The sequence below is a fragment of the Lytechinus pictus genome, chromosome 2 (genome assembly GCF_037042905.1).
Source record: "Lytechinus pictus isolate F3 Inbred chromosome 2, Lp3.0, whole genome shotgun sequence".
In the NCBI taxonomy this organism is placed as follows: Eukaryota; Metazoa; Echinodermata; class Echinoidea; order Temnopleuroida; family Toxopneustidae; genus Lytechinus; species Lytechinus pictus.
In genome coordinates this window covers 64,935,581-64,996,528 of record NC_087246.1, presented here as the reverse complement: position 1 = coordinate 64,996,528, position 60,948 = coordinate 64,935,581, and the positions used below count along the sequence as shown (strand labels likewise).

The 60,948-nt window shown below is 35.0% G+C and overlaps 2 protein-coding genes across 2 annotated transcripts; one reads left to right on the top strand and one right to left on the bottom strand.

Annotated features, from left to right (window-relative positions):
• The first annotated feature begins 596 nt into the window (after positions 1 to 596).
• Positions 597 to 29,239, top strand: LOC135153182 (retinoblastoma-like protein 1). The gene is made up of 21 exons (XM_064095409.1): positions 597 to 906; positions 3,255 to 3,388; positions 4,685 to 4,882; positions 5,757 to 5,821; positions 10,510 to 10,635; positions 14,583 to 14,743; positions 15,464 to 15,528; positions 15,913 to 16,075; positions 16,663 to 16,911; positions 17,206 to 17,337; positions 17,813 to 17,895; positions 18,476 to 18,596; positions 19,058 to 19,322; positions 20,131 to 20,280; positions 20,767 to 20,934; positions 22,322 to 22,500; positions 23,202 to 23,378; positions 23,849 to 24,017; positions 24,470 to 24,615; positions 24,964 to 25,194; positions 26,044 to 29,239. The coding sequence occupies exons 1-21, from the start codon at positions 766 to 768 to the stop codon at positions 26,209 to 26,211; spliced, it is 3,291 nt and encodes a 1,096-aa protein (XP_063951479.1). The 5' UTR covers positions 597 to 765; the 3' UTR covers positions 26,212 to 29,239.
• A 1,260-nt stretch (positions 29,240 to 30,499) lies between these two features.
• LOC129253792 (protein O-linked-mannose beta-1,4-N-acetylglucosaminyltransferase 2-like) lies at positions 30,500 to 40,372 on the bottom strand. The gene is made up of 3 exons (XM_064095408.1): positions 40,072 to 40,372; positions 34,463 to 34,542; positions 30,500 to 34,028 (listed from the first exon to the last, which is right to left on the bottom strand). The coding sequence occupies exon 3, from the start codon at positions 33,947 to 33,949 to the stop codon at positions 32,084 to 32,086; it is 1,866 nt and encodes a 621-aa protein (XP_063951478.1). The 5' UTR covers positions 33,950 to 34,028; positions 34,463 to 34,542; positions 40,072 to 40,372; the 3' UTR covers positions 30,500 to 32,083.
• Between the last annotated feature and the right edge of the window lie 20,576 nt (positions 40,373 to 60,948).

Genomic DNA, 60,948 nt, shown 5'->3' with positions numbered 1-60,948 from the left:
CCAGGAAGCTCCTTGCATATATACGCAGCAAAAAAATCTTCCCTGTCTCTTTCGGGGGCGTTTCATGAAGGGACTTGTCGGACGTTTTATCCGACAAGTTCCATTTTATCCGACAGTTACCATAGGAACAGTATCTCTCAGCCAATCAAAATCATGGAAAGATGTCAGATCTGAGAACTTGTCGGATGAAAATATTGATGAAACGCTCGATCCCCTGGTTCTCCCAAAACAAGATTTTCCGACACGATTTCATTGTTGAATATTCATGAGTTGATGCTATTGACCGGGATGCGACCGGGATTATTGATTGGCTGAAAGGAGTTAAAGGGCCAAGTGTGCATACGATTTAGGTTATTCATTACTATTAGTCCGCGGGATGCCACTTTCTCGAGGTTAAATTCTCTATTTGGGAAATTAATCCGAATTTTATATTAAAAATTCTTTATCATATGGAATTAGGATTACACAGATAGCTTAAAATTTTCATCTTGTTGTTATTCATAATAAATCTATGAGAAAAGTTCTAACTAGTTGTTTCGAGCGCGGACTGATATTGAATAATCTATGCGCAAACAGTTTCCCGCCCTTTTTAGCTTGTGATCAATTTTGCGTTGCGGGTGAACGAACCCAAATTCACTGTAGTCCCACATGCGCAATTTTGTTGCTAGGCCGATTTCATGGTGATTATCATCGCTCAACAAGGAGGTAGAATACTCGCAATTTGTTTATGAATTTATCCCAGTTTTACCATACATTAAATGAATAATGACGGACTCGCCAGAGGAGATCATTTTGACGACAAAAGACCGATTCGAAGAATTATGTATGAGTTTAAATTTGGACGACGCCACGAAGAAAACGGCTTGGGAATCATACGAGAGGATATGCGAAAATTACACGCTAGAGGTCAGTGTTTCATCAGTCATGTCAGTTGTTATTTTTGTTTTGTGTGTGTCGATATATGCGACAAAACAAATCAATTGCTTCCGACGTTCCCATTCCAGCTTAGTCCCACCAATAATAATGTTTTGCAATTTGCATGTCTCTAGCAAAAATACCGCAAAATAATAATAGGCAATAGCCAAAGCAAAATATTTTAGTTGTTTTTCAATTCTACTACTAGGCTTGACTTGAGTTAGAACTAGGCCTAGAACTAGAAGTCTACAAAAAAGTACAATGGTCTAACACTTAACAGTAACACTAACAACATGTTAACTTTGTTAGACTTAGACTCGATGACTGTTTTTGTTTGTGAGACTTTTAAATGCAATTATTGTTTGATTGTCAAATACCAAAAGGCCAAGTTATTTTGTTTAATGCTAACGTTACATTCATTAGATTGTTTTTCCATTCTAATTCTGCCAAGATGCTACTGTTTTAAGATGCAACAGCCAACACCACTATGTCCTCCAGCATCAACTCATTTAAACACGGATTAGTTTCTTTTGGTCAAGCCAACATTTTTAAATTGTCTGACATCCACGCCCGCACTGTACTTTTTTAAACTTTTAATTATGCATCAAGTGTTTACAACCGGGAGATCTACAGGATCAGGAATACCTACCCTCCCGTACAGATGATGTTTTTGTTTGTGAGAATGTTGTTCTACCTATGGCTATGTTACTTATGTAAAATGGTTGACTGACATTGATAAATCCGCTGTTTCGGATGATTTTTTCAACATTTTCTTTTTCTTTTGTCCTATTGACGGAGGGGATGCCGAGGAGCCAGACGAAGTGTCAGCAGAGCATATCCCTGACAGAAATGGGTCTATTAAACGTTTGACCTAGTACCTATTTATCGGTCTAGTTAAATCAAATGAAATGGCAACATTGATGTCATTGTGTGGACTATTGATTATCAAATAGATCTACATGTAGACAATAATGAATTATTATTTTTATTTTATTTCTAACACTTGTAGTGGTAGATCAAGACTAACCTGGAAGATATTTGCAAGTAACTTGCAAATATGCAACTTATTTGCAAAAACTGAAGAAAAAACGGAACCTAATTTATTTTTGTAATTATGATATACTGACCATAACTTATAATTTCAATTATTTTGTGAATGTGAAAAAAGAAAATATTTTGGACAGGATATGCTCTTCTGACTGAGACTCTGCCTGGCTTCATGGTAGGAGAACTGAAAAAAATAGAAGATTTCAAAAACTCTTTCGAAACAGCAGATTTTTCAGTAAATGTATGCTGTGTTTGCTGAAGACCTAATTTTAACGTTAGTGTCTGATATTTTTTGGAAAAACTAACGTCAAAGTCAGACCAAAGGTTTTAGTCTGTCTGGAATTTTTATAGCCTAAAAATATCTTTTTCCAAGTATCAATGACAAATGTTTCGTTTTTTATCAAGTATAGAATTGCAAAAAAATCAGATTTGAATGGTGATAATTGAGCCCAGTTCATGAGTATACTTTTGAAATTTGTACAATTTTCTTAGGAATATTTGCTCTATTTGTGCTGCTATTTTCCCCCTGGATTCTCTCCTACAATTTGAGTCAATAATGTTCCTGGTCTGTAAATTGTGATTTTGTCTAATAAAAAAAATGTTTACAAATAAGTTAGTTGTTACTAAAAAAAAAGACAATATTTGTCTTAGAACTATTTTCTGTCATCCATGTTTTAAAATTTTACTGAAGACATGTTTATCATAAATGACTGAGAATGATGGTCTAATATTAAAGAGGGGATATTTTTCATGTTCAAACATTGATAATGAGAAGAAAAGAAGATCTGAAAAATTGATGAATTGTCCTCATGGGGCACCTATAGGCCTACAGCTATACTGGCAGGTGATTTCATATTTTAATGTCATTACTTCATATTCTTTGGTGTTTTTTAATTATTATTTTATTTTTAGAACTTTGTTTTTCTCCTTTTACAATGATATCTACTCATGTGATTTTTACCTAATAATAAGTGAGTTAAATTGATTGAGTCTGCTTTTAAGAAAACCAACATGATAGTTGGATGAAGTCCAGTGGACGTCATGGACCTGGACATGGAGGAAGCTATCTATGTAAATTTACTGGGGGTGCCGTGGCAATGCTCAGCACCCCCAGTAACAACAGAATAATCCTCCGTGGACAGGGCCCTGGTGGACTTCCTCTTCAATATACATTTGGGCACACATTTGGCTTGCCATAGTCCAGTCGTTAATTTAACGTCCTATGTAACCTTACAAACATCTTCAGGGATCATTGTATTTTCATTCCGAATTCAAATTTATTTCTGTTACAGGGAGATAAAATCCAATGGCTTTCCTGTGCCTTGTATGTAGCATGCAGACGTAGTGTAGTACCGACTGTAAGCAATGGTACAATAGAGGGCAATGGCGTGTCTCTAACTCAACTGCTTCGCTCTGCCAAACTGAGGTAAGATGCTCTTCTAAATTCTCTAATCATCATGTCTTGTGCTGTCAGTTAAGATTCAGTATTGGTGTAAACTACATTGTACCCCCAACAAAATGGGGAAGAAAATTATATAAAAATCTGCATGTATATGTTGGAAAATAAAAAAGAGGATTACTAGGTAATAAAGTAATACACATGTATATGTTCCATTTTTAACTAGGGTTCGACTTTAATTATTTTTGAAAAATCCATCTACTATATGATATGATTGTAAGTTACATTCGTCATTGACCCCTCAAAATTTTGTAGTTTTGAATGAAGAATTTCCATTAATTACTGTTTGTTAATTGACATACATGTAGCAAAATAACAAAGTGTACTTGACCAGGGGCGTGTTTCATAAAACTTGCTACATAATTTTAGGGTTCAAAGGTACCAAAATCCTGTAATTTGGATTGGCTGATACTTGTTATAGAAATTGTTATAACAACATTGACATTCTGCAAAAAAATAGAGATTTCTTTAATTACCCCCAATGTGAACTTAGATTTAAGTCATAATCATCTTTGCATCTTTGTGATTGAAATCAAGGAAAATTGTTTAAAATAGATTCTTGGAACTTTTGGTTAAATATAGGTCTACATGTATGTCAATAACAATGTGGGCGAAAAGACTCTACTAGTTTGTTCCAATATCATTGCTTTGTGTTTGATTGTGTCAAGAGAAGGAGGGTGGGCAAAATAACCCAAATATGGGGTTTATTTATTTTATCATGTATAAAAATAGTGGTAATACTCTCTCTTTCCTCTAATTCCTCTTTTTCTCTCATTATTTTTCTTTTGACTATCAATTTATGACGGCTGGACTGTTGTCATGGGTGTATATATGGGTGTATTGTTTTCAAACGTTTCAATTTTGACTCAAAGTTGTACTCTTTGGGAAAGTTGAAACATCCTTTGTTTAGCTTTAAGGTTATCTTGGTCTTTGGAGATACATGTAATTCTATAAAGGCCCTCTGCAATTTAAATAATTATTGTTAGATGCCCTTCAGAAATACATGTATGACAGATGGCTAAAACTTTTGGACATGGCTTTGTAGTTGCGTACATGTACATGTACATAAATTTCAATGTGTTGTGCATGGAAAAGAATGAACTCTGGATACATATGTAATGACTAATGAAATTCTGTGCTTAATCTTGAAGAAACAAAAAGCTGCATCTATTACCATCCTAAATCTTTTGCCACAACTGAATTCAATCATTCAAATTTTTCACTGTTCTCTATGTACATGTATTTTTTTTTTGTCCTTGACAGTGTTATCCAGTTCTTCAACAAGATGAAAAAGTGGTCAGACATGGCCAACCTTCCGCAGCAGTTTAGAGACAAGGTGGACCGTCTGGAGAGGAACTTTGCCGTCTCAACGGTCATCTTCAAGAAATACCAGCCAATCTTTTACCATCTCTTCAAGGAAGGAGACAACACACCCAGGCCACCTAGGAGTAGAAAACATAGGTAGGTTTCTATTAATCCCTCTTCAACAACATAATTCATTTGAATAAATAAAAAGAGTACTCCACGCTAAAAATGATATCATTTTAAAATTCAATGAGTGAAATGCAGAAAATTTCATCACAAACCGAGACAAAATAAAGGTATTGAATTTTAAATTTAGGCAACATTTGTGAAAAGTAGTTCTATGCATGCCGTCACAAGTATGCAATAGTGGGCTAATGAAGTCATGTCCCCACTTTCCCTTTTCTTATTTATTACATGAAATCAAAATTATTTCATATATTTTCATTAGTTTGTGTACAAATGTGTGTCCCTTGTAACAACATAAATTTCAGCAATTATCTTGCATAGTAAACCAGTAATTTTGTTCAAAATTCTTGGAGGAGAAAATTTGAATCAACATAAACAATAAATTGGGATATGACATCATTAGCTAGCCACTGCATATTCATGAGGACATATGCATTGAACTATTTCACTGACATAATGCACAACTTTGTTATTCATTTTCCAATTCTGATTATATTTTTTAGTGTTTTGTTTGTGTAATTTTACTTAATCTTCTCAAATTACATTCAGCCTGAATGCTTTATTAAAGAATACTATATATATATATATATATTAAAATATGTCAATAAATATTATGGAAAAATATTGATAAAAATATTAATAAAGATGATACTAGTACAATGGTAGAATTTCATTCATGAATAAATGAATAAGATAGATTTAGTTTGATAAGGCATGATGCAAATAAACTTTACATGACTTTGTGAAACCAGTGGTTATTGAAATAAAACTGATTATTCCCAAATAAACTGTATATTTGATTTATAAGGTCTAACAATACTACCTGTTTTATTTTATCCAACAGGCGACTGCCTTGTACAAGCCAAGATGTGTTTTCTTTCTGTTGGACCATCTTTGTTTTAGTGAAAGGTAAGGGATATTTATACTTTGAAAAGTACATGTTTTATCCGTCATCTTAGATTCTGTCATGGAAACAGTTGCGTAATGTCAATGGCTGGATAACTCAACGACACATTTGAAATATTCAGGGAATAATTTTACTTGACAAATTTGATTAGAATTTTTGGTATTAAAAGAAACGCTTTCAAATTAGTTTCGTACATTCCAATGTAAAATCTGCTACACACATAAAAAAATATATTTGTGCATTGGTCTTTAAAAAAGTGAAGTGCAAATCGCGATGCGATATAAGGAAAATTATTCTCTGAATCATTGCATGGTTTCAATTTTCTCATTAATTTAATTGCGCACTTGCTTCTATGAATTATTGTAGCTTGTTATGATATGCTGACTTTGTTTAAATCAAATAAAAGACACAAACAATCTGGCTTGCGCTTTGAGTCACAGAAAAAATTCAAAATGCTTGCCTGAGGTAAATTTCTGGTAGCACCAGACTCCGCATATGTTCAGCCAGGACTACAGTGTTTTTGTAGTTACTTCTATAATCCTGTAGAATAGTTAATTTCCCATCTACTGTTTTGATGGGATGAAGGTATCACTTAACACTTTGCTGAATTGAGATTTTACATTTTCCTTTGATTTGCGTAATTTTGATTTGAGAGATTAAAGTATATTGAGTCGTTATGAATAAATATGCATAAAAAGGTTGATACCTAAACTTGAATATGAAAAGAATCATGAAAAATTTGACTTCAAGATAATAAGAATGTGAAATATGTGTCTTTCCTGCGCCCCTCCCCTAAAATTTTGGTTGATAACCTTTTTTTTTTTGCTTGCTTGTCAAAAAATTTTGGTGGCCCCCCCTACATTCTTTGGCTTCCGCTGCCAATGGTAATTAATATTGATTATCGTAGGGTGCCCGTATGGTGGTTGTAGGGCTGCGATGCCCAACTCAAGAAATGGTATGATGGACGTAAATATCAATCCCTTACCCACATAAGATGCCACAAAAAAAATTGTGAACTAATCCATCATACAATGATCTTTAATAGCAAATGTAAACAAGGCATCAGATAACTGTATGTATGTGGATCTACACATTTAGGTCTAGAGACGCATTCAAGTGACCATTTTTCACCTCAAAATCATGGTTTTGAGAGATTTGTAGTTTAAAATTCTGTTTCCTTTAAGTTAATTTTTTGTTGGTTGAAAGAATAGGACTTTCAGAACATGAACATGAAATGCCAAAATGATGCATTTTAAATTGCTATTGTGCAGTAAAGGTGCTTTCACAATTGCTCTTGCGATCATTTGCAATCATTTGGTCACAATATATGTTGCACAAAATTGCAACGGTTGTAAGCAGTCGCACCACCAATTGTGAAAGGGTCTTTACAGTACTACTGAGAACACAAGGGAGATTTATACTTCCTCGGTCAAACTGCGCAATATGGTGCAGAGTAGAATGTGTTGAAATTAGGGGGAATCAGCAGGCATATATTCAGACCTACATACTTGATCACCAGAATACGCTTTTACACCAACCTGGAGCAGATCCTTTTGGAGTATGTGCTTGAAGTTACGAGCACGCAATGTACGTGTATGGTTTAATTGGCACTAAAGGAGAAGCGTGCATTTCAAAATCATTAGCTCAGCGACCCATGGCAGCCACCTCCAACTACAGGCTGAATTGAGAAAGTTCTTGCCATTTGCTTTCACATGGCATGAATACGTGCAGCCTTGGAAAAATCTTGTGGAATTTTTTGTAATTTTGTAAAGTACCTGTTAGGTAGTAGATATATGCTTTCGAGAATATTACAAGTAATTTGCTTAAATAACTGGTATTTTCTGATTAGGGTAGATTAGAGTAAAATTTCCCGATCAGAGAATACCTGTAACAGATGGGTGTTTCATAAAGCTATTCTTAAGTTAAGAGCGACTTTAAGAACGACTGGTGATCACTTCTTACCCGTTAAATAATCACCAATAACGAACAACAGCTTTATGAAACGGCCCCCAGGTATTATACAAAATTTGTGGTCTGAATATGCCTAGCATTGAACACTGTTTGCCTTTTTATGTTTGTGCATACATCCTGGGTCCCGTAACACAAAGGTTAGCGATTAATCGTACACTTGATTTTAACGATTGATTGTACATTGTAGTCGATGCAATCAATCGAATAAAAGCGTTCTATGATTATTGCTACATGTAAGCTTCGTGTTACGGGACCCAGTTGTAGAAAATCACTTGAACGCATCCTTGTATACATAATGCCCATGATCTGTCCTACTGACCTTTCAAACATACACCAATTAACGTAGTAATCTTTTTCCCAGTGTGACACTATTATTTCTCTATCTATATACTTTAATGCAATTATGCATGTGTGTCCATTTGTGACAGGAATAGGATGAAGTTGTTACAGGCCCCAGAGATCTGTTTTATTGAAATGCTGCTTTCACAATTTGTAGGGTGTGGAGACTGGATTTTGTTCTGTTGTATGGCAGTGACCAACATTATGTATGAATATTAGTAGCACCTATTTTGTAGGATCTGATTACATGATGCTTATCTGACTTAAACCCCAACAAAACATTAATTTGATGTTAAATGAAGACAAATCAAACTGTATAAATAATTGTGACAATTTTATTAAAATCAGATGTAAAAAGAGAGATTTTACATGGAATTGAATTTTTAAGTTTTGCCCATTTTCACATAATATTTATACATGTACTGGAATACACTAAACAGGTAAAAGTGATTCAAAGAATGGTGACTGGTACAGTATGTTAATTTAATGTGATTATGTCACACACTCACTATTTCTCTTGTTTGTGGCTATATGGAAATTCCATTTTAGTAGATGTTAAAATAAGCTCCTGATTTAATCATAGTTTTGAATTTTTTATTACATGCATGGCAACAATTTTCCTTATCATATTTTAAAATACACAACCATTGTTGTGCAGATAATGGTTTTGTGAAACTGAGCAATACTTTGAAATGCCATACTTAATTTGACAAATTTACAACATACAGTACTGTATATTTTATAGTGAAGAAAATCTATAGTGTTAAGTACAATTTGTGTATTTGGGATGGAATTGTACCTTGTTCGGAAAGAAAAATGAGCTACATGTTTATCAAATGACCATTGGATTGGATTGGACTAATTCTGTTAGATGATATAATATTTTGTTCTGCTTGAGTCTGCAGTTTTTACCTCTCATCTCAATTTTCCCCTTATCATTCACACCAAAATGTAATATAGAAACTCTCCCATGATGACAACGTCCCCTGGGATACTGCTCTTATTTACCCCTTCATAATTGTCATTCGGCAAATGAAACTGGCAGATCGATAATATTGATAAATAATTGTTTTTTTTTCTCTCTTTTTTTCTGATTGAGAATTTGGTGACATTTTTTTTTCAATTGATAGTTTCATATTGCCCATTTGCTTGCCAAAGGACAGTAAATTACAATATCCCCCCCCCCCCCCCCCCGGTGCATTTAATGCTTTAATTGAATCTCTATCATCTATGGGTCTACAGAATCGCCTTGGGCATAAAAATTGTTTGCGGTAACAGAGGTAAAATAATTGGTCAGTAGGGGGGGGGGTCAAATTTGAATTAAAAAAATTGAAGTTGGCAGGTTTGACAAGGGTCAGTTGGGTAACGGCATATGTAAATTCATATCTCATACTGATATCAATAATCAAACTTTGTGAAATGATTATCATGATAATTAAGAATATACTAAATGGAGAAGCTCTTTACATATGTTTGCTTTACAATGCATAGTACAATATATGTATAAATTATTGCCATTTACAAGAATGTAATTACAAAGATTGAAATAATTTTATTACATTTATTCAACAAATTGTAAAATAACCAGAATCATATTACCAAATCTAATCCAGTGATTGTCCTTCTTGATGGTACTCATTCTCATAGGCCTGATGTATTCTGTGATTGGTCTGTTGTCAATTCACACTTGAGTGGGCGGGTCCCATTCACCAGCATGTTTAATTCATATGCAAACAATGCTAGTATCACTCTGCTGCAGTGGGCATACATGTACCTGTTCATTGTCTGATCTGATATTTCTCCTCACAAGTTTAGACTTGTCTAACTTTTAAGGAGGTCAAAGAGATAAGTAAATATGATACCACATGGTAAATTTCATTCACCATAAAGCCATTTACATATGCACTTCCTTCCTTCTAGCATGTTGAAATACTACCGGTCTACAATAGTTTTACAAATCCCAGCAACTGGTCTGTGATCATATCTCCTTCTGACTGAGGTAGCCATTTGCTACTTTGCTCTTGATAATTTTTAAGTTTTGCAAAGTAAGATCTAGGAGAATTGCATTCTTGTAGTTTATTTGAAATTTGTCTTCAGATGAACTTTGTTCTTGGCTATTAAAGCCCTTTTGGGGAATTCCATTTTCTTCAGTGTAGAATTAGAAAAAGTCATAATGATTATTGTCTCATTTTGTGGCACTATGCTGAAGCAGGTTGATTCATTTCTGAACTTAATATCCTCATGTTCACATTTTTTTAAAAAGTGCTCATAAAGTTTACTCTTTTGGCCGGGGTCGCAGTGGATAATCAGCCTGAGTGAATTCTCATTGAAAGTTTTATATTCATCAGATTTCTTTCCACCGTTTGTCTTTCTGAACCAGGTAACTTCCCAGCGATAAGTGACGATCTTGTTAATTCCTACCACCTCCTTCTGTGTAGCTTGGATCTCATGTTCGCCAATGCTGTGCTGGCAAACAGGCGTGACCTTTTGAACCCTGATTTCCAAGGTAAGTCTGAAATCAGATCCCTGACCTCGATCCAGGGTTGCCATAGAAACTTTGTGATTATTGTTATTCTTCATGAGGAGAGAGGGGGAGTGGGCTGGACTTACAATACAGAACTTTTTGTTTTTTTGTCATTTTCTTCATTCTTCCAAGTTCCTTTACAAAATTATTGTTATCATTTTTCATATTCTGTTGTCATCACCGCCACCATCTCATCTTTATGATTGCCATTACTTCTTCTACCCAGACAAAAAGTATATGATATATTTTTGGTGGCTACTTAATAGCTACTGCATAAATCTGCAACATTTGGTGAGCTTTAGAGTGGGGATTGTCTGGAGCCCTATTCATTTTTATTTTCCAGGGCTGTTGTGAGCATTTTGGGGGCGAAACAGCCCCAAGCCCCCAAGTTTCTTTTTTTCTACTCCTACCACTACTACTACAATATAATGATAACTTTTGTTGATAGGCATGTGAACATTATACAAATACACAGAACTTGATTCAAATAGTTCTGGATGACATTCAAATTGTGGAAAAATGGTAATCTACTGGTAGTTGTTTTGGATGAGGTATTTTAGTAATCAAATTGCTGAATAGCATTTCCAGACTATTTTGTTGATATTTTCATTATTATCTTACAATTTTTTTTTGTCCATTTGAACTTTAGGGAAATTGATGCATTGAAACTTGAAAGATTCTCTCTTTTTTTTTTCAATTACACATACAGTTATTTTCCCTCTTTAGGGGTATCAGTGTAAAAGATCTGAGTCTTGAGTATAGCTATGTAATACTGGAGAGGATAATATTTCATGCAGCTGTCATTGTTTAGAGCTGCAAATCTTGACAGTCACAGCTGCAAATCTTGACAATCACAATCTCATTACATTTTAACCCTAAAAAGAATGGGTTATTTTTATACTTTAATATGTAGGAGAGGGGTGGGGACTGATATTACCTCCTTCCCTGAAGTTCTAGGCTGTGAAACGCACATCACCCGCACCATTGTTTACTGGTATCGCTTTCACCCAAAATATTATTTATTCATTTGCCAGTACTGTGATTGAATTGTTTAAAAACTTATTTTTTTACTTTTTAATTACAATTTTAAAATTATTCACTGGTGCATGTAATTTATGCTTCAATGAAATAAAATATTTGGCTGCAAATCTGGAAGTAAAGCTATAAGGCTAATTTTGGGTCTAGGCACTCGCTTTAGAAATCTTATCAAACAGTATGATATTTTCTCATGTTTTTTGTTAAAATTTTGTTATCTAAATATTGAAACCAAGAAATATCCAGCAAACTGTATCTTCATTAAGTTGAAATTGTTCCAGAATCCAGATGATTACAATAGTTTGTCAGATCAGAAATAGCCAAATAAATTTGAAACCCTGGGTTGTGGTGGTAATGGCCCCCATCTGAAAGAAATTTTATCTACTGCATCCTATTTCATACTTGTAATGTTTGTTTTTATAATGTAACCTTTATCTTGTAACCGATCCTATTTGCTTGAATCCCTCCTGAGCTGAAGTATGCAGTGCATGAGAAATCTATGTTCTAAAAGTAGTTCACTGAGCTTTGACACAAATGTGATGAGTGTTCTTGAATTATTCAATTCAAATCAATATTGACCTTCTGTTTAGTTGTAACTGATCCTTTAGGTTTGAATTGCTCTTTGGCTTATAGTTAGGAACCAGTCTACTCTCTCTTCTCTAATTAATATGTTTCAGTCTAATACATACATGTAGCTGTGATGAGTGTGATTTTGAAGTCAATTCAATTCAATTACTGGTTTATTCAACATAAATAGCAACGAATGATATACTGTACAGCCAAAAGGCTGAAATTTAACATGTTCACAATGAAAATATATAAACTTTGTCTATGAGCAACACTAAAACAAAACAGTTGGGTAAATGGATGAAATTGTGATAAACTTAACATGAGTAAATAAATACATTTGTAGCGCTATTCAAATACCGGTAGATGAAATTGAATGTACAGAATTACATAAATAATAGGCTACAGTTTTAAAAAGTGATCAAACTGAGAATCTGATTAAAGTAAGATTGGGATATTTAATTCAAATCTTAGTCTTTTTTAAGTTATTTCAATTCAGATAAATCGTATTTAGTTTATTTCACTTGATACAAAACTATGATGGTGTAGTCTAGAAATAGAGTGTTGTTTTTTTCATTCTCAGTGAGTTTTGCCACAGATCTTATGACTTTGACCATTTGTTACTGTTAATAATTGTATATAAAATAAGCATTAGCTGCAAGAAAAATGGTAATCAATTCAATTAAAATGAATAAATTTTAAAGAATAATTTTTCATTTCACATAGTATAAGATATTATCAAAGATAATCCATCCAGGGGAAAAAATTACATGTTGGCTCAGTGATTTTGCCCCCCAACCCCCCCCCCCAAAAAAAATACCTGGAATTTATTTAATTTTGAAAAAAAGAGCTCTGGAAAATGCCCCTTCACTTCATTGTTAAAGGACAAGTCCACCCCAACAAGAAGTTGATTTGAATAAAAAGAGAAAAATCCAACAAGCATAACACTGAAAATTTCATCAAAATCGGATGTAAAATAAGAAAGTTATGACATTTTAAAGTTTCGCTTAATTTGACGAAACAGTTATATGCACATCCTGGCTGGTATGCAAATGAGGAGACTATGACGTCATACACTCACTATTTCTTTTGTATTTTATTATATGAAATATAAAATATTCTAATTTTCTCCTCATTGTCAAATAATACAACAATTGATTCCTCCCTGAACATATAGAATTAGCATTGTTTAATACTATATGGTCCTTATTGTATCCCTAGTTGTGCATATCACTGTTTTTTGAAAAATATGCACAATTTTAAAATGTCATAACTTTCTTATTTTACATCCAATATTGATGAAATTTTCAGCACTATGCTAGTTTGATTTTCTCTATCTATTCAAGTCAGCATTTCCTGGGATGGACTTGACCTTTAAGCTGATCTAATGTTGATGATTTATGCAGTAGAAGTTACCCCTTAAAAGAAAAAAGTATATATTTTTGCCTGCCCTGCATCTACCCCCATTTGTTCTCTATACCTGGTGATCTTATTTGAGTTAAATTCAAATATATATTCAAATTCAAATATGTGGGGGCATCGTGGTTTAGTGGTTAAGACTCCCGTCTTTCAATCTGAAGGAGGTGGGTTAGATTCCAAGTCGTGGCATGTTTTCCTTCAAGCAATTCACCCACATTGTGCTGCACTCAACCCAGGTGAGGTAAATGGGTACCAGCAAGAAGTAATTCCTCAAAAAGGTGTGCGCACCGGAATCGATAGACTAGCTTAGCCGGGATAATATACATTTAGGAGCGCCTTGAGCATCTAGCAGGTGGATACGTGCGCTATACAAATCCTATAGTATTTATTCAATCAGGACCAGCATTCTTGAAAATGGCAATTTGTTGCTTTTGTTTTGCAAGAGCTGCTCACCAGAGACATAATGATAATCACAGAATAAAGACTGTAAAAGGAATAATGATATTACCCATTTTATTCATTGAATTTTCCCTACACTTTCACATCTATTTTTCTGTCTTTTATTAAAATACACTTGATAAAAAAGGGACTTCCCCTGTAATCATTTCTTGTATGTTTTAGAGTATATTACTTTGAGCCTTTGAGGCAAGGGAATAGGATCTCATGAAAGAAGACATCCGGTACCAGCATTTCTAATTAAATATAACAAAAAATTACCCAAACATGGGATGAAATAAAATCGTGTTTCATATCTAAATTGTCATCGATAAAAACATGTTTTAGGTTTTCTTCATGCTTACATTTTTTTTTTTAATAAAAGATTTTTTTTTATTAGTCTGAACATATTATTCTTTCTATTACTCAGGAAATGTTCAATGTCTGTTTCCCTCTCCTCCCCTCCCCCTCAGGTCTCCCAGAGGGCTATGCAAGTCGTGATTACAGGGTGCCGTCTGAAGCCCCATGCATCATTGACAAACTCTGTGAGGTCTACGGTGGACTTGTGCTGGAAGCCAAGTCTATCAATGAACACTGGTGGAAACTTCACATACAGAAACTCATAGATGAAGAGGTAAGGAATGGTGATTCTGCTTGAAATTAGACTTTTGATCAGAGGCCTGTTTCATAAAACTTGTTACAATAGCAGTAACAGTTTGAAGCTGCTGCAATCATTCAATTTGATTGGCTAGTAGTAAATTTGTAATAGAAATTGTGCATTTGTTATTATGACAAGTGTGTATGATACAGGACCATGGTGCCATATCAATCTTGGTTAGGGTTGATAAAAGGAAGTGCCATATTTTAAAAATCTTCTGTTGAGATGAGAAAAGAAATTGACTAATTACAATAGCATAAACAAGCTAGGTTAATGAATACCTTTAACATAGCTCTATAATACCTTTCTATTAGCTTATATGTTCATGCAAGGCTAGAACCAGTCTTGCCATGACATCGTACTGCCTTTCATTAAAACCAGGCAATTTTGTTTAAAGTGATCATTAATGATATGGTGGTGAATGATAGTTGGGAATTCTTTATCTGGTGCACTCTACTCTGAATGGGATTTTTTGTGGGTTTTTTTGTTGTTGTTGTATACATACAAAGCACACTGTCAAATACATGTTTTTTCTCTAGATGTTGTAAGTAAATACAAAAGTATAGAATCAAAATGAGTAACAGTTCTTACAGGTTTACTTATGGTTCATTGTCAATAAATATTCCATCTTTCCAGATTTTACCCTTTTCGCTTTTCATCTTTGTTTTAATTCCTTTCAATTATTTTGTCTTTCAGGATTTGGAAGGGAATCTGGAAAAGCTTTCCAATCTACTGGATACCAATAACTTTGAGTCAAACAAGTGAGTATTTTTTTTTCAAAGAAGGTTTTTATTCAAGTTTTCTCGACAAGTCATATAAAAAAAAATGCATGTAATACTGTACATTACATACAAGTGGGTAATCATGTAGATTAAGTGATGTTTCTCCCCCCTCTCTCTTTAAAATAAAATATGTATGAATTATTATATGAATGCATCAAATTGGAAATGATACAAGTTAGTAATGGCAAGATATTTAATTTCATTTCATGAAGATCAAGTAAATTATTAATAAATTATGTTCGTTCTATCTGTCTCAAGAGTACAGTATGTGCAAGCATTAGGACAGTATGTCCTAAAATATGATCCACTGTTTAACTTGTAACTAAAAAGCCAATTCCTATACTCCTGTCGTCTTCCTCACAGCAAAAATATCTGCAAGAAATATGAGGAGTACGTTTTAACGATTGGTGACTTTGACGAGAGGATCTTCCTTGATAAGGACGCCGACGAGGAGATCGGGACACCATCAAAATCAGCTGCACTCAGGGAGACAGAGGAAGCCATGAGAAAACCACCAAGCCGAAAGGTAACTAAAAAAATCAGCAATTATCGTATTTTCCAGTGAATAAATGCATCCCCAATTTCGGGAGTACTTTGTACTAAAAAATAGTTGGCAAAAAGGTACAAAGAATAGTATTTCAAAGCCAAAGCCATATCAGAAAATGTATGAAGAATTTGTGCTTTGAAATATTTAATTCTTTTGTGCGATATATAAAATATTTCTTTGTAGAATAAAGAAGAAGGACTATGAAATGAATGTTATCGAATATAAAGAGATAAAGTAAGGAAAAACTGAGAGAAGAAAGGAGGAAAGGAATGAGGAATAATGGACAATATTTGTGTGAACGTCAAGTGACTTTGCCAAAGTGTTAAGAGTTGGCCATCAGAATGTTTACGAGGTTTTTTTTTTTTTGCCGCCAATGACTTTATCTCTCCTCATCATTTCATTCTACTTCAATATCTGATCTTGTCTCCTGTAAAGGTTTTGTTCAAACCCTATTTAAAGAAAGAAGTTGATCATTCAATTATTAACACCATGTTCAGTAATAGAACCCAACACATGTTATAATTTCTCATGCTGATTCTCCTTTTTGATCTACCCGTCTTTCCCAGACCAAAGACCTTTGTCCAGCAACACCACTGACCAACAGGCGCTACCTCAAGGAGAAAGATCTAAAGATCACACCAGTGTCCACTGCCACCCAAGCGGTCAGCAAGCTGCAGGCTCTTCTGACCGGTCGCAAGCTAGAGGCCAGTGAGCTCCTGGATTGTATCTTCAAGGAATGTTCAGAGAATCCTGCGGAAGGAATCGCCAGTCGAGTCAAGGAGATGGGAGAGATCTTCTGCCAAAAGTACACCCAGGTGAGTTCATACATCTCTTTCTGTCCAAAGTTTATAATTCGTCAACGTTTGATTCGGTTTATAGGAAATTCGTTCCCATGAAAAAGAAATGGGTTGTTTTTGGTATAAGAACAAGCCACTAATCATGCGTAAAGTTTTCCAAAATTACAGACAGCTCTATGATATGCCACCATGTAGTCTTTTTGGAGTTTAAGATGGCAGCCTAATTTTTGCTCTGAACTCCAACACCCAAAACGATCAATCAACACGATATCGGAAATAATCCAATATGTCTTGAATTTTGTTCTTCTGTAGGCGCATGATGAAGGAAACTCTGGATCACCGCAAGACTTTGCCAAGCGAAGGTTAAAACTAGCTGAAAGTCTTTATTACAAGGCCCTTGAAAACATCATGTTGGCGGAAAAGAAGAGATTAAAGAATCTTACAGTAAGTATGAAATCCTTATATAGACAATGCCAGTTACTGCTAAACTTTCATGTAATAATAGTGGTCTGAAATATATTCTTTCAAATTGCTCGTGTAAACATAACAGTGTGGTTCATTTAATAAAAGCAGGATTTATCATTCAACAATTCTTTAGTGTCCATTTCATTTTATTCTGTTCTGTCTATTTATTTTCACTATTGAAACTACATTGAACTACAAACAAAGCAAAATTATGGTCCCAAAGGTCATGTCCATTTTAACTTTTAACTTCAAATTTACATGAATATATCTAAGCTTTTGATTATCTGTTATCTCCACATACTGCGAAGCAAGGTTTTATTCCTCATGTGGGATTGTCATTGTTGCAATATACTGTGATCTAATGAAGATACTTATTATTGCCAAATTTGCCTAAATTAAAATATTCTATATCTTTATATAATCAGAGACATCAAAATCTTCTTTTTTCTAATAGCATCTCCTTGAGCATGATCTGTTTCACAGATCTCTCTTTGCTTGCTGCGTGGAGGTCGTTATCTTTGCATACAACTCACAGAGGTAAGAAATTAATCTAGTCTGCTGTGCATACCCTTCAGTCCAGTGAAGTGGCCTGAATACATAGTCATAGTCTACAATTACTTGTGTATCGAAGGCCCTCTTGCTCAGAAAATTGAAACATCAAGTTTAGTATATGTTAGTCTTGAGTGAAGACCCACTTGTTAGTCAAAGTTTCAATCAGATTGAAACAGCAAGTTTTATATGTGCCAGTTGTGTGTGAAGACCCACTTCTTTCAATCAGGGTCTGTGCATGCAGACTATATTCAATCTGAGTAAAGCACTAATCTGATACATCATATTTTGGATACAAAGTTAGATAATGATAGAGCTGAGAAACTTGGTCTATCAATATATTGATTTTCGTGTAAAGTGAGAGTCTTATAATGCATTTATTACACTAAAAAAAGTGTAATGTGGAATGAAGCAAAATATGAACAAAAAACATGTGTAAAGGGTACAATATCTGAAATGCTATAAAGACCAACTGGTATTATTAGATCAAACAGCGAAGATTTGATATAAAATAGGGTGTCCCTGGCTTATTGTCTTTTGTTTGATATAATTTTTCTGTTCCCCTCAGGACATTTCCATGGATACTAGAAGCATTTGAGATCCCCGCATTCCACTTTTACAAGGTCATTGAGCTCATCCTCAGAGCAGAAGAAGGACTATCTAGAGACATTGTTAAGCATCTCAACTTTGTAAGTTTTCAATTAATCTTTTCATTGATGAACTCTGGTTCACACTTTGCGATGAAACGCGATGCAATTTTGGTTATTTATCGTATTGTCTTTGAATATATGCATTTTGACAAATGATTCATCTTGTTAAGACAAAAAATGAATACACTGAATATGAATACGAGGTTACCTTAAATCTGGTATACAGGCCAAATCAACATTGAATTGCGATGGCATTACTTTGATTTGGAATATTTCTTTCTTTTCTCAAACAATTTAGGTTATATTGCCTATATTGGCATGATTATTCTGAACTTCTAGCAAACATATTTTAGGATCTCTGAGCGGTTATTTTTTTGTGTGTGATAAGTCAGGGAAAATTGTTGGTGTATAGTGTAAATCTTTTAAGAACAGCTGGTTGACACACATGTTGATAGTGTCATTAAAAAGTTAACCAGTCATTCTGTTAATGTGTTTCTTAGATTGAGGAGTCAATTCTCCAAGACTATGCATGGCGGAACGATTCACCCCTGTGGGACCTCCTGAAGGATAGCAACCAGGGCGTGCCTACCTGCGAGGATGCCACCATACCCGGTCAAACAGATGGAGGGGTATCAGGAGGAGGTGTGAGGGGGGCATCCACCGGTCAAACTACCTCATCCTCAGGGTCAACGAACTCTGGTGGTCAGAGTCAAACACTCCTCTCACCCATCGTCCATAAGAGGGTTGTCCAACTGGGTGGAAGAAGTGAGTTTGCTTGGATCTTTTTCGGTCACATCAACCAAAGTTGATAATAGATGATGAAATTAAGCTGAAGATCAAGTTTGCCTGCTTTTTCTGTTATGTCATCTAAAATAGATGATATATATTGATTTTGAGATTGCATAAAACACCCAAAGGGGGAATTATCCCAAGATTTGAATTATCATAGGAAATTTTGAAAAAGATGATGATGAATTTAGCATGTTCCAAGGGATGTTTCATAATAAAAATATTAAAATCACTTTCAAGATTTATTGAAAAATAGAAAGCCTCACAACAATTTTTTCATGATATTTCAGAAGTAAAAGTATCTGATTTGTATGTTTCTTTGATAAGGGTTGTGTCGGGCCATTTTTTCTTTTAACTTTTTAGGAAAACCCATAGATAGCTATGTCTAATTTATTCTTTAGCATCACAAGATATATTTGTACATGTAGAGCTGATGAATAAAAAAGTTAATTCTTTACTAAATGTGCTATCAGGCTGTTTATGGCTGGGGTATACTGTTAATTTAGTGGCAATTCTATGAAATACGTACCTCTGATCACCTATATATGAGACCTTCCTGAAATTATTTTTCTCTGTTTTCTACTTCGTCTGAAAAGTTGTAATGCTCTCAAATGATCATGACCTGAGCAATTCTAGAAATACGGGGTTGGACTTACAAGCAGCTTGAGTGCTTTATGAAAGTGCCTTTATACCATTTTTGCACTTTCAGTTGTTACTTTTATCAATGCTCACAAGGAAATGAGCTCTTTATCATAACCATGTGGAATTATTTGTAAATTTGCAGCGGAATCTATTCTCCAGTCGCCCACCTCTGCTCATGATAGATTCAGCTCTCCGTCTCCAGGCAGTGCCAGGCGTCGTCTATTCACTGCTGACGCTCCGCCGACGACGTCATCATCAACGTCCTCGACGCCAACTGAATCAACAAATAAAGGTAATTTGACCTCCCTTGATATTTTTTATAAAGAAAATTTCCAGGTCCTCTTAAAGGGGAGTGCAATGACTAACACTTGTGTATTATAAATAGCTAGTCTTACAATGATTATTTTTAGATAACTATTTGTAATACAAAAAATAAATTAGCCTATAATTATAAAATGTTTTGAGAGGAAAAAATGCTGAGTAGTGAATATTATGTGTCCAAATTTAAATGGATTTATGCGTTCTAGATCGTTTGCCTGCTACTCTTGAGATTGGTTGGATCAATCACATCTCTTTGGTATACAGGACCTTGACTGGAAAGGGCACACATTTTACTGCTCAATTACTTTCATTTTCTTTCACATATTAAAGAAGGCATGTGTAATAATAAAAACTAGATCTTAAACCTTTGATTTAGTCAACACATGCTCTGAATTTGTAGCAATATTCATTTCACTTTTTTTAAAATCAACCCCTACAATGATATCTTTACTTGTAGCCACACCCTCTCCGCCAGTGATCAGCCAATCTTCGGCATCAAGAGCCATGAAGTTCACTGAGATAATTTCTTCAGCAACCAGCCAATCAACATCGTCTACCTCAACGTCATCCTCGAGCAACGCCAACACTGTCCTCTCACCAAAGAAGCAATTTGTTGTTGTCCATGGTACAGTAATCTCTTGCTTTTTCATTTGTTTTCCCACCAAATGTAGAGCCAGAGGCATGAAATATAGTGTAATCGTCTTCACAAAATTCTACTCTTCATGCACAAGGATCAACTCTTTACATATGTTCACATGGTGGAACTGCTATTTCATTTTCAGAATTTGTATCTTGTCTCTAAAAACCAATAAACTGGAAATTTGATAATTGAAAATAGAACAAATTAAAGAGAATAGCAAAAGCAAGTTTGACAAATTATTTAAAGTAGATGGAATAGCTGGTGAAAATTGAAATGGAATTGTAATTTCTGTTCTTTGTTATGAAACCATTTGTTGCATGAAAAGATTGTCATTTTATGTTTGATGTAATATTTTACTTACAAATAACATCAAATTTATGGAAAATTACTTTATGTCAGACTACTTGACAGAATGTAATGCTGATAGGTATGCATAGCAGGAAATGTTTCTGTGATATGATGATATGCCATGCTAATACTGAAAGTTTGTTGCCCTTTCCAGGGTTCATTGAACTTTGTGAGTTGAGAACTCTTCATAACAATGGAGGCGTGTAGTCTCCGGCCCACTGATCACAGAAACAGGTTCTTTTGATGACAGTTATGGTGACAGTCCCAAAATTAATTTGATAATAAGAATAATGATAATGAGTATTTCTAATTTGCACTTCCTGATGAATAATCACTCAAAGGAACTGCATGTACTTGGAACAAAAATAAAGGGGCGTTAATACAAGAAAACAAGCTGTTTGTAAGTTATACTTTACAAATGACTGGTGATCCTTTCTTTGGCACTGAATCAACATGTATGAATATCTGTTGTATATCATTTACCACAAGAAAAAAAAAATCACCAGTCTTTCATAGTCGCTCGTCAATTACAAACAGCTTTATGAAACACCCAGCAGAGAAAGATAAAATGAGGAGAGTATTAAGTATAGTACTTGATTCTAGAATGGAATACGCTGTTTTGACTCTTGAATTTCTATAATATCCATTCATTTATTATGGAATCAAACTGATACCTAATCAAAATAAAGGGTTCCATGGTAGCTGACCACATGAGTAGGTTTATTTAAGCAATAGAACTTTGATGGAGAGTTGGTAATGTAAACTTGGAAGAGGGTTTAGTGCCAACATGGGGTTTGAAGTCAAAACCCCTGGACCCAATTGCTTACACTATTATTTCTCTTGTACTTTGTTTTCATATATTTATTTTGAATTAAAGAATTAAATCGGGAAAACTTTGATGAATTTTAGAAATAATGCAATTTTAAAAACTAGACATCCTTCTTTTTTTGTATCTTCGGAAGTTACAGATATGCTCTTTTGTTCTTTAAATTTATATTCTTATGTCTCTAATCTCTCTTCATAGGCATTCAAGGAAAGGATGGTACTGGCAACCACAGACTCATCGTCAGTCCCGTCAAGGTCATCTACACTTCCCCAGCAAAGGCCAGGACTGCAGAAGGAGAACCTGGATCTAGCACGACCATCGCTGTACCAGCCCCGAAGCCCAAGAGGACCGGGTCAGTAGGGATCTTCTTCAGGAAGGTGAGATTGGTTGTAAGGTCAAAGGTCACCTGTTGTTGAGTTCAAGAAACTGAGGGTTTTGCAAACTGGGTTAGGATGACATTGCTCTGACTTGGACCTGCTGCTCCGATTAAAAAAATAGTAATCAAAATTGTTCAGATTTAGTAAATATTCAATTTCAAACCATAAATGAACAAAATTGAACAATGGAAAGATGATTTACATGCAGGATTTCTCAATTTTCTCCCCTTCATCACTTTTCCTTCCAGATTCTTTGTGCAGGTGTATCATTTGATGAAAGTCACTTTTTAATGTTTTTTCAAACTTGATCTGAATGGCATTGCCTTAATTGGGACTCTATGAAACAATAGTCTGAACTGATCAGGTGCAGAATGAGTTATGATCAAACTCAAATGCAAAAATCAAGTGCTAGTTGAAATTCAACTAATGAAACGTGCATATTAGGTGCGTTAGGGATTTGCGCTTGATTTCTTGAGAAGTGTTTAAACACAATTTTTTCTGCAACTGTCCCTGATCTGATTAATTTCACTTTTCATATTCAATTTTTGCACAACACTATGTTTGAAAACAACACAAAGATGATCTGCTCATGATTTCTCAAGTTTTGTGCTTTAATTATTTTCTAGCATAGCATGATTAACCATGACAACATTCAAATAATAGCATATATGCCCTATGTTTTTGTAAACTATTCTTTGCAGGTGTATCATTTGATGAACGTGAGGCTCCTTGACCTTTGTCATCGTCTAAAGCTCCATGATGACCTCAGGCGTAAGATCTGGACGTGTCTGGAGCATGCCATCGTTCATAAGACAGACATGATGAAAGACAGACATCTTGATCAGATCATCATGTGTACTATGTATGTCATCTGCAGGGTAAGTTTGTCACTATTTACTATTGTTATAAGCTACCAAAATCCTGGCGACTGATTGGCACAGAGTAAATTTGTTGGTTAAAATCACAAACTATTTGTTTTATGAAACACTCCCCTGTTCTCTGGTGAAGTCATCTAATGATTTATTCTTGATTTACTTGCTCTGGGTAATAATATTAATATAGAAACAACATATTACTTCTTCAAATTCAAACTGGATTAGTCCCATTTAGCCATTTTGCAAAAAAAAAATTAAGTAATAGAAAATTATAAATGTCTTAACTTTTTTTTTTTACATCTGATTTTGATTAGATTTTTAGCGTTGTGCTTGTTTGATTTTCCTCTTTTTATTCAAATCAACTTTTTGTTAGAGAGGACCTTGCTCCTTAAGATGTCTTCACTATGTATTCATTTCGTAGTCATTACTCCAATTGGAATTCATCTTTGATTTTTATTTTATTTAAAAACCAGGTGACACAGAACCAATGTTCATTCCAGGAGATCATGCGTAGCTATCGCTTCCAGCCGCAAGCATCAAGCCACGTTTACCGCAGCGTTCTCATTCACTCTAATCGTAAGAAAGACTCCAATGGCAACAGCTCCAACAGCAGTAGTAGAGGCTCGCCAGAACACAAGACAGGTGAGCAAAAAGAAAACAAACTATAAAAACAATAAAAGCTTTGTTTAACTATGGATAGCTAAATGTGGCACTAAGTTCACCCTGGCAGGTAGTTAATTTGATAAAAAGCAGAAAATCAAGAAATACATATTGATGAAAATTTAGCAATAATCCATCAAAGATTAACAGTTATGGAAGCAGCTTCCCCCCCATCAGTGAAGTAGTATAAATGCCATAAAATGTTATTATCTGAGAAAATTGTGAATGATTGACTTATGTGTGCACTCATATCGTCAAACATTTTATACTTGTCTTAAGAAGATAAATATTTCATTCATCATGAACCATTAAAACTGGAATTAATGGAATATGTAGTACATGACATATGGAATGCCTTCTCACATGTGATGTAACAAATTCACCAATATTATTCTCTACTTGTCTACTTTTTCTCTGCTACTCTCCCCAAGCAGTTGAGACACCAATCTTGATGCGATCAGCTAGTACCTTGCCCATCCCTCAACCAAGCAGTGCTCCTCCCACTCCTACCAGGTTAGCTGGTACTGCCTCCACGTTTGAGGATGAAAACAGGGGCGACCTCATCAAATTCTACAACTCGGTAAGTCCACTGCAAGTCCTCATAGCAGCTCTAAAATTAAAATGTATCATCTATTCTTATTCTTTTAATACTACTGCGTGAAATAGGTCCATCTCTGCGAATTTATTTTTTAATGTTTGCTTGTTCTGCAATTTATTACTGTTGGTTTTTTTAGGTCATCTTATTTGTTTATTGTTTTTCTGTGTATGTCAGCTGTAGGGGGGTGCTTCAAGAAGATTTATATGTAAACTTCCCCAACAATGCTAGAAACTTGCACATGTTAATAATTTTTCCCATTTTCTTTTTTATTTTTTTTATTTTGGATCTTGCAAAGAATAATCATCTTTTTCTTGTTCTTACAATCCACAGGTATTTCTTCAGAGGATACAGGCCTTCGCTGTAAGATTTGAAACATCACCCAACGGGATGACCGACAGGCTGGAGGCCCCGCCCCTATCGCCCCTTCCAGTACCCCGTCCTCACATGCTGTCACCGAGGAAGGTCTCCAACAGGCACCAGTTGTACGTCTCGCCGCACAAACAGCGTATGACAAGCCCTAGGAGTGCGATGACCTATGTCATACAGAAGAGTCCTGCTAAGGTAGGGTGACAGTTCATCTGAGCGACCAACAATTTCGGTCTAGTCTGCTCTGAAATAGCTCTTGTAATTGCCTTGTACCTAGTAATCACCAACATGACATTCTCTCATGTTAAACTAGCTAGCAGATCAGCAACCAGCTGTCCCAGAGAGCATTTCTAATCAGTGTGGCTCCTAAGAAATATCCCACAGAAACTGCCAAAATTGAAGTAAAATTTACATTTCATAGCAGTGAAATGCCCTTCTAATGCAAGCAAGAAATGGGGGAATTATCACTTCACTTTTGCTTAACAAAGATTGAGTTTCAAATGATATTGTCTGTATATGAAAATACTTTGGCGAGTGAATAACTCCTACAGGTACATGTTTGTGTGTGCTGATACAAAGGGTTTATTTCAAAACTTTATCATTTAGACCACAAAAGATACTGATAATTTATTTTGTTCTGGGGGGTGGGGGTTATTAAATGACTTATTGAACCATTTGTAGGTACATTTCCTACATTTTTGTGAAATGTGTATTTTACTGATATTTTTTGTCAGTTGTAGACTTTTCTATTTTTAAAAATCTAAAACATTTGTTCTGAATAATTCTTAATCCATTCATGTTGAAATAGCCTGATTAAAAATGATGTTACTACTGACAAAATTTAATTGATAAAAATTAGGTGATATAAAAAAGTCACTTGTATACAACACTCCAAATGCAAATCGTGGAATGCCGCCACAGGCTCCTATTTCTTATTCTCAAAACTTGGTAAGTTTAATCCCTGAAAATTAGTTAATATCATGAAATAAATTACTTACTCACTCTCATTTCTGTTTTTTTCTGTCCTTTTTTTTGTCGTTACAGGTCCTTCAAAAAATGAACACCATGGTAGTAAAGGCCACGGAACGCACCAAACGGCAGCTCCTCAGCGAATCACACGAGTCACCGTCCAAACGACATTGTGGTGCCGGGGACTTCCTGCAGACACGCCTAGCAACAGTCAAATCCGAAAGGGAATCTGCCAGTTCATAGACACAATCACCAAATAGGGGGCGGGGTATGTCTGTATTTCTGCACTGAATGATCATAGGCCCAAAGTCACATAGGTGATGATGATTCTGTGATTTTGTGAATCTGTGATTTTATGCAGTGTATTCAGTACACTGTATTATATCATGTGCATTGAGGTTTGCCCAAGAATGTATTTTGTGCTGTATGATAAAAGCGCACATTCTATTTGACCTCTGTCAATATAAACACTTAAATGAGTGCATTTGATACATAAATTCTGTATAAGCTGTAGTTTCAATACTTCCTTTGTGAATTCTTGCTATACAGTTTTGTAGAAATAATGACTTGCATATTCCCAAGTACAGAACTTGTATGTTTACATAACCTGGCTTTATAAGAACAGTGTGAAATAGTGAGATTGAAATGGGCATTGCAATCAAATCGTTATCACATATTTTGTCTTTTCTGCCAGACCATCTGGCTTTGCTTCTTTTTTTTTCTTTTTTTATTGAAGAATCCTGTGATTTCAAAAATTTTTAAACCTCAGTAAAAACAAAAAAGCTGGTCTTTGATATATTATATCATAAAAAATGTAAGCTTTTCAAATTGAAGAATGTCAGGCGACATGAATTTCAAAGCAAATCATGAAGAATGAAAACAAATGACATGGCAAGCTTCTTTTGAAAGAATTCTTCCATATTCAGGTACCTCCAGAGTTAAAGGTATTCTTTTTAAACTTGATTTGTTCAATAGAGTTCAAATTTTAAATAGAGTTATGCTCTCCTTGCATTAAATCCTTGTCTTAAGACTGGAGCTATCCATGGCCATACGCAAAGGGCCCCCAAAATTTTGAAAACTTCAATCCTTCATTTTCACTGAAGAAAATGCAAAATCGTCCAATTAAAAGCTTGGTCGCTTCCATCCCTCGCTTTCAGATTTCTTCAATATTTTTTATGCATCCTGTCCCCCCCCCCCCCCTCCCCTGTGGAAAAAAAACTTCTGCATACAGCCATGGAGCTATCTTAACAGTTTGATAGCAATTCTGCTTTCCTCAAAAGTGGATTTAACTTGTTTTGGAAGCAAGCTTTTCACATACAGATGTTCTGTTTTGCATACCAAAAATTAGATTGGTATATCAACAATAAACTTCAAATGACAAGATGTAAGATGTATATATTTTTTTTTCTGATATTCTATCATGGAGGAATCATGTGAAACAATATCCTTTTTTATATGTCAGTATTACAATTTGAAGCTTTGTTCTTTGTTGGTTTTAGGGCATTGTTGAATATGACACTGCTTTTTCTTAAAGCAATTCACTTCCTAGATTTGATTTTCAACTGTCTGAAAAATATCTTTTTAGTGACTGATTTTAACAATGGTTTGACTCCTTTTTTAGACAGAATATGTAATTTTATCATTTTAAGCAGAAGAAAGCATTTGAATTTGCCTCTACCAAAAAGGGCTTAGTGTTCAAGATGTTACATTTTAAAAATGTTTTTTAAACATATTTTATGTATTTTGATACTCATTTTGATGGAAGAAATGAGACACAATCGTGTGGTCAACGGTGATTGTTTGGGACTTTTTTAGAGAAGGCAGCCTTTTATCTGCGTCATTTGCTGTATTGACTTAAATCTGGAGACATGATTAAAAACACCAATGCCTAGTCGTCCATATAGCTTCATTGTTTTTGTTTTAGCATAGATTTCAGAACCCCTTCCCCCTAATCTGTGTGACTTTATACTTATCGGTTGTTGGCCATTATCATCCGTAGCCAATGCTTATAACGTTATGTAAGTTGAATAACTTTTTCACAAGTTTAGACATTTGGGAGCTTTAGATGTCACAACCTAGCCCAAGACACAGAATCTTCTCTATCTTAATGCTGCGTTCTCTTTATTCATGCTCAGTAAAATTTTCTTTTCCCCGAATCCTAAGATTCCTTGTCTAGGGCTTGGAATCTGAAGCTCCTTATTGACTGGTTGTAGAAAAAAAATAATAAATTAATAAAATTTGTATATGAATTAAATGAATATTGAAATATCCTTTCTATTACAAGAGGACATGCAATAATTTGTTTGTATTATATGTAAATATGGTATAGTATGAGTCTATGTACAAAGGTATAATGGATGATAACACTTGGGAATCCCATCCCAGTTGAAAAATAGGCTAAAAAGAGAGAAAAAAAGGTGATTAGCTTTCTCATGAGTTATTTTCTCTTTATCCAAATGCCAGTCCCTAAATGTAATTTATATTATATTTTTAAAGATTTTTATATTTCTCTTTATTACTGTTATTGGTACCATGTATATCAATTTTCTCAATTTCTATTACTGGTGAAATCAAATTGATTAAGTATTTTTATCAGTATTATTTTTAAAATCTAATTCTGTACTTTTTATTAGTTTTTTTCAAGCAGATTTTTACTGGGTTAGATTGTGTTTTATTGTTCTGTAAGATGTGGGCATGTTAACACAGAGGTATGCAATAGATTGCAAAAATGAAAGAAACATTCTGATTGGTTCCTGGGCAGTGTGTTGAACAAAATGCACACACAACACTGACCTTCATTGGCTATTGTCATTTAGCAATTCATTACAAACATTTGTTATGTCGGTTTCTTTAAACATTTCAGCACGACATATTTTCTGAACACTGTTAATCATCATTTCTTTTTAACCTGGCAATTATGGTGTTGCAATTTTTGTCAGATCATTGAATTGTCAATGTAGTTGATGAAATTAAGGAGATGAGATGAAATCATGTTTGATAATTGATATCAATATTTTTAAAGGTTTTTTTTATTAGTAAAACAAAAATCATCATGTGACAAAGGCATTCCTGTACTTGAAGATGACATTTGTTCAATTTTTATAATAGATTCAATTGTGCATCATTCTTGTTTTCATTACAGAAACGGAGTGCAGTATTCTACAGCGTTAATCATGAATGTAAATTTAAAGAAATTTCATTAAAAACTAGTAATGTTTATTGTGTATTACTATTGTGTAATAAAAAGATATTGCAGATAATTTTCAAGTAATTATTCATGTTCCTGTGTTTTCAATTTTAAGTCCTCCAAATGGTTTCAATAATTCTAAAAGATGATGCCTTGACATAATATATTACAAGGGATAAACGGTTTGTTCCCAAGGTTTATTGCTCCATTATATTAATGTGTATGCCCTGAAACTTTTTTGGTGATTGAATTAGATGAATTCAAACTGAAGTAATTTTTCAAATTTTACATGAAAAATATTTGGTTAGAATACAAAAAAAAGAAGAAGATAACTGTATTTTGGGGTGTGGGGGGGCATGAAACCATTTCTTAATTATGGAATGGACTCACTATTTTAAGATGTAATCTTTGGAGCTTTTGGGTACATGTATTTCACTAGGTATACACTAAATGCGATGGTGGGGGTTTAAAGGGGCTTAATTATTTTTACTGAATAACAAATCATTACCGACAGAAGGCACTAGATATCCTTAAATGTAACATTCAAATTTTTACCCCACCCCCCCAAATAAAAACATGCCAAGATTTAACGGTCATTACACTTCGTTCATTACATAAATATAATTCATGCTATTGAACCTTTACCAAAACTTTTTTCTCTATGCAGCGAAGTAAAAGTAATTCTAAATTGTTCCATTAATGTCTTGGTACTCAGACCAAGGTAATAAAATTACCTTGCAATATCTAATAAAGCTCGAGAATCTGGGCCCATCAAAACAAATCTTGAGTAATCAAATGTATGATTGATTTATCTTGTTAGTTGTTAATAGTTATACAACCAAAAGCTAAGCTTCAAGATAAGCCTTCCAGCCCCAGAAGTTCATAGGGAATATTAAATTATTCACCCCACCCATACAGTGCTCCTATTTACAGAAATTAATCTCGTGCCCATTCTTGTAAATTCAAGTAATAATTATTTATACCAATTTCCCTTTTTACCATCATAAAGGCCCCTTCCTTAGTTACTTCCAGCGAGCCGTTTCATAAAGCTGTTTGTAAGAGCGACTTTCAGAACGACTGGTGATTCTTTCTTATGCGCTAAACCATCGCCAATGAATATACCATTTACCACAAGAAAGGATCGCCAGTCGTTCTTAAAGTCACTCTTAATTTACGAACAGCTTTATGAAACACCCACCAGGTTCCCCTTCGATTATTCGCAAAGAATGTATACCCCCCTTATAACCCATAATGGAATTATTGACTATTTCAGGGAATGTGTTAATATAATTCAATAAAGCAGCAAAGGGAATAAATTTGTGGATTTTCCAGTCATCAGAACTTGAAGAATGCCACGTCTTTAATGAAAATGGCATCACATAATACAATGGGCAGATATTTTATTGGGGAATTATTCACAAACTTAACTCTTCCACACCTTTTCTCTCCTTTTAATTGGTCATCTTTCTCCCTCTCTCTCTGTCCACCTCAATTCCTTCCTTCCTTTTTTCTCTATCTCCCCCTCCCCTCCATTTACCTCCTTAATGAGAAAATATGTAGATCAGTGACAATCAAAATCATAACTTAATAAATATGGATTTTGCATTAGCATTTCAATCATACCTTGATTATGATTTCGGGACCATGCATCACTAAACACAACTGCTTTAAAAACAACTTTGCAATTGGTTCACTTGCAGGTTAAATACACATGGAAATTAAAAGATTAAGGGAAAAAACGGAGGGGGGGGGGTATTTGTCCTGGATACTCTTTCTACTTTTTTTCATTCAAGAATCTACATTCAAAGATACTGAACATTATCATTTTAAACACATAAATATAAACATTCGTAAAGCATTTCGTTCTAGGCACATCCTAAAAATGTGCCTACATGTATATGTGAAGTGGAGATTTTGCACTACTTTTTTAACAGTGCTCAGAGATCCATGGTCCAAGACACATAATCAAAGTATGTTAGGAAAGTTGGACTCTAACTTCTCTACTAATATCTTTTCATCATCACCCAGAGCTGCCAAGTTGTATTTTGCATTTTCAGTATTCTTATCCCCCAAAATCAGTATTTTGACAAAAAAAATCTGTATTTTTACCGTGTGAGATAAATATCATATTCACCTCTCAGATGTTTTTTTTCCTAAGTTTATGATTAAAGTTGTTTCCTTTTTTATAGCACAAATACAAGGCAGAAAAAGTTCAGTCATGCACAATTATTTCATTATGAAGATCATTTCATAAAACAATTATTCAGAACCCTGTTGCAATAAGTGTTGCAATCAAATGCAGCTCCAGAAATTAAACACAACTTTACTTTCAACCATTCAGAAGTGCATATTTCAGAATTACGTATTATCTTTTTAATTGCAATTGAATGTATAGAACTCTTTCTGAAACAGCCCCTTTGTTTCTCATCATGGATGAGAAAAAGGTGTTAAAATTTTATAAATCGAATTTTAAAATACTGAAATTCAACAAATCAGATTGATCAGACACAGGAGTATTAAACCGCAACAATCAAATAATTTATTTTGTAATATTTGTATATTAATTCATTTATATCCACATTGAAATAGTAATATATTCTTGACCTGTAACTATATTTTTCTTAAGATGATATGGATAGTTCGCTGATAGTAAATTTTATTCCATAGGAAGAATAAAATTAGGAAATGATCTAATAACATCCATACTGACAACAAATGAAATAATTCCAATTTTGAGAATCCTAAAATTTTCTCCCAACCCAATTGAGCTGGGTATCCAAAGCATCCTTGAATTTCTTGACACTCAATCTGACATGGAAGATGTTATTTAATGCTACATGTATTATTCAAACAGGTAGTAGTAAAAATATTGCACAAAACTTTCCATCAATATTTTATGAATGAAAGTAGTGGAAAGTAATGAACTTTTCAGTTCTCAATGTATGGACAAGAGGTGATCGCTACATATGGCCCAGCCACATCGCCTGCTATACATCTCACCCATGCGAAGTACACATGACTATTCTTGAAATTTCCTTTGAATCGATGAGAGGTCATGGACAATCTAAACGCCCCTGCATATAAGTCACTCATCCCCTGTTCTTGAATCATTACCTCATACTCCACTGTGATGGGGTAACCAGCTTTGGTAGTCTTCTGAATGAAAGGAATATTCCAAGGTGGTTTCCATGACAACAGAAGGCCAACTTCATAATCATCATCATCATCACTTGATGCACTCCCAGATGGAAGAGGAATGGTGGAGCAGGAAAGCTCTAGGACAGCTCCAGGCTGGAAGGGTACTTTCCTAATCTCCTCCTCGATGTCTCTTTCATCAGATTTTTGAAGAGCATCTCTGACTGCTTCCACGAAACTGTTGATATCGACAATGGTGTCCTGATAGATTCTAAACAACCATGCCGGATCATTGCAACATAGGTGAGGAGGAACCTCTGAACTTTCTAAGATCTGATCCTGGATCTCTGACTCTAGGTGAGCGATGCCTCCGAGGTCCAGCTCTGCATCAGGGTACGTGACTGTGTTATTCTCAAGAATGTTTCTCCATGCTCGGTAAATGATGTTCATTCCCTTTAGGTGAGCCAACGTCCTGTAAGGTGTGTAGTTGTCTGGATTCACCGCATAAGGAAATATCTCGACTAATATCGAACTTGGAGGAAGGAAGATTGACATTGACAGCAGGGATCCATGGACACCAATCAGACCTTTAGAGCAAGATATCAATCCTATGAGTTCTGATAAGGAATGCGTCTCTAAACTTGCTACAATGACAAATGCGTCAAAATGTTGTGCCAGTGCTAAACTTAATTCCACTTCATTCAGAATGAGCCTATTACTTCTCCTCGACAGAATAACAAACGTATTCTCAATTTCAGTTTCTGTTTGGGATTTGCATCTAGGGATATTTAATTTGGATTTGTAAAAGGATGTGAACAATCTGATTTCTTTAGAGGTGACAGCAATGTCTTTCAGAGGACCTTGAGGGACATCAAAACCATATTGATACCAGGTGGTCAACTTGCTGAGTCCTACCTGCACTTCTTCAAAACAGGTCAAACTTGATGAATCATCTTGATATAATTGATGAGTAAGAATAGGCATCTGTTTTGAGATGTGCTTATAAAGATGAAAATAGGGCCCTTCTTCCTGGCCATCATTGATGAGTAACGTTGCATCTTTTATACCAGATCGCATATTGAGAATCTCCAGCTGAAGCTGAGTGTAAAAGACAGGTAAGAGATCATCATGAAACACGTGCATAAGATTACCAGTGTTGAAACGATTGAAAAGCAGGTACTTTCCTTCCTGATAAGAGATATTCTTCATTGATTGCACAGCAGAACTTGGAACGTCCACATAACCAAAGTACTGGGTGTTATGATCTGGTACAGAAGATAGATCAGCGAGAGCTGGCTGTTGGCGATCATCTGGGATCCCTTCACTAATGGAGTGTGGAGCATGCAGGAAAACAAACTCATTGTATTCGGAGAGGTAGCAAAGATTGTGGAAAATGCAACGCCTGTCAACATTAGTTGTACCCTGACACCAACCACTGCTGCCCCAATCTTCAAGATATGTAACCCAATCCAGGGAACCATTGGCTAGATTCTTTTCTTCACTGGTTAGAGGACTGGTGTCACTGAATTCCTCATTTGTAGTCACAAAGGCAGCAAGCTGTTGCTTAAGATGAAGGCAGTAGTACACACTGCATGCTAGCAGAGGTATCAAGATTGTAAGCAAGATTGTTGACACATCCATTCCTTGAATAACTGTCATCAGTCCTGAGTCTCATTGAGGATTCTTTAGCTCATCATGTGAAGAAACTCAAATCTTTAAGAAAGGCATGATCCAAGATCTGTGAGGTACAAAATATGAAAGAAAAAAGTGAATTATTCCTTTACATATAACCACATATCTAAAAAAATGTCATAAAGAGACATCAGTAAACAAGAAAAATGTATTTTGACAGTGGGAGTGATGTTGCCAGGTGTAGAGTAGAAGCACATAGGAAAAGCCTCATCAGTATACTTCAAGGAGAATCTCACTTTCGGGCAAAACAAAATCAGCATCTAGCCTGTAATTCACAACTTACATTATAAAGGCTAGGTGCCTATTTTTTTTATTTTCCTCATAAAAGAACTTGTAGATACTGATATAGTGACACTTAATGTTGGTTTTACAGACTTTCCCTTGAAATAAGTGTTTACTGCAACTACTTTCATTTATCTTTGATTATACAAAAAAAAACTTACTCAGACAATATTCCAACCATCTTCAAAGAACACTTACTTGCATAACGTCTCTGATTATGACACTGTACAAAACGCCACTGCTAGGAGCAGAGGTCACCATCACAAGAAGCATGAGGTCTGTATGTAAAATAAAAATGAGATATGCTTGTGAAAATAAAGATCTATGATATCTGACCCCCCCCCCCCCCCAAGAAAAAAAACACCACATGTTCAAGAAAATGTAGGAGAGGAAATGCTGCCAGTGCCAATGAGAAAAGAGATCTTCTGTTCCACTAAATTTGAAACAGGGATAAAGTTTGCTTGACAAATTTGAATAGCATTTTTTGGTAATAAGAGAAAAGCTCTCCAATGAGTTCTGTGGATATAAAAATCTGCTACACAAAAGACAATGTTACATGGGAAGGGAACAGTCATTGCCCTGTGCGTCAATGTTGTTGAAAGCAAGTTTTGTTGAGTGATCTTTTCCCAGCCTACAAAATGATCCTGTATTATGAAAATTAGATAAGATGTAAGAACGTTACAACACGAAAATAAAATCTAATTTCACATTTGTTGGTAAAGAAGCCTTGTGAATATTCAAATGAGTGAAGTAAACTCATTGCATAACAAAATTTTCATATATTTTCTGTATTTTTTTGTATAGGTGAACGTACATGTATCCCTGTTTCAAAGTATATCCATGGATCCATGGTATATCAGAACAAACCTCAAATGCTGGGAGGTCTGTATAGTTGTATGCATTTTCACAATATCAAAATCACTAGCTTTCTGTGTATACGTACCTACTGTACATAAATATATTGGCTGTGTTTCACAGTTTTTAAAGGTAAGATCAATTTTTACAATTACCGGTACATCAATTGATTATGTTTATATCATTATGTAATATGTATTATAGTCTTCCTTAAGTGTCAAGGAGGACAAAGAGAGGAAAGAGAGGAAAAATTTATGACTTCTTAAACTAGTTAAAGTGGTACTCTAGGTGGGCTGATGATGTCATGTTGTCACTTTATTTTTTTCTTATGCTAAGTTTAAAGAGCAGGAAGAGCAAGATGTAACACAAAGAATTCCTGACGCAGAGGTGTTTTAACCTCCTGAAATTCAAAGCCGTGTGACTTCTCTGGACAATAAAGAAATGTCACCATTGCCTCAGGCAATGCTCACACACAAATACCCGAGGCCAAGGAGCTGCTGTTCAAGAAAATCAAAAAGTCTAGGCTGTAGCCTCTGGAAATGTTGATTCTCCAAATCCAATGGAATGCAATGAAAGCATTATGTCACCATGTTCATTCATATGCTACTTGACAAAAAGATCATTTCCATGTTCCGAAAGTGAGACTTTCTTCTTCTTTAAATTCACTATCTTTAGTCGGTATAAAAAAATGGAATCAAATCCCAACTTCCCTAACAGATTGCTCAACTGTATCAGGTTTTAAAAAAATGTGTAGGGCCTACGTAATGAAAAACCTATAAAATTACCAGGGTGTGTGTGTATGTGTATATGTTTATGTGTTTGCATTTATATCTGCTGATAAAGTTTGTTTGTATTTTGTTAGTTTTCTGTTTCCAATTTGAAATTTTGTCAATGCTATTGTTTTGGGGGCCATTCTCTACAAGCAGTTTGCTTTTTTTATGGCCCTGGCCATTTTTGTACTACTTATTGCAGAATGATTTACACTGTATGATTTGTATATACATATTTTTATGGTTGAATAAATTGAATTTAATTGAATCAGTTCCAAAAGACATGGTTCCACCATGCCTTCCATCTCTGTCTTCGTTTGGTGAAATTCATCCAACCGCATCAAGCAAAGACACCATAAAAAACTCAACAGGAAATCCAGCCTTGCTTCATTAAAGCCTAAATCAAAATAAAGTGATGTTCAGAACATTTCAGTAAGTGCATATGAAGCAGCAAACCAAACTCAAGATGTAGCCATAGAGTGCAGCATGTCAGCAATTATCAATTCAGGTACATCTTGACCTCATGGAAATCTTTTTCAAGATCAGGATGAGCAAAGTGAATGCAGAATGATAACACCTCTTCTTGAGGACATAATTTCCAACACCTGTGTTGGAAATTTGCATCCAACCACAACCAGAGACATTTGTTGTAGATAGCATGCCTGCAGTCAAGATTCAGGAAAAATTATTTATTTCAAGACAAAAAATAATATATTTTTGCGGGACCTACATAATACAAGGCTTGCTTTTAATATAGGTTCCTTTTGTTTTTGCAGAAATATTGTACTTAGTCATTGAATACTTTGTTATATTAGTAGACATGTTCACTTTTTCAACTTTATATGTAATTCCATTATTCTTTGTTTATCATGGATGTTTTATTCTGAATTGTAAAAGACAAGAGTGGAGAAAAAATAAATTCAAATCAAATCAAACCTAAATAATGTAAGAGTAGGAACATACTAGTCAAAGAGAAAGAGAACTTTGGGCAGTGCTACATGCCTGAAAAAAAGGAAGTTAGTGCCCTCCTGCAGAAAATCAAGCTTTGATTGTAATTGCTCTAAATTTGAGGGAAGAGACCTTTCAAGTCAGAACTTCAGCCAGGAAGATCAAATTGCAATATGAAATGCACATTTTGAACTCAGCAACATAAAGGACCAGAGGCTTTGGATCAGAAAACACACTGACCTCAAAGGAGAACTTGGGAAGAAGAACCAAAGGCTTTCAATATTACCTGCCATTTCCACAAAAACCAGTTCACAAGATTGAACCTTTGCCAGAGGATGTTCCTTTCTACTCTTGGGATTATAGAGAGGCAGGTAAGGACTGTCAATAAGAAAAGGCTTCTATGTGGCATCTTACAAGAAGACAAACGTGGGGGAAGACAGTCTAAGGAGAAAGATGCCATGCTGCGAGCAGGTGTGGAAGCCCATATCAAGCGGTTTCCATGTATGGAGTCTCACTATAAAAGTAAGTGCCAGTACCTACATAAATCTCCAGATTTATATGTCTGACATGTGCAAGCGGCAGCAGTATTCTAGTATCCAGGCAAGTATTCCATGACCTGAAAACTGAAGTTTCACAAGCTCAAGAAAGATACCTTATGTAGCTTTTGCGAAACTTGACAACTTGAGATCCCAATGGAAAGGGAAAGAATCAGAGAAATTCATCTCAAGCATACAGCCAAAAAAAAAACTTAGACAAACAAAAGTTAGTCAAACACGAATGTGTATTAGATGTGTTGATCTTCAGCAAGTGATCTACCTACCTAAATCAGCTAGATCTGAGTTATTCTACAAGAGGCACCTGAGTGACTTCAATTTCACAATCTTTGAACTTGCAAGATTGCAAGTTCCTTTCTACTCTTGGGATTACAGAGAGGCAGGTAAGGACTGTCAATAAGAAAAGGCTTCTATGTGGCATCTTACAAGAAGACAAACGTGGGGGAAGACAGTCTAAGGAGAAAAACTACATACAGTTCTACAAAATACTGGTAGAGAATCTACTCATTTTTTGCATCACTTTGACATTCGAGTTTAGACCCTATACTCATTTTCTTTAAAAAAAATCATACAAGTTGTGAATCAGATATCAAGAAATGCGTGATGTAGCCTTGGCGAAATACAAAGAAAACAGGATGGCGACATAAACAATCATGGCAAGTTTTCCCCGTCTTTTCATAATATTTTTGTTTTTTTAATGAATTCTAGTTTAAAAATGAAATCAATATAGTATGTCGGAAATGAAGTTATATCCCATTTACATGATTTAATTAGGGCTAGGCCTAGATCTTTTAGAAGGAAAGTAGAAATCTCAGGGGCGAAAGTTTCAAATTTTTCGCAGTACACGCACATGAATGGGATGCAATCCCTGGCTCCGTGGAGAGTAAGCATACATTAGTAAATGATTTTTACTCTCTAGGAGCCTCCTGGCTAGTAACTGGACTCGGGCCACCGATATAGATTTCAAGGTGTAACACTAACGGGGGTCTTATAATTTAGTTACTCACTACTAAAAAGTACTAGACCTAATATTACTTTGTCCTTGTGCATTCATTATTATGCCTCAGCTATGAAGCTCTTGAATTAGTTAGGTTTAACTTTGTCACGACTTTAATACGAGCGAGGTCAAGGAACTACTCATGGACGTGGACTGGGGGGGTATTCTGAAGACTCGTAAGTTTCCAATTAACTTTACTCATAAGTTAGTAAGTTACCCATTTAATAGAGAGCTAATGGACCTCCAAATTCGTATTCTGAAAACTCTATTACTTAGCGCTCAATTAACTCCTTTTAGGCCACTCCCCTACTGACCCGAATTAGCCAATCAAATGTGCTCTTACAACATAAAATTTTCTACTAGCGCGCAGTGTTTCTTCACTTTGCTGGCTTGCAGCGCAGCGCCCAGCTGCTTGCAGGTGCACTGCACCACGATCTTAATAATACAAAGAATTTTTGCTGAAAAATAACGCTAGAAGTATTTGCATCAGAGATTAGAAGTTCGTCATTATGTTGTTGAAGTTAACTGTTGCCTTGTCCCTTTCTCTCTCATTTATTGTACATTTGTGCTTTTCTCTTTTTTTTCCAACGCTTTCTGATTTTCACATCCACCTATTTGAATCCATTTGTAGCTTTCTTTCTTTGTTTTTTTACAATACTTTATTTGCCTGTCTCGGGCCCTGATCGGGGGGGGGGGGAGGATTCTTAACTTAATTCCTACTTATTTTAAAAATAACATACTTTTCATTTATATGAGAAATCTTCTCCAAAAAAATGCTGATTTGAGTAAAAAGATTTTAAAAATCAGACAAGCATAATTTTAGAAAAGCCAAAATTTTATCAAAATTTGATGTACAAAAGTTATGGCATTTAAGATTTTATAGGTAAGGAAAACGATGGCATCACTCACTTTTTTTTTCTTTTGTATTTTATTCCATGAGAGAATATTCATTTAAATACTAAAGGGGTTTATGCTTATTTTTTTTATTGTCGGAAACAAGGTTTGATTCCCCCCTGAACATTGCTGCACCTACAGTGATTTGGCAATCTCATTATTGTCAAAATAATGTGCAAAAAACAAAATACTTTATGATGCTAATATTAATAATAATAAAGGAAAATATAGAAAAATAATAGTCATATTTCCCCTTTCATTTTTAAGTGCACAATTTCCGTTTCCTTTTTCCTAATTTCTTTATTATCAAATACAGTCCCTATTCCTTATTTTACTGTTGCTATAGTATATACCACCTTTTTTCCCTTCTATTCTATTCCCTTTTTATACCTTTCTTCTTTATTCTCTTCCTATTTTGGTCACAGTATTAAACCGATTTGATATTTCGACGAAATGAAAGCCACATTTAGCAAGAGATGATGAGACTTAATGGACCTCTCACCACCAATATCTTTCCCCACTGGAAAGTCTGCTATGACAGTCTATGTAGGCCTACGAGTGACTGAGACTTTTCAGAATAAGTCTCGTAACTTCTCAATTAAGTCTTCGCGCGGTCATAACGCGTAATATTGCTCGCAATGCACCCCTGCCAAATAAGGATAGGGGCACTTAAGTGACTTTTCAGAATACCAAAATGCCAATTGAGCGCCAATTGACCGCTAATTGAGCTTTCAGAATACCGCCCCTGGCCTGCGCAGTGCTGGTTACTTTTTCTGCCTGGTCACGTACCAGAAACGGAATATCGCCGAGTGGTATCCTCGTCTCCCCGGCCGGAGCTCCGGCGGGCTCGAACTGCTCAGAAGTCACAACAATTCCAGCTCAGAATATCGTCAAATCACAATTGTTTAAGTCATTTACTCTAGTCGCCATTGCAATGGTCGAAGAAGCCGAAATTGGGTTTAGTTGATTCGATCTAACGTTAGAAATTGATCTCTGTGACGATTGGTGAATGTAACAAAAATGACGAATCGAGAGTTCAAACGAGAGCTCATTTTCAGGTGCACAGTACATGCAGTGCTAATTGAGAGGGGGCGCTCTTCATTTTTTCATTTATAAAAATCGTATCAAAACTTACGTGCAGTCGAGTCAGGTTCAGCTAACGAGATAATTTGTGTTATCTATTCACGTTTAGCCACAGGCGTAAATCACCCTCAGCAAGGATTTTCTTTCCTTTACTCGGACTTGAAGATGACCTATTCGTTTATCTGATGAACAGAAATTATTGCGTACAGTCGTGACGAACAATACAGGGGTGCATTTGTTGAAACAGGAGTTTCAAACGAAAACTGCATTCTCAATCATTCTGGTATAGGGCGGCACTGACCACTGAGCAGAGGGCCTTCGTGGTTCTAAGATATAACTATGCGAAAAAAGTATAGAAATGTGAATAGGGTACAAGATGAGTTCGAGGCAAAATTCAATCAAAGAAATCTATGCAAGATGACGATACTCAGAAATGTACTCAAAATACAGGGAAGCGGGTACTAGAGTAGTATAAGCAAAAAATAGATCGGGAAAAAGAGCAACAGTTTGAACACGAGGAAACATTGACAATTGACATGGTGAAGCGAAGCCCGCCTTCAAGAACCCCGACAAAGTTGCAGGACAAACGACAATGTTCCACAAATGTCGAAATCCATATTTAACCGAATTGCACATATAGACCTAAAATTTCTTCCCTACAAACTAAAGATTAGGCATGAGAAAAATTCAGAACATTTCAAGGTGAGATCATGTATTAAAAAAATGTTTTGATTCATTTTCTTGTAAGTATAAGTTTCTTAAACCTTCATTTTCTTTTACATTTAAGTATATAGGCCCGCAAGTTGTGGGTCCAAAATCTAAAAAAAATGAAATAAGAGTGAATGAAAACGCAATTGGACTACGTATACAACGTTATAACAAAACTTGGATGGAGAGGTTTTCTGATAAGTGCTGAAAAAAGGCTCCCGATATCTATGTGATCAATATGCCATATCGCATGAAATTTATGTCAGTTGTATAAAACAAATGCCAGTTACGATTATAAAATGAATATGATTTAGTAATCTTCACATTATACTCATTTAAAGTGCCATCAACATACCCAAATTTTTTTCTCGCTCGCTACTATTGAAAAAAATTTGCCCGATACGCCATGCATATCATGGTTCCCTAATTTTTTTGCCTCATTACACCACTGCCTGTTCATACCCATGATGGTTGGGAATTTTTAAACTCTTCTCCCCCCCCCCCCCCGACCGGCCACTTACACTGTTACGCCCCTTTCCTGGTGCACAGTCATGATCCGAGCACAGTGGGGGAAAACAAAGACAAAAGACTGATGACGTAAACATTACAGGAATATGGCTTCATAATATTTTGATGATTACTCTAGTTTCGCTTATGATATCCAAGGTTGCATTTAACTTCTGAAGAAACCTTTTACGTGATCAGACTGTATTAATTAATATCAATAGTAGCTATGCCTAATGTCAATTTTACAGTCTACTGGGGCCGGTAACTTAAAGCTTAGCAATCATGATTGGTGCACCTTTATGACTGATTGGATGGGGCTACAAATAATTAATAGTGAAAATCAATCATACGATTAAAAGAAAACTTTTGTATTACAGGACCCTGGGCCCAATCTTACAAAGAGTTACGATTGATTCAATCAACCACAACTAAAGAAAGTAAGCAACGTCAACATCTAAAATTTGTTCAAAATGTTTTTTAGATTTGATGTATTCACTGTTTTCTTGACAACTCGATATGCTTCTCTTTGTTTTCAAAGGACATTGAGCAAATTTGCTGTAGAAAACAATTCTGACATTGACGGATTTCCATGTACTTGAGGTTGATCACGAAACAATCGTAATTCTTTGTAAGACGGGGCCCAGAGGCTTTTGAATTTCATTAGCCATGACGTCATGAAGTGACATATATTTTTTTTTCAAAAGGTGATTACTTTAATTAATTCTGTGCGCCATTATGCCATTTCCTTTATCTCTTTCTGTATGTCATGACGTGAATTAGGCGATTACTGTCCTTAATAGGTCTTTTCAAATGTTTTTGTAGGTTTTTTTTCCCTATCTTCTCGTGATCATAATTATGTTTGTATTGTTTCGTTATCTCCGAGATAATGAAGCGATACAAATCATGACTTGCAGTCAGGTTCGGTAACACATGGTTAACCACATGCCAATGCGGTTTTTTTTTCTTTTACAATAAAAATCTATCCACTATTCGAAAACATGCATGTTTCTTGAGAAAAACTTCAGGTAAGAGCATGCTTCATGGGTACATTTTATCTTTTTTACTCAACAGAGTAACTCTCATTCCCCTTTCTACCCAATACTTGGTAAATTCTAAGTCAACTTTTTCATCGTGACATGGAGAAAGAGAAACACCATTGCCATCTTAAGATGTCATTAAATATATGGCTTCAAAATATTCATCAAGTTGTCATTAATGACGGCTTTGCCTTGCAATTAATATTGATCATGGGATGTAGACGTCTTTTATCATGAAAAGAGCGTCAGTAACAGACGTCACATTGACGAAATGAATTTTAATGGCTTCAGAATGAAATTAAATTGTATATTGTCCGAAGTGTATTAATTGTCTTCCTTTTCATGATAATCAGAAGTCATAGATTAAAAAATAGTCTGATTAGCTATACGTCGGGTGTTTCCATGAGATGGTTTAATTGATTTTATGGCTTCAAAACATGTTTTTCATATACAGCAAGTTTCTATAAGACAAACGTTTAAATTCAAGAGCCTGCTTTTTTTTTGGGGGGGGGAATGACCCTGGAAAATTCCACAAGTTTTTTTTTATGTTATACTTTTCATCCACATAGTGATCTGACTGATTTAGGTTTTGAATATTGTGCCAATATTAATGTGAAAATAACGCTTTATTATGGATCGCTCGCTTCACCCCGTTCTTTCTTCGACTCTCTCTATCTCTCATTCTTTCTTTTTCTCTCTCTCATCTTTCAAAAACAACGAAAATCGTCTTGAAATATATTTGCCCGCTACACGTGTGTTAAGTTTTGTCAAATATTTTTCAAAAAATGTTGAGTCTGCCTTTATTCAGAATTTAATCAATTTTTTTAATTAATTAATTAATTGATTAAACATTTATTTTCTTCCATTACACAAATTTCTATATTTTTCGTAAAACAAAGGTATAAGTGAGTATTTTTATAAGATTGCACATTGTCATATGCTTCTTTCTTTCCAAAATGAAGTGTTTTACATAAATAAATTATTATGTTTTGCTTGCTGTACGGCAATTAAAAAAAAATCATTAAAAAAGATTCTTGTTTTGAAAGTTATTCCATTCGGAATTCAATACAGCTTTACAGCATGATGTAACAAAAGAAAAAAATACATAGAAACTTGATAATTTCATAAATTGTACATAGCCATACGTTCCCTTTTCACAAAAGAAATATCTTTAAATAAATTAATGATAGTCTTTTGCATGCAGTATAACATTACAAAAAACTAACCATAAAAGGACATGCCACACTTCGACACCTAAATAAAGGACAGTGTCACAAGCAAGTCATTTTTATTTTAGCACATAAAGACAAATTCTAAAATAAGTTTATTTTACAAATAAATATAAACAGAGAAATTGATTAATGGTGTAATTCTGAAAGTTTTGTTTAAATATAGAAAAAGAAATTAAAATGTAAAAAGTAATGATGAATTAGTATTGCAAATTGTTGAGTTGTATAATAAAATCCTATGTATTTAGTTACTTAAACTAAGGGATATAATGTATTCAGCTCTTATAGGTCCTTTTGTTGTAGGTTCCAGGTTCTAGTAACAGGTGAACATTCCAAGACCCACATAGGTCTATTACTAGGATCACTTTTATTTTGTTACTCTTTGAGAGAGTTTGTGTTCTGAGGAGAAAGGACGAATTGACCATCAGTCTTTGGTAATTTTGGAGGAGTTTTCCAGCCCATAATCGCAGTGAGTCTATTTGATATTCTTATCAGTGTCATTTCAGCCAAAAGAAATATTAGATTCTTCCATCTAAAAGGTTATTTTGGTCTGTATTTTTTATCCAGAATTCGTTGTAATAAATCCATCAAAAATTTCTGTTAGCAACTTAAGCATGATATTATACACTGAGTTTTTAATAATTTCCGGCTTTAAATAATTATCACAATAATATTGCAGTGATGAAATGGGTGTATTTCAGTATCATTCAGAAGTGAACTATGTCAACTTTTTAGGATGGATACATTTTACTGATGAATTAATACTATCTAGATATTTTGTCGATGCTTATTACATTATGAGAAAGACATTTATTGATCGAATTATTTTTTTATAAAAGTAATATTTGAAATGTTGAAAATTATGATTTGCCATTTTAGATAATGGGAATTTATTCAATTTTCAAGTGTCATTTGGTCAGGGACCTGTTACCCATGGACAGCAATTCTATTCTTGGATGAGAAGCCTTCAGTTATTGTCAGTTTTGAGCCATGATCCCGAGTATTCAACCTTGAGTTCGCTCTTATCGACGTCAGGTCGAAAGCATGTATTCTTCGGTGACGCCATTCTTCGTCAATCTTCGTAGATCTTCGGAATTCGTCGACATTTTGTCGTTCTACGTCATCGGTCTTCAAGGTCATTGGATATCCTTTATTTCAGTCAACTTGTGGCCATTTTCATCGACATCATTTGGACATTTGAACTGCATCCATGATTAATCAGGAAAGTCCTTTAATTTAATAAACCCTTTCATATTGTCCAGACAAATTATCATTTCTCCCATCTCATATATCGATTTTTTTTTTCCATTCCAAAACTGAAATTCTCAACCGATAAATGAAACTGATCTTTTTATCATTTAATTGAAAGTCAATATCTTTTATATGTGAAATTATGTTGTATCGATTGTTGAAATTTTCATTGAAAGAAATCTGATTTGGAAACGAAATGTTGTAATAAACAACTTTAAACTGGAATAATTGTGAGGTTGTTGATGTGATTTGGGGGTGATTGGTGACCCAATCTTTTAGGTAAATAAAACAAAAACCAAGGTTTGATCCTGACAAACAGGTGTATGCGATGTCGGGTTTAATTTATACTCTGATCTAAAGTTGTGGTTTCGCTATATGGATAGCCAATTGTGACACAAGTATCCAACAGTATACAAGGTACAGGTTCGATTTATCAGCTAATCTATTAATCAGAATGATCATTATAATTAAGAAAATTATTTTGACGGTCTCGGCTTCCCATCATGTTAACACAGAGTTATAGACCGAAGTTAAACCATGGACTTACAACGATGATTAAACTGCCATGTGAGTAAAAAAAAAAGCTTGACACCTCACAAATCCCCCAAAAATATGTCATGAGCACATAATTACATACCCAGAAATTGTATGTTCAACCAGATAATTTGATACCATATTTACCCTTATATAAAATACCCCTATCAATCATTTTCACTCCTCCTTCTTCGCCTTCTGTTTTGCCAACCGATGGTTTGGGGGCACGCTTCCATATACGCCAATGCTTATGTTTACCACCAAACAACCATGGAGCTATTACCAATTAAAGCACATTTCTGTTTTTCTGTAACACAGCTATTCGAGGAGCAAATAAAAATTTGAGCTTTTCTATCAATAACCTTACCATGCCAAGCTTAGTACGAGGGAAAATTCAAACACATGACACGATAGAAAGAGTGAAAATTCTCATCAGACAAAAAAAGACAATGATAAGAAGAACGAGAAAAACGTGAAGAAAGTAGGAATATATATTATACAAAAAATTATGTAATAAAAATATTTAATTATTGCATAGAAGTTTGTAAAATAAACACCGACCATGTAACCAATATTGCCCTTTCCACGAACAATCATGTATCACACGCGTTATTTACTCCCGGTTATGTACTTTGTCAATATATTATGTATTTGCATAATATTGAATTTGTTTTTTGGCGAAGATATGAAATTCTGTAGGACCTATATGGATGGGTGACTGATTCACATATCGTCGCCAAATGGTTTGACGTCCCTCTGCCGAAGTCCTATATAAGTGACTGGCGCGTGTAATCCACTGAACTAGAAATACGTATCTCTAGTTCAGTGGTGTAATCTGGAGAGATTGAAGAGCGCCATCATATTCAATTATATACTTATACTAGCACTGTAAAAACTGTGGTGTTAAAACTGACACCAGTTGGTGTTGATAGAGGACCACACCCTGAGGTATAAAATTATACCCTAGAGATTGAACATAAAACCAAAGAGTGTATATGTAACAACCAAGGTGTTGTAACAACACGTATAGGTGTTCAACTAACACTGTCAATTTAACACCGGTGTAAAATAACTGGTGTGGTCCTCTATGTACACCGGTTAACACCACAGTTTTTGGCTGCGCAATTATGTTTTTTCATTCCTCCCCCCCCCCGTCCCTCGTCTGGATTTTTCAAATAGATTTTAAGCAACCAGAGGACTGATGGCTTGAGGTGGAATGTTGGGAATAATAGGGAAATGCTCCGAACCCGGTCTGGAAAAAAAAAGATATACCACTTATCGTTCCTTATCGTTATTCCTGCAAAAAGGCCTGTAAAATCGAATGGGGCTGCTTCTTGGTTGGAAATACATTTCATAAGATCATTATTCAAGGAAATGGAAAGACGGTGTGTGTCTCCTGTGTGGACGAATGAATGTAGGGTTTCTAAACAAATAAAAACAAAACAATAAAAGCATCATCGGAAAAGGTATAAATTCATACTTCATATTTGTCTCCCATGAAAGTAGACAGTTTGCAGCTTGAAATATTACAACATATATATATATATATAATATATATATATATATACATATATATATATATATATATATATAACCAATAATCATATTACATATTAATAATTAGATGCTTTTTAAGGGATTATGAATTTACTACATTGAATACATAACATTATACAGGCCTAATTGAGTGGGTTAATTCGCCTCTAAATTATCAGCCAGGGCCTAAATCACCATGGAGATACATCTCCCTGCCTTGGTCACCTAGCAATTTTCTGACTGCATTTCCCGCGCAAATTTCATTATTCAAAGTCTGTTGTTTGATTTTTATGAATGAAAAACCAAATGGCCATTCGATCATTGATTGCAAGACAAGAAAGAGGGAGAATTGAGCACCTGTAAAATTCCCGCCAATTTCAGAACGCGAGAAGAAAGGCTGAAAAACTATCATTTCTCCCCCAACATATCGGTTAGGCATAATACAAGTAAACTGGGAAGGGGCAGGAAAGAGAAAGGATAGAAAAAAAAGTGGGGGAAAACAATTGTTTTTGTTCGGAAAAGCCATATTATAGTAGTAGGCACGTGTGGGGATTAGGATGAAGGGTGGGGACGAGGCGAGCGTTTCTTGCACCTGCCGCAGGCGGCCGGAGAACAATAATTCATTCATAAAATATAAATCAAGATTTGGAGTAAGAGCTCGGGAGTGCGTGGCTGCAGTGCGCATGGCAGCCGAATCTTTCCGAAATGCATGTAAAAAAAAATAATAAAATAGCGTATGGGAATGGGAAAGAATAATAGACGGTGCTCGTGTGTCGCCTATTCATGGCGATGTATGACAATGCTGGTCGAATCGGGGCCAAGAAGCTGGGGCTATTATCCGACCAGGGATTGTGTCTATTTTACTAGACGGGCGACAATAAAGAGACAAACAAGTTCGTCAATTTGGAGAGCTTGCGAGGCAGGCGATGCGAGCAGGTGCAGCTCGCTCGAGCCCGTCGGACCCTTCATCAACATCTCCCAGCGCACGCTTGGACGGTGCATCGGATCGCGACAGTCTTGCAGAGGAATGCAACGCCGTATCTTCAGGCATCTCCCAAACTCGGCATCTCGCTTCTCTCCGCCACATGCTACCCCTCACGAGCCAGACAAAACAACAAAACACCATAACCTTTCTTTTTCTCCCCATCGAGGAAGGAATAAAGCGGGGATCACCGTTACACCTGCCAGCCGAATAGGACTGACCTCTCGTCAATAGAACCCCGATTTGGGATCTATTGTTATCCGGCACGTGGCAGAAGGATAACCCCCTTTTCTGTCAGATTTATCAAAGTTTTGCTATCTTCTGACGATCGGGGTAAAAAAAAGAAAAAGTTGTGAAGAGAAAATAAACCCGCAAAACCACGAGCACGAGCGAACGAATGCCTCTCGTTTTATTAATGTCACCTGTTGCGGGGCGCGCCCTATACGTTTCTTATTATTTCTTACAAACAAAAGCTCACGAGTAATGGCTAGCAAATAGAGGATAAAAGAAGGAATGAAAACTTGTGCTTCTTTCATAATAATTTGTGATTTACGGCTTGAGATGCACAAAAAAAAGAGAAGTTCGAGCTTTGGAATGAGGTGGTAATGAATTGTTATTTTGGAACATTGCACGCGTGCGTTAGCGTTGCCTCCAGATAACCTCCAGTGCATGCCTACCTTGGTCACATTTGCTCTACGGCGGCCGTACGGCGAGTCGAAAACAGCCGTTTTATTAATTTTAATTCAAACCACCTCTATGTAGTTGGACAAAAAAAATGTTAAAAAGGCTGTTTTCGACTCGCCGTACGGCCGCCGTAGAGCAAATGTGACCAAGGTACTAACAAGCCTTCCCCCTTTCTCCCAGGTTAAAAAAAAGAGCGAAACACATTGGGGCATACACTGTCCTTCAAGAAATTTTTTTTTAAATATCGGAATAAATCAAATTGCAAAACAGATATACCTTTGTCAAGAGCAACGGGTTCTTAAAATATTCCCCTTTCGTTGTGATATGTATTTTTTTTTCATTCACATTTTTCATGCATGCATTAGTGAAGGAAATCATCAAAATTGCAATCATTGGCTGTTTGTACAGAGATGGTTTATATCGATTTAGTAGGTGTGGCTATTGGCAAGAGCAGGGGGCAGGAGGGACTTCCCTCTCTTTTGTACATGATATATTGAAAATGTTTGTTGTTCTAAGGACGCAGATGAAGAAAGGATGAAAGGGGGGGGGGGAACAGAATGAGTCAGATAGCACTTTCGTCAGTTTATTGTTCATTTGAGACAAAAAGTATTGTCACGCTTGGGACGTCCCCCCCCCCCACCACTAAAAAAAGATATCCTCCTCTTTCTGTGCACCCCCCTTGCTCATTATTTTGAAATGATAACGTTATGGTGTAACGTTCGACGACAAGATAAATTCTCATCGGTTTTTTTCAACGAGTAATATTTTATGACAAACAAAACAAACACGATTTACTGACCATCATTCCCATTTCCAACATGAAAAAAAGTGCACCTGTTCTTTATAAACAATAACTTGGTATAAAACATTGAATCTTTAACATGGAACCTGATTATAATTATACCCGCAAAACGAAACGATTGCGTAATAGCTATATACCAGCATTCATGTCTTTATGATGTCTACAAAATAATATATGGGTATTCGAAAACAACTCCACTTGCATTAATAATGGTTTATTTTGACTGATAAGGAAGATTTTATTGTGTAATGAGCAAACTGGCCATATCCAAGCGTCTGCTAAGCCTACAGATGGATACACTAATTACTCTAAGGCTTCATTTTTATAATCTATATTTTAATTTTAAAGGAGGGAATTATTAACCACCGGGGAATCGTTTCATTTCATACGCCATCGTTTCATGTTGGACATCATTTATTTCCTGCCACGCACGGATTTTTTTCTTTCCAAAGTAAATCTCGAAGTCGGGCAGGTGAAAAGGGAAAACAGAGAAGAGGAAAAAGCATTTTAAAAAGTGTCTCAAAAGAAAGAAGCTGAGAGGAAAAGGGAGACCAAATACTCGAGCTTCGGACAGTGCCGGTTAATCCGCGGCACGCGAGGGCGCGTGTGTTCTAATAATCACTGTTATTATTCTCGACCTCAAAATAATAGCAGACCCTTAGCATGTTTTTGAGGTCAGCGTTAAATCTCATTCCACCCCATCTGCTCGTCCGAAGAAAGTTGTCATTCTTTATATTGACATGATTATGTGTGTCAGAGCCTAAGGACAGATTGGGGGTTGGACAGTGGTCAGAAAAGATGATGGAGATGTCTATCCTTGAGAGTGATTTTGACGTGTTTTTATAAGAACATATTGAATTTCTGGAATAAGATTAGATCGAGATCGAGCTTTTTTTACTCTCGAATCGTGCTTTTTAATTGAATATTATCAAGAGCTTCAAAAATAAAGAAAATAGATAAAATCGTTATTTCTTTCTAATCCAGTGTTTTTCGGGCTCTTTTTTTTCTTTATATATTCAGAATACAACGTCGGTGAATTAAAATCGATACTTTCTCTTGGTATTTTGCTGACGTGATTGTCAAGATGCTTTTTTAATTCTTGTGTATGCTGTTAGATAGTTTTTTTAAACAAAAATTTCAAGAAAAACCGCAAAGACTTTCAAACTTCATTTTCTGGCTAACAAAATTTAACAACAAATCGGTTAATATTTTAACTTTCCATTATCTGCTACTTTTTCATCATCTAGTACTTCTAAAGGAGATTTATTTTAATCTTTGCTAATAAAACTCTAAGAAAATGGACGGTTTTATTATTTTTCTGGTATGCATACCAGATATTTTAAAGTGCAGCGACAGGATTGTTTTTTTCATTCATCCCTTTACTCTGGTTATGAATTGATTTAGTTTAACTCTTCTAATGCTAAATACATTAGAGTGTACATTGCATACCTGAGACAACTGACTTTTGCACACACAACAATTCCAGTCCTATATTCACTAAATGAGAAATTGTAGCAACTTTTTCCTGAAGGATGAAAAAGATAAAACAGATTTAAAAGTGAGAAATAAGAGGGAGAGAAAGCGATAAAAATAATAAAACTAAAAAGTAATTAAATAACTGTAGATAAGATTAATTTAAAAAAAGCAACAAAACAAGAACGTCAGACTAAATGCAAAAAAAAGTGGAATAGGTGTCTCAATCTTTCTCGTTGCTGGTGTGTGTGCGTGCGAAGTAATGTGGTCAGACATCACCGGCACAATGACCCAGCGAACAAAAGGCCTCAGCAGGGCGGGATGATGGCGGGGAAAAGATTCGACAGTACATGCAAGCGACAGGTGCCGAAGAACAAGGGGCAAAAAGCGCGCGCGCGCGGAGCTGGACAGACGATTTGAGTTCAAGTATTAAAGTTGTAAGACGATAATGGAATAAGGCGGATCAGTACAAGTGCGAACGGACGCGGCTTAAAAACAACAATTATGTTTTCTTTAATCCATATGTCATGAAAAAAAGAAAGACATTAACCATATCAACAGCGCGTATAATTCTTTAACTTTTTTGTTGAAGTAGGTATTTTGTGTAGTGAAGTGCTGTGCTTTGACCGAATGAGATTATTGTGGTCATCCCCTGATTGGACAAAATGGCAAAAAAGAAATCGTCGTCACATGTTTTTATAACTCAGCTGCTTTAGTTTGGGGGCGTTGTGGTTTTGATAGTCACTGGCGTAATACATGCGTTATGGAGAAAAGAGTGAGCTGTAATTAGGAAAGAATAATGACCCACGAAAGTTTTTTATTATTTTTAATCCCATTTACCTTCTGTTGTACTCTGGAGCCTGAATCCATTTTCAAGGAGGACCGGACCCCCACCCACCCCCTCTCTATCTATTGAAATTCATTCTTGGTTCCACTAGCAGTTTATCAATGGTTGTATTATAAAAATGTATAATTTTGTTATGTTACGCGTCAAAATTAAGTGTGATGAATATCTGTGAAAAGGATGAAGTTCTAATTTTATTCATGTCCTCATTATTTCTAGTGGAAAAGGTCAGGCATACGCAATCGAAGACACTCATTTTTGCCGAATTGCTTGTCATTTTTTCTGAACAGAAGAGGCCCCCTGGAAAGTCATGTATCCGCCCCTGGCCATCACCATCATCATTATCATCATCGTCACATCAACAATCGTCCCATCATCGCCACCGCCACCATTAACATCTTCACCATAATCACTATCATCATTAGCAGCAGCAGCAGCAGCCCCCTCCTCATCGTGCTCCCCTTCAACACTAGCCTCAACAACACCACCACCATCATCACCATAATCATTACCATACATCACCACCACCACCATCAACTACAATCACAACAAACGCAATAAAGTCATACATTTTCTTGAAGTTCAATGTGGCGAAAAAGTTATTTGTTTAAAAAACTTGATTCATCCTTGTCTTCCTTCGGATGAACGATGCTTTTAACAATCAGATGAATCAAAGCCAACAACAATTAATCAACAACAGAAAGTTGGCATGAAAAACCAACTTTTCAAAATCGATAACAATTCTTAAAGAAACAATGTCCATCTATTGTTAAGAACAGCCTCATTTTGAGTCTTCAAAAGAACTATAAATAGGCCTTATTTTATTTACACGATGGATATTTGTTTTAATCAACCTTGGCCTCACAATAATCTTGGCAGAACATTCAACCTTAAAAGAACACGTTAACAAATCCATCGCTAATTATTGATTACAGAGTGGGGATCGTTTTATGAGTCCTCCTTTTAATGAACAATGATATTAGAATAAAAACACTGAATTGCAGTTAACATCATCGTAATCACATTAAATCCCTTTTGTTCCCGCGCTAATTATAAACAAATGGAACGTATGTGTAATACCGACCTGCTGAAATTTCAGTGTCATCAAAACAAAAGTAAAAACAACGACCTATATAATACCAGGGAGTTGGAACAGATAATACCATCCTCTCTGTATCTGTTTTTTCTCTCTCAATAACCCCTCAGGACAGTGCATTAACTTTTGATTTTCACCTTTAAAAAAATAATTCTAATATATATTTTTTTATATAATATTCAAAGTGAACACGCTACAACCGACCTATAAAGCAAAAGAAAGTAAGGAGGATTGGGACATTCCAATTGTATATTCTTAAAAGGGCAAATTAAAATCCCCGAATCGGGAAAATGCCAGCAATTATCATTGTTATTATCTTTGTAAAATAATAGGTTGCACCTATGTAGTATGACCTCCCCATTTTATTGACTAATTTTTTAAATGTCATTTCCATGCCAATCTACTGATTCTAGATGTACTTTCCTTGATTTTTTAATTAACTTATGGGTGTAATTTTAAAGTGCTCTGTTCAAAAGATATTTCAGGGGAAAGGGTCAGTTAATTTTTCTATAAAGTAGTTTCCCACTTTATTTTGGATCTTCGCTGAAATCAGTTTACACCTTAAACCCTTCCCCCTCAATCAGCTCATGTGGGATGTGCATGTGAGGGCATTCTAATGTTTTGTGAGTGAATTCTGAGTCCGTGTGTATCATTCTTTAGGCATTTTTTAAAATCATATTTCCGAATCCAGCACTTAATCAATATTATTTTTAATAAACTCCATGTTCAGACACGTCAATTGACCAGCCATATAGCTATTGAGCAGAATCTGATATTCAATTAATAAGTATTTGCTATCTAGTTTCGGTTCAGCGTGTACTTTCTTAATGACCAATGTCACGATTTAGTTACACTTGATTTTGGATAGAATTTCTCTCTCCTTTTACAATTTTAAGCGACGATTTCAACACGGTAGTTGCAAAAGGTTTAGCTGAACAGGTGTAGGAATCATTTTAGATTTTTTTTTTTTTTTTGGGGGGGGGGGGGTCGTTTTTCAAAGTTATTTCTAGCAATTTTTTCCCGATACTGGATTGTTATACCAGAGGTTACAAAAAAATAAAAGTAGGAAAGTTTTCGTTTGTGACCAATAAAACACAATAATCGCGAGCTATTTAGAGACTTACCTATTCCCACTGCGTAAAGCTAATTGTCGTCATTATCAAATATTCTTTTTCCGATATTACTAGGGACATACACACATTCAATTTTCAAACGTGACATAGGTCATTTATGATTTTATATCATTAAGGAAACTTAATATGTTATCTGTTTTGTATTATTTCTTCATAACCAGAATTCATTATATTTCCTTTAAATGTTAATGATTTAATCTTACCTATTTTCAGAATCATGTGTTTTATCCGTGAACCCGGACAGAAAGTTTAAATGCATAATCAATTAATTAAGTGATTGTACTAATTAGATAATTGTTCCATATCGAATGTCGAATTACAATAATCGTTAGGGACTGTAATTTCATAGGCTGACGGGACGACACGCCTGTAATTTTCGGACATCAGATCTAAGAATTCAATTAGACGCTGACCACAAGCTGGTTATGGTGTCAGAGTTAGGGGGTATGATACCTCCTTGGTCAGTGGTTCTGGTATATTGGTATCAGAAAAAAAAACGTGATGTCTGTTTTGACATTCTTATTGAACTTCAGAAAAAGGTGTCTTTACAAAGAGCATCCGGTTATGCTATGTGAAATATTACATGATAATTGTTCGAACCAATCCCAACATGACTTGTGATACACTCTTAAAATGCTGGGCAACATACTGTCCACACAACAATTGGTTAAAACTTTATTCAATTCTGGCTAGTTTTAAACCAATGATGCGTGCTTTAGGTCAAAACTACATGCATTTGGTCGAAAACTACCAAGAATTTATATTTTTTTAACCAATTGTTGTGTGGACAGTATGTTGCCCAACATTACAAGAGTGTAGCCTTACTCGAAAGTCGAAATTCTTTTATTTCAAATCACAGTAATGAAGTGAAGAAAGGGCCTCTTTCTTTACCCCCTGCATGCCCCCACCCCTCTATCTAAACACCCCTCTATCTAAACACCCCTCTCTCTCTCTCTTTTCCCCACTCCCCTCTATCCACCTCTACTGTCTCCTCTTTAAATGTTTCACCCCCACTCCGTCTTAAATCACATCATTTCCAATATCTTTTTATTTTCACCATAGCAATATAAAAAGATTGTTCCGTCAAAAGTCTTTTGACCAATAACACAGATCAACAAGCTTAGAGGTAGAGTCGAAATGATCCCCTACTTCCTGAAAACAAACAATGACAGAGGCAAAATTTCCTGTTTAAATCATCGTGAAAAAAAATCATTTTCCATTTGCCGATCGACTTCTATAATATTCTACAGCAAAAATTCGCATAAATCACATGGGTGTTTTATCTTATTCGTTTATTTTAATATTGTTTCTTTAGGGGGTGTCTTTTCGATTAGACTGAACCAGATATAGAGCTATTCTATACTTCAAGATACAGCATATAAGTTTGGGTTTTGAAATCATATTTCTTTTGTCGTTCCTTTCCATTTTTTTCTCTTTAAAGATTGATTTCCACTATTTTTTTTGCATTGTAGATTGGAGAGGAGAGGGGGGGGGTGAATGCCCCGTGCTCTCTATCACTGCGCAACTGGACATTGATGGGTATGTAATTCCTGATCAACATTGACTATGAATTAAGACACACCGAACTTACGAGCCAAGTTTCTGCGACTTGTACAAGTATCGGAAGTATGACGTCATCTAACAATAACAGGACAGACAAACTTTGTTTTGTTACGATAAGAAGGGGGTAGTCCATTATTCATAACGTATCGCAGGTAAAATAATGTTAAACAAAACATTAATTAATACTGAAGTCGTTAAGGTGATTAATGTTCGATATTAAAGGAAGTATTTTTATTTGGGGTTTTTCTGCAATTTATGAAAATCTTTACAGGAGAGTTAGAATAAAAAATTTGTGGTAAATGACAAAAGTTCACAAATTATTAGTCCAACGATATAAATATTATTTTTCTTTTATCCCCTCTATAAAGTGGCATTATCTTCAATTGAAAGATTAAAATCGATGTCACATTACATGAATTACATTACTCGTGTAAAAATGAACTCCAAACAACGAACCAGAACGATATAGCCATGAAGAATAATCATCATCTCTGAACCATATCAATAAAAGTTACATGATTTAAGTGGTATAGAAATCATCTTTCGAGTCAAACAATAAAACAATAGCTCTGCTTCACTTAGTACATCTTAGTACATAGAAAAGGGATGAGGACAGACGTGATGGATAGAAGGGTGAAAATAGAGGTAAAGGATGGAGAAAAGGGGGACATTGCATTGTCATGATTGTGGAGAATCTACAATACCAGTTATTATATGACATGATGAATAATGATTTAGGTGAAAATGTGAACAAGGAATCAAGTACCTTCGATTATTCAATGATAAATTGACACAGAGAGAAAGAGGATGGGAAGAAAGAGTAAGGGAGAGGGGTGGGGGCAATGTGCGTTATTCATATTTAAAAAAATCATATGCATGGGAGCCACATAAATTATAATTAATGATTAAAAAAAAAAATGATCGTGCTTCGTGGTTATATTTTCATGGGCATATCAAGAAAAAAAAATTGGCAAATCATTTTCTCCAACAGCTGAAGATTACACAGACACTGGGCGTGCGGTGTTACATAAATAAAATTAATATGAAACGGAAAAAAATTATCAACCTGCGTAGCGTTCACGGTCATTTCTCATGCAAGTTGATCTATTGTTATGCACTGGCATCGGCGAGGGCCGTAAAGGAGCTTGCCAAGTTATATTTTCGTGTGTTTTTTTCTCTTTGGAAAAAATATGAAATCCATTCTCTATGCATTTCGAGGGAAAAGAGATGTTTGTGACAAGATTGTGATGGTCTAGACCATCTGTTGAGGTTCGGATGTAGATTTTATGGATTATATCAGTGAGCAGTTGTAAAAAGATATGCTGTACTTGGCGACAATACATCGTTTTCTATTAGGTTGATATGACGAAACATGTGCTACTGTTGTACTGTGAAGTACAAGTGTTTTTAAGCGGCTCTGGTTAAGGGTAAAACTAATTTGTGATTTGAGCTTAAGTGGTCAATTTCCATATCTTTGCCTCAGCCCGTTTAAAGGTGAAATTAATATCATCATTACTGACAAACAATTTATTTCTTACAATGAGAGATATAGTTAAACCATGGAGCAATAGCTCTATGGTTAAACTTTTATTTTTAATAGATTCGTATCATTTGTAGACAGAATATTGCGCGCATATAGAAAAAAGCGTTGAGAACTTTACAAAATGTCACAATGATTATTATATTTGACATCAATCATTCATGAAAAAATATGCAAGTCAGCGCACTCTAATTAAAGTTCGTTTGTTAACTAGGATAGCGCGGAAAGGTGTATATTTGATACTTTGTAAATATAATTGATTTTTTTAAACTCCATATAACAATATTTGTAACCATGGAAAAAACGACCTAATACAATCATTGTATTTTACTTGCAACATGACTACCCAAGCTTTTGATAGGTCGAAACAAATAGGGCTTGCTCTACCTGACATCATGGTGAAAATTCCACTCTTTCAAAGAATAATCTCTATGGAAGTAAGAACCCTGGTAAAGTGCTCTTCACAAAGATAAAAGATAAACTAGAATTTTAATTCGTCATGAGGACGAATTAGGTGATCTGTCTCTGATTTTCATGATCACGAATACAATCACCATGTTTACTGAGATCAATACGATGATCATATTGAAAACTGAACTTTTATTACGAAAAGAACATGTTAATTCTTGAAAAGAGGGAATGAGAAGTTGTGTGAAATATAGGTGATACAAAATGGTGCATGTTATTTTAAAAAAGGGATTTTACTCTCTCTTATTGTGCAACGTTTTAACTTATATACCTTGTAATGGTCATAAAGGAATTTGTGAAATGTTGAAAAGAAAAAAAAAGAAGAAAAAATCTCATGTCCACCCTTGAGCAATCTGATGCCCTATACCAACTGAGCTACACTATTTCCCATAGAATTTACATTACACGTAAGCAAAAAAAGAGAATCTCAAAGTCAATATTGTAAGTGATATAAAGGCATGATCCCGGCATCTGATCGAAAAACGGACGCAACAGCTAAGAATCTCAGCTACAATTTACTCAAAGCTTATAGAAAACCGACAAGAAATAGTGCAGATACGGCTCACGAAATAGAGGAATGTAGAATTCAGTTTTGAGAAAAAGTCATTTCCTATAAAAATTGCATGCATGCAAAATAAGCGAAAGTGACATGCCTCTATTATTGTCATTTTTTAAGATGATCCGTTTCTCAAATGATAAAAAAAAATGACAGATCACCTAATTAAAAACAGAAGCAATATTGCTACATGTAAGTTTTACATAATCTCCTAACCAATGAAATAAATTAAACAACATTTTGAAAAATCAAACACAGTCGTTTCAATATAGATATGTAAAATATATGGTCATAATCTCAATAAAAGACTTGCATGTACCATGACAGCATCAGTTTTTTCCTCTTATTGTGATATTGCTTAAATAGGAATACTTCTTGAAGAATCAGGTGAAAAGTAAATTAACTATGGCAAGTCACATAGTCGAAACTTGAGCTTGAATTTTAATCATACTGGGGCTTTATTTACCGTCTCGATATAAGAAAACAAGTAAATGCAACCAATAGGCCTCAGATTCAAATTTGAGGTCTACAAAATTTTATGAATCTGTGCCAAACAAGTGCCAATAATATCATGGTCATAATATTGAAAAGTTATCTTGCACAATAATTAACTGGGATTGGAGAGTTGGCAGATTAGAGATATGTAAAGTAAATGAGTGGAATAGAATGTGAAGAAGCAGCGAGAGAAATAAGGGGGATGAGACCTGCTCTATATACACCTCACCAAATAACCATTATAAATAAATATTATATCATTATCTACAGGGGCCGCGGAACCATGGGGGCAGGGGCTGTTGGTGGCTACACTTTTTTTCAAAACGTTTTAAAAAATGTCAAAATTACCATCTGATCGTGATTTTTTTTGCATGGTCAGATCGCCCAACTTCGTTCCGTGGCCCCTGATCCTGGGAACCTGGCGAGAAAGGTTCGAGTCTCGAGCATGGGCGTCAAACCAAGACCTGCCCGGCCTTTCAAGAGGCGCGCCCTCTTCTGATTAGGCTGATTTTGAAGTTTCTATATAATTTTCCAATATTGTCTATTTTCTTTTATCATCTTATAATTTGAATTTGGAAGGTAAATGCGTCAATAGCCACTCACAAGCTGCAGGCGAGCATAATTACTGAAAAGGATAAATCTTCAAAACGAATATCGCACTAAATAAGAAATAATGTCACAATAAAACATGTCATAAAAAGAAAATTGACACTGGCAAATAGAACGAATGCTTTGACATGTCAGTCGTATAGACCGACGGGCTTATGAAAGAAGTACAATTATACCAAATAGATAAATAATTATCCCTTTCTCCATTGACCGCGTTTTATTTAAACCTTACGTGTATATGCCTAACCAAAAATAGGGCAGTCGACATAGGTTCGTTACCTTTTACAATCTGGAGTGATTTTGTTTGTGTTTTGCGAAAAAATGAGGTAATTTCAAGTTCGGATTGTGAGGGTATAATACTGAGAAGCAATGATGACAGTGATATAATGTCAAAAAATAGTATGAAAATGAGGTTATCTCTAACTTTAAAGAAGTGAACCAGCCACTCGATAGTAAAGTAAAGGATTTGATTTTCTTTCATCATTAATTTCACTTTTAACACTGCTTGAAAAATAATCTGAATCCATATTAATTGTACTCGCCCGTCTTTGATATAATATTTTAAATAGACATTTAGCACGTTTATTTGGTATGATTTTTAAATCCTGATATTCAAGTTGTATTTATTTTCATTTGAAGATTGAACAGGTTGTTATTCTCATATATACCATATAGCATGTCTTAGTATAGTTATACCTATATTTAGTTTGAACAAATATTCATGGAGTGCCAGTAATCAGGTAAAAATTACTCTCATCTTATAGTGAAAAAGTCATAAAAATTAATTCAATGAAATAAGAAAAAAATATCAGCATACATTATCACTGTCAAAAATTAAATCAAACAACCCATAGCGTTACGTATATCTGGACTATTTTTGTTTAGTAAGGACTTTCATTTTTACATATCACTCAACGAGTATTTGAATTACCAACATAAAATAAAAGTGGATTTCTTTTAAAAATAAAAATAAAAACGAGTAAAGTGATCATTCTGTATTATAATTATCAATCTACAACTTGTTGTGTGTAATCACAGGAAACAATTTAGATTGACAAGGCCAATTTTGTATTCAAATTCATATGCATTAATCTAATTAATAATTATTGGACGAAAGTTGGATCGTTAAATGACTTATACAGGTAAACTGTTACATAATTATGGACAGGTAAACTGTCACATAATATGAATAATCATGTCACATAATATGAATAATCATTACGAGACTTTTTATACTATATATGTGGACAAAAAAAGAAACCCGTATTTAGACATGTTAGAGCTAGATTATGTTTCGATCATAATTTAACATTAATAGTAAGAACTGAAGAATAAAATCTTATCTTTGATTCGAGACCAAATAGGTAGTGTATTGTTCAAACAATAAACACTGCATGGGAAATCACATGTATGCCTCCACTCTCTTGCTCTCATTAAGAGATTAGCGAAATAAATTGAACAAAGAACTATAAAGGCATCCTTCTCTTGCGCGAGGCCATATTATACCTTCAACCATTTTTCTGCGCAACTTGGTTT

What these genes read in the sequence shown, in the direction of transcription:
- LOC135153182 (XM_064095409.1), top strand. Translation starts at nt 766, where the DNA reads ATGACGGACTCGCCAGAGGAGATCATTTTGACGACAAAAGACCGATTC. An exon ending in AGAAACTCATAGATGAAGAG is followed by an intron (nt 14,744 to 15,463) that starts GTAAGGAATGGT and finishes TTTGTCTTTCAG; the next exon opens with GATTTGGAAGGGAATCTGGA. An exon ending in AACTGAATCAACAAATAAAG is followed by an intron (nt 20,281 to 20,766) that starts GTAATTTGACCT and finishes CTTTACTTGTAG; the next exon opens with CCACACCCTCTCCGCCAGTG.
- LOC129253792 (XM_064095408.1), bottom strand. Translation starts at nt 33,949, where the DNA reads ATGACAGTTATTCAAGGAATGGATGTGTCAACAATCTTGCTTACAATC.